The following is a 72089-nucleotide window of genomic DNA, read 5'->3' as shown; positions in this document are numbered from 1 at the left end:
CTATAAAGAACTCATCAAACTCAACCCCCAAAGAACAAAGAATCCAATCAAGAAATGGGCAGAAGACATGAACAGACATTTTTCCAAAGAAGACATCCAAATGGCCAACAGACACATGAAAAAGTGCTCAACATTGCTCGGCATCAGGGAAATCCAAATCAAAACCTCAATGAGATACCACCTCACACCAGTCAGAATGGCTAAAATTAACAAGTCAGGAAACGACAGATGTTGGCGGGGATGCGGAGAAAGGGGAACCCTCCTACCCTGTCGGTGGGAATGCAAGCTGGTGCAACCACTCTGGAAAACAGTATGGAGGTTCCTCAAAACGTCGAAGATAGAGCTACCATATGATCCAGCAATTGCACTATTGGCTATTTACCCCAAAGATACAAATGTAGGGTTTCGAAGGGGTATATGCACCCCGATGTTTATAGCAGCAATGTCCACAATAGCCAAACTGTGGAAAGAGCCAAGATGTCCCTCAACAGATGAATGGATAAAGAAGATGTGGTATATATACACAATGGAATATTATGCAGCCATCAAAAGGAATGAGATCTTGCCATTTGCAACAACATGGATGGAACTGGAGGGTGTTACGCTGAGCGAAATAAGTCAATCAGAGAAAGACATGTATCATATGACCTCACTGATATGAGGAATTCTTAATTGCAGGAAACAAACTGAGGGTTGCTGGAGTGGGGGGTGGGGTGGGAGGGAAGGGGTGACTGGGTGATAGACACTGGGGAGGGTATGTGCTATTGTGAGCACTGTGAATTGTGCAAGACTGTTGAATCACAGATCTGTACCTCTGAAACAAATAATACATTATATGTTAAGAAAAAAAAAGAAGACAGCAGGAGGGGAAGAACGAAGGGGGGGAATCGGAGGGGGAGATGAACATGAGAGACGACGGACTCTGAAAAACAAACTGAGGGTTCTAGAGGGGAGGGGGGTGGGGGATGGGTTAGCCTGGTGATGGGTATTGAGAGCACGTTCTGCATGGAGCACTGGGTGTTATGCACAAACAATGAATCATGGAACACTACATCAAAAACTAATGATGTAATGTATGGTGATTAACATAACAATAAAAAATTTAAAAAAAAAGAGTAGTGAACTCTTTACATGTTTTCAGGAAAACTTGAAGTAGAAATGCAGAAAATTGTGCTTTGTTTGCATGTTTGAAACAGTCATGGTGGGTTCTTACAATCTGTCTGAGGATCTTTCACTCAAGATGCAAACTTACATACAACGATATTTTAAGAATGACCGACCCATTGTGGTCCCTGCTGAAATCCAGGTACAGCAAGCACTTGGTGCTTTGGATGCTTTCCAGCTGTTACATGTTCCAGCAAAATAAGATTTTCTGATGCTATATTCATTAGTGTGGCAAGAATTTCAAAGCCCACGGAACCTGCTTAAATAGAGGACAAACCCATAGTTGGTGTGGTATGTGCAACACAAGTGCTGATGTGTAACCAGCCCGTGGCTGGAGAAGATGAGAGCTTTGAGTTCAGTGAGTTCATCTTCAAATACTCACGAGATGCATAAAGCAGAGACAGAACCTGCCACTCTTGCCCCAGGAGTGCGCGTGTTTTTCAACCACCAGTTGAGCGGTCCTTTATCAAGTAGCCTCTGTGTCCAAGCACCATCCTAGGTGCAGGGGATATGAACACGATGGGGACTTAGATCTGCTCAGTGAGTCAGAGCCAGCGGCGGGCGGCTCACACAAGGACACCTAGCTGCGGCAGGGGCACAGATGACCCAACAGAGGGACGTGCGTGGTGGTGGGCTGCCCAGAGGAAGGTGCCCCAACCCTCCAGTGGGGGAGTCACTTGTAACGCGTTATGGTCATCGATTAACATTTGCAAACCTTCCTTATGTTTGGGGAATTTCCCACCTTGGGAACCATGCCTCTCCAGGGTAGAAGTCTATTTTCCAAGCTTTTCTTGGAGCTTGGGTCCAGAAATGACCCTGCTGCTTCCAATTATGTACTCCTATTTGAGGACTCGATGCTGAGAAGAGTGACATGAAGAAGGCAGGGCTGTGGAACACAGCAGCCAAGAGGTCAGAAGGCCGTGGTTCCTGGGCCCAGGCGGGAAGCGAGTGTATCTTTGCGGATGTGATGTAGACTGTGCTCGCCCCTTAGCACAGTCTAAATCAGGCAGCCACCTTCTAACACTTCAGTAAATTTTTCATAAAATCATGCATAAGAAAATGGCTAATATTAGTTGAGAGCTTGGCATGCTGCTAGGATCTTTCCATGCATTTTCTCATTCCAATATCACAAAACCATATGAGGCATGTTTTTAAGTCCCATCTTATGGCCAAGGAAACAGAGGCTTGGAGGGAGATATTAGATAACTTGACTAGCCCAAGGTCCTGCACCTGTCAAAGCAGGCGGATTCCCTCCAGGTGATTGCTTCTCCAACATGGATAGGAAGAAGAGGCAGGCAGGAAGTATGAGCCTCTGTGAGCACCAAAGGTCAAAGCCAAGTTCGAGGGCCAGAAACCAGAAATAAATTGAGTAGCCCGGTTAAGGTTCAGGAGCCTGGCGTAAACGTGAATGATGCTGAGGCTGTCATCGTGAGTCATTGTCGTGGACAGAACAAGAGTATCCATAGCTTGAGCTCACTGTTCTTTGAACACCTGGTGAGTTGGTTGGTCCAGCTCCATAAAGATCCAGTGTCAGGTGAACAGGTGTGATTCTGTACCCCATTCTAATGGGTGGGGGTTTCCCTCCACACCGCCAAGCAATTTTCAGACACCAACTAGGTGTCCCACAATTCACCTCAATTCTGAGCCAGTCTACCTGAAGATAGCATCAAATCCCACAAGTTAAGGGCTCAGTCCTGCAAGACATCCCCCCAACCCCAAAGGCCAATCAAAAGCTCAGGCTGTCACCTGTGTTTCTGATCAACAGGCTATAAGCTGGAGTTCTCAACAAGCCCCTCATTGAGTTTGATTAATTTGCTAGACTCACTCACAAAACTCAGAGAAACATTTTACTTACTGAGTTTACAAGGATACAGGAAGAGCTAGATGGAAGAGATACATAGGGCAAAGTGTGGGGAGAGGTGCAAGCTTCCAAGCTCTCTGGGTGCACCACTGTCCCAAGGCTGGGCTTTGAGGCTTCATTATTAAATCATTGGCCAGTGGTGATTAATTCACCCTCTGTCCTGTTCCCCACCCCAGAGGGGCTGAAAGTTCTGATTCTCCAAACACGGGGTTGGTTGCCCGGGCAACCAGCCCCATCCTGGGGTGCTTTCAAAACATTGCTTCTTTAACATAACAAAAGATACCTCAGGGCGCTCCTCACTTGGGAAATTCCAGGGTTTTAGGAGCTCCTTGCCAGAAAAAGGAATGTAGACCAAATAGGGATTTCATTTTATAAATCACAGTATCACAACAGGTAACTGCGCTCCTCTCAACTTCTGAAGCCAAAGCTCAGAAGCTTCTGAGAGTAGAAGACTGACGGTCAGATCCTATTCTCTTTGGGCACAAATGAATGATTCCGGTGTTTGCTTTTGCCCGTGCTGCCCTTGCAAACCCTGCAGACTGAATTCCTCCTAGAAGATGTGTGGAGACACCTAACGGAGAGGCAAGCAGCCCGCACGACTCAGAATATTTGTTTTGCCAGTGTCCCTGGCAGGGCTTCGAGAGGCTGCAGACTCTGTTTGAACTTGGTGGTTTTCTCTGGTGCAGTCCTTGGACTTCGGTGCCAGGGAATCCTAATGCTGCAAATATCTCTGATGGAGGAAGGATGGTAGGGTTTGGAGCTGACGGCCAAAAAAGCATTCTTGAGACGTTTTTGGTGCACAAAGGTGGTTTGATTAAAGCATGGGGACAGGACCCATGGGCAGAAGGAGCTGCTGCCCCCCCCCCCCAGGGGTTTGTGAGGAGTGACTGATTCTGTAGTTTTAAGTTGGGAGGGGGTTAGGGAGAGCGTGAGTCTCTCAGGAATTTTGGAAACAAGGTTTCCAGGATCCTGAAGGGCTCGCTATTTTGGGGGAAAGGGCAGTAGAGACAAAGGAAGTTTCCAAAGGAATTTTTATATGTTAAAGGAGACTCACAGGACCCTGGGGTTGGGCTAAGTTCGCCTCTTGCCCTTAGCAAAGTGTCCACATCGAGGCAGCCGAGCTCCCAGAGGAAGGTCACTCTGCCTGTCTTAAGGACTCATCAGTGGGCTGTAGCAGTAAGGAAATTTAATTTTTCTTTTGGCCTTTGTTTCCCACATCATCTCCATTAAATAACAACAACAACGTGCTGAGAGATCATTGTAGTTTTAGTCAGTCCAGCAACATGTTGGGTGTTATATAGAGTTCTATTTAAGACATTTCAGTGATGAACCCTGAGCTTCCCCACAGGCTCATATGTCATGGCTTCTGCAAGTATGTTCAGACTCAGCCATCCCCAGGAATCAGGGATTGAGAACATCTTCATATGTATAGTAACGCGCACCTGCATGTTTGATTTAATACATTAATTTTGTGTGTTGGGAGGCATTCAGTTTTCTGGACTGGATTTTGGAAGTTGAACACTGGAATCCTTGGTTTGAGAAGATTTTATTTTCCCTTTGGATAGTAATGGTTGGTAAATTTTAGCACATGTCTTTATTCTAAAACTGCTGTGTTTGAGTTACCTAAGTGTTCTTTTTATTTTATTATGTTTTGTTAGTCACCATACAATACATCACCAGTTTTTGATGTGGTGATCCACGATTCATTGTTTTCATATAACACCCAGTGCTCCATGCAGAACGTGCCCTCCTTAATACCCACCACCGGGCTAACCAATCCCCCCCTCCCCCTCCCCTCTAGAACCCTCAGTTTGTTTCTCAGAGTCCATCGTCTCTCATGGTTCGTCTCCCCCTCCGATTTCCTCCCCCTTCATTTTTCCCTTCCTTCTCCTGATGTCCTCCATGCTATTCCTTATGTTCCACAAATAAGTGAAACCATATGATGATTGACTTTCTCTGCTTGACTTACTTCACTCAGCATCATCTCCTCCAGTTCCATCCTAAAACTGCTGTCTTTGACTAGTGACTGTGGTTTTGTTACTTGCTCCTATCCTAACCGTTCCTTCTTACCTGAGAGTCTTCCGGGTACAGGTTCACTACAGCATTGCTGTGGTTCCCTCTGCGGTCTGCCCTTCTCCACGGGCCACTCACGGGCTCCCTCCCTCTGCACACCTGCACCGAGCTCTCTAGGGAATGCTTCCGTGGCTCAGAAGGCTCGCATAGCCCCTAAAAGTGCTCAGCTAAACAAGAGCGACCACAAGAATAATTTCAGATGGCGGACGACACAGTGTGGAGAAGGAGCACAGTGAGTGTTGAGGACTGGGCAACAGGACCACAAGAGATCTGAAATCAGTGAGTCTAAGACGTTCCGGTTCCAGCTTCTCCCACCTTGGTGGCAAGGGTCACACTGACGTGGAAGGTCAGCACCTCGGGGCTCCCACCGCGACTCCGTCCCTCACATTCTTCCCACTGAGTGGTAGAGCGCTGGCAGGAGGAGCATTTACAGGGGTGGGGAAGAAACTTGCCAAGTCCTAAAAGAACTGCACCTGGATTCGTTTTCATTCTCAGAGGGATGACGTCTGAGTAAGAAAATGAACAACAAGGAGCCAGTGTTCGCAGCCTACGGTGGCCAAACGGGCCGTGCAGCCACGTGCTTGGAATGCAGAAAAACCGCCTCCCCGAAAGTGAGAGCTGGGTGAGGGCCACCAGCAGCACGCAAGGGGACACGGGGGACGGGGAGAGCCGGAGCACAGCCTCAGCGGACAACGGTGAGTGGTGGCTCAGCCCCGGTCCGGGGAGAAGACAAGCGCCTCAGTGCCTGCGTGCAGAACGGTGCTCAGGAGGGCCCACAGGGGTCAGGTGTCCCCTACAAATCTGGCAAATGGACGCGTCACGGACCACTTAGGTGTGCAGGTCCGCACAAGGGAGCGCGTGTGTGGGATGGAAAGGTGCCATCTGTGCGGGTCTTTAAACCCAGCCTGTGGAAGGTCTTCAAAGGTTGTCCACGGTAAATGGATTTGACTTAATATAAGCAGAATAAAAATCCCAGGATCTCTCAAAATCCTCAGAGCTGCAGGATTCTGACAAGCTCGCAGAGGCAGCATAATTTTTCATCTCTGGATCACTACATAAAAATAGGGCAACTGGAGAGCAAAACCCCAAACGTTTTTCAACTTTATATTTTTAAAAAATTTTTATTGTTATGTTAGTCACCATGCAGTACATCATTAGTTTTTGAAGTGGTGATCCATGATTCATTGTTTGTGCATAACACCCAGTGCTCCATGTAGAACGTGCCCTCCTCAATACCCACCACCAGGCTAACCCATCCCCCCACCCCCCTCCCCCTAGAACCCTCAGTTTGTTTTTCAGAGTCCATCATCTCTCATGAAAACCCCAAACATTTTTATTTATTTTTATTTCTTTAAAGATTTTATTTTATTTATTTGACAGAGAGAGAGAGAGAGAGACAGCTAGAGAGGGAACACAAGCAGGCAGAGTGGGAGAGGGAGAAGCAGGCTCCTGGCCAAGCAGGGAGCCCGATGCGGGGCTCGATCCCAGGACCCTGGGATCATGACCTGAGCCGAAGGCAGACACTTAACGACTGAGCCACCCAGGCGCCCCAACCCCAAACATTTTTAATAAAACTAAGGCATGAAGGTCCTCTGCAAATCCTAAACTATAAGCAGATGAAGACAAATCACCAGCAGCCACGAGACCTCAGGACATCAGTCTGCTGAGGGAGGGTGTGGAAACAGGAAAACCAAATGCCCCCAAATATGCAGCAGACGAGTTGCAGGTAAAAGTGCGTGGGGTTCCTTCACTCGATAGTGAGCAGCCTGAATATTTGTTTTGTACTTGTTTTGGTATCTGTACTTTTAAGATTTTAGTTATTTAATATTTACAGAGAGAGAGAGACAGCGTGCACGCAAGTGGGGCATGGGGAGGGGTGGAGGGAGAGGGAGAGAGAATCTCAAGCAGACTCACTGCTGAGAGCAGAGCCTGATGCGGGGGTCGATCTCACGACCCTGAGATCACGACCTGAGCCGAAACTAAGAATCGGCCGCTTAGCCGACTGAGCCACCCAGGTGCCCCTGGTATCTGTGATTTGTTAAAAATTATTGAATTCCAGAGATGATACATGCTCTAATGGAGTCAGTATGGACAGATGAAAGGTAGGTTTGGAATTAATGTCGGGTCTATAGGGTTGTAGTTGGGTTAATCTGGACCCATTATTCTGTTCCTCCACCTTTCATCTGTTAGGACTTGAAATACGTTATTCTTCAAGTTTTCTTTCACTTGTAAAAGCTACTGTGTCATCCTCGTGAGTCAGAACTTGGTTGAAACATGGATTTGGGTGGGATGCACAGGAGCCGGTGGGAAGTCCTGGGGGCTGGAGGGCCATGGGAGGTGGGGTGTGGGGGCCATCGCGGGGTCGCGTACTGCCGGTCGAAGCCAGGCTGAGGACCTTTACGGGGGCAAGAGGGTGCAGGCAGGAGGCCTTTGACCTTCTACCCAACACTGTGGCCTGGCCGCGTCTCCTGGCGCGTCTGGCATCTTCCAAGCAGACGGAGCCGAGCCCCGCACTGTACTCACTCTCGCAGAGATCCTGAGGCTATGAAGCTCTCAAGAACTGTACTTTCAGTGGCTCGTGCATTATGCTTGTCAAACACACAGTGACTTTGTGTTTGCCCTGGGATCACAACTTTCCAAATATGTTGACGGTCCTGCTACTGCGTGTCCTTGAAGACTTCTCAGTACTCAGCAGGCGGCCGGGCCTGTGCCTTAGGGGAGCTTCCTTGTAGATCTGTGTGTGAGCTCAGGCTGCTCTGAAATGTTCCAGTGCCTTCTACAGCGTCCTTGGAAAGCGAACGCACTTCCTGACAGCTGTTCTTCACGAGGCCCGGGTCACACCCATGACGGCCGAGGGAGGCGCACGTGCGGGGTGTCGCTGCCCCAGCCCTGTCTGCAAACGCACCGAGGGAGCATGCCTGCCCCAACTGTGACCATCCACCTTCACCCCCCGGTGTAGAAACATGAAGTGACTCCCTTGCTTTGGTGTGCTCTCACTGGCTTTTAGCAGACCTGATGTTCTCTGACCTGGGAAGCGCATGGATACGCTAATTCCGATTATGTGATTGGAACGGGGGCCCCACTCCTTCTCCCGGTGTCTGCGCCCCACATGGATCCACGTGGTGACGGAGCCCCAGGGCCCCGACAGCTTGGGGCGTGGAAAGCAGGGCATTACAGGGCACCCGAGAATCCCACAGGTTGGCAAGGACTTTGGCAGCACTTGCGAACAATTTGCAGGTTTCTCCTGACTCTCTTCATTAATTTGCCGACTTTCCTCACCCGATCCGTGACTTGTGTTCCATGTGAATTTCTTCCTGGGACACAGTTATGCGGGTGATGAACTCGCTTTGCTGGAGAGATGGCTGGACTCGAAGGCGGGATTTCTTCTGAAAGCCAACACCTGTTTCACCAGAAGCACAAAAGCTACCGAACCAAAGACACAGGGAACGAGGGTCCGGTGCCCTGTTTCACCGCGGGCAAGGGGCTCAATGGGGAGAGAGAGCGGGACCTTAATGTGTTGAGCAGCGTTCTAAAAAGCGACTGGTGCTTTATTTCCTAGACTGGACATACTTTATCGACAGGTCTGACTGATGTGGTCGATTGCTGGAGAGAAGGCATTTTAAGAAATCACTTTCTAAGCTTTGTAGGAGCACGTAGAAGCCAATGGTGCCATCTTTACTACGTCCCGGTGATACACATTTACTCGATTTTCCATGGAAGACTGAACACATCTTCCCGGCTATTTAAAAACATGATAGGTGTAAGTCCAACCAGATCTACTAAAAAACCACGGCAGTCATGGGGATTTCAGAAAACCAGGCAAATAAGCCATCCCAGAAGGTGACATTCTGACCAAATCTTTCAGAAAAGCAACTGTGAAAATTGCAACTTTGGAAAAAACCAAAGATCCTCTCTGTTGTGGTGTGCACCCCAGAAATGCGCAGGGCACTATTTTCCAAATCTGGCTACACAGCGTAATTACTGAGGAGCAGGTTGGATGGCCGGCGTGTCTCAGCTCCACCAGGACAGCAGAGGCTCAGCCGTGGGTGAGATGCAGATGAAGCCCGTGGCTGTGAGGGCTTGGAGGCAGAATCCCGCCGGGGCACTGTTTAAAGGAGATCCCAGGTTCCATCTGTGCCCCTGTCGCCTCCCAGGGGAAGGCCTGCCCCCGGGAACAGCAGGTGCAGTGTTGACCACTGTGTGGACAGCGTTAGCGGTCTCAGGGTCAGGGACGCGGCTGCTGGGGGTGCGTTAGCAACCCGGAGTCCTGTGCCTTCTTACACCCCAGCCCCACCCTACAGACCCGGTCACTGCCACCCAGAGAGCAGAAATTACCCCACCCGACGTCGAAGCCGGGTCCCAAACACAGTGCATCTGATCGCAGAATCATCCATTCGGTGTGTGTAAAAATAGCTTCAGTTGCATTTTGTGGGCTCCGTTCCTTTAGTTTTCCACAGCATTCAGAGCTCCTTCTGTGCGCGGATTCGAACCCTGTCTGACGCCGGGATGCTTACGTATTGTCCTCCCGGGCTCGCTGGCAAGAGCCTCAAGGACAAGAACTTATCTTATCCATTTTACTTCTTCAGTGCTTGGAACTTAGCACATATGTGAAATATTTCACGAATGAAATTTCATTTTGTATTTCAACAGAGCACAGCACAATGCATACGGTCATCTGTTGTGTCTTTTTTAACCCTATTTCTCTACTGGATCACTATTTACAGGATTTCAGCAGATGCCTACTTCTGACTGCAGAGCATGTGTTATTGAAGGACATTTCATTTTTCAAATTAAAAAAGCATATGAAGCCTTCAAAGATTTCTGTGGTAAAACACACATAAGATTTACCGTCTTAACCATGTCCAAGTGTGCGATCCACTGGTGCTGAGCACATTCACACTGCTGTGCACCATCACCACCATCCACCTCTAGAGCTTTTCACCTCGAAAACCTGCAGCTCTGTGCCCATTAATCCCAACTCCCCATCCCACTCAGTGCCGGCACACACCATTGCCGTGTGGCAATGACTGTGGGAACACACCACGGGCCGCTCCTGAGTATGGGGAGAGTGGCCTCGAACCAGCGGACACCAGGAAGCATTCGCAGAAAGGAGGCTCTGGGGTTACTGCCGAGGCAGCGGAGGAGACGACTCAGAAGTCTCTATCCATGTCTTCATCTCTCACCGTCCACACGTGAGCTTTCAGCCAGGAGAGGACGTTCATAACAAGACAGGAATACAGGCAAATTTATCTGCCACGTGCCCAGTTTAGGAGCCTTTTAAACATTTAAAATTGGAACGTTTCAGTAAAGAACCTCTGCTTACACAGAATGCTCCTCGGTGTCTGAAGTTAGGATGCTGAAGCCGATAGCAGCTTTCCCTCGCAGATCACTTCGTCCTCTACAGAGTACTTTCAGATTCCAGCTCACCAAATGATCCTGCAGCTGCCCCCAGCGTGGACACGACAGCTTCTTATTCCTCCCAGGAAGTGGAGAGAGCAGCAACTCACCCAAGAGTACTGCGTTTGAAAATGAGGGGCGGTGGCCGCGCAGCATCTTCTGACTCCCGGCCTGACGCTCCTTCTAGAAGTGCGTGCTGTGAGGGAGCAGACACATTCCAAAGCAAGAGAGGACGGGGGAGTGTTTTTCCCTTAGCACTGACGATACGACCTTTCCCCAGCAGGTATCGCAACTTTGAGTAACAAGAGTTTCTTAGAACGATGAATATTCTGGAGAAAATATGTTTCCCGCTAGGTAAGGTCACTTTGCATTGGACCAGCATTCTTCTCTGGATGGCAGCTGACCTCTGAGTACTCACGGTCAGAAGGACTGAGCTTCCAGCACGCGACCTTAAAGTACTTCCTGGCTTCGGCTTTGATTTCTCCTCTGCATCATCGGCTGCTAACAGGGCTGCCAGGACCCCGCATGCGGTAAGATGGGCACAATGGGCTGACAGAACCCTTCACGATTCTCATCCCAGCTCTGGACCTGTAACGTGGCGGGACCCAGTTGTGACCTAAGGATCCGTTCCGTTATTCGTCTCCTACGGCACTGTGGACTCTGGATTGTATGGTGTAACTTCAGAGGACTGTTTGTGAATGTCAGGGGTATTTGGACCATTTTTTTCTACTTGCTGCAGCAGAGAGCACACCCGCCAAATACACTCCGTTGAGCAGCATCACCTCCGCGTGATTCACGTCACTGAGCTCAGGCCGCAGCAATGGGGGCTGGGGCGGGACCCTTTCTCCTTGGCTCCTGGTGAGCCGGGCTGGAAAGTGGTTGCCACCATCTCCCGTTCTCAGGGCCGTGCCTCGTGGCCGTGGCTCGTGGCCCGTGGCCATGGCTCGTGTTGTGTCTGCTGCCTGAAGACGCCGGATGGACAGATTGCTGTGGACGTCAGCTCTGCCGTCCTGGGTTTGTGACTTGCTCTCCATCTGGACTCCCTGCTCTGTTCTCTCCGCGGCAGGCTAAGAACAGCCTTTTGGTCGAAGCTTGGAAGCTCTGCTTTCTTCCCGAGAATGCCTCCGCAACAGCCTTTCCAGGGACAGCTCCTTCCACAGCCTCACGTAGGACCATGAGGACATCCTTCTGTGGATCAGGTTGGCAGGTGAATATAGAAAAGTGGCCGGTGTCTCTTCCTGCCAATGCGGAACCGTGTCCCCAAGCGCAGCCCAGATTCATTCACGTCTGGCCGGAGGTGAATTCTTTGCCCACCAGGGCACGCTCCCCACAGGCTGGGCCAGGCTTCCCTTCCCACCACGGCTCAGGATTTGTTAGTAGGGGTCTCGCCTTGACACTCACTGCCCTTCAGCTTCGGACCCCTTGTCATCGCCTGGGGTAGCCAGGGGCACTGACACATTCCTCCGTGGAGCTCTGGTGCTGAGTTACCAACAGCAACCTTCTCAGGGTAAGTCCCCAATGCCATGTGTTGGGTCGGCTCCTTGGCCCGGAGCCTGTTCCTCCACACCCAAGAGTTCAGACCTGAGTGGATGTCATCGTGACTTCTTCCCCAGCGAGCAAGGTCTATGGCTCTTCAGGGTGTGCAGCGCCTCACACACGGACCTCACCGGATGCACATGCATTTTGGTTACAAGCATAAAGGTGACCGCTTCCTGAATTTCCAAGATACGGTTGATTGACTGATTAAAATGAAATGAAGCTTAATCATCCTAACTGAAAGCAGCTGTGTATATCAGAAAATGCTTTTTAAAGGAAACATTTATTGCCTATTTATTGCAACTCACGATTGCTATTTTAATTTGGGATTTTATGTTTTTACCAGGTAGACGGCATTTTAGCAGGGAGAGCCTACACAGTGTCAGGAATCCCCGCGTCTGTAAACCGCCCAGGTGTGTATTCTGCTGGTGGATGTGTGGAGATTTCTTATCTATGAAAGACATTCACGGGGCACCTGGGGGCTCAGTCATTGGGCGTCTGCCTTCGGCTCAGGTCATGGTCCCAGGGTCCTGGGATTGAGCCCCACATCGGGCTCCCTGCTCCGTGGGAAGCCTGCTTCTCCCTCTCTCACTCCCCCTGCTTGTGTTCCCTCTCTCGCTGTGTCTCTCTCTGTCAAATAAATAAATAAAATCTTTAAAAAAAAGACATTCATTTTTATTTAGACTTTGAAATTTGGCTACACGAACAATTTAAAAGAAAACCCTCACCAACAACTATGATGTCTACTGACGGATCGCACCTCTGTGGATGGTGTCTGCTCCAGCACAGCTTATCAACAGTGGATGTCAGGGGCGCCTGAGTGGCTCAGTCGGTGAAGCGCCTGCCTTCGAGGTCCTGGGATCGAGCCCCGCATCGGGCTCCCTGCTCAGCGGGAAGTCTGCTTCTCCCTCTGCCCGCTGCTCCCCCTGCTTGTGCTCATTCTCTCTCTCTCTCCCTCTGACAAATAAATAAATAAAAATGTTTAAAAAAAAAATGGATGCTGTATTTTGCCAAATGCTTTTTCTGTATCTATTGAGAGGATCATATGGTTCTTATCCTTGCTTTTATTAATGTGCTCGATCACATTGATTGATTCATGAATATTGAAAGGGGTTATTTTTCTATGACTTCAGTTGTATGTTTTATTGAAAGTCTAATTTTTTATTTCATTCCATTTTTATTACCATTTAAATTTTATCTTTTCATATGCTCACTGATCATTTAATTTTTTTCAGTGAATTGACCATCTTGATTTGCTTTTCCTTTTCTTTGTTGATTTATAAAAAGCTCTTTGCATATTAATGTAATTGGGCATTTCTCTGCCATATGTCTTGAAAACAGTTTTTGTCAGTTTTGCATTATATTCTAGCTTTGTTTATGGTATTTTAAAAAACAATGCAGAAGTTTAAAATTTTTAAGTGGTCAAATTTGTCATATTATTCTTTATAGTTTTCATCGTTTGGATTGTTTATAAATAATTTGTCTACTCCACAATTACAAAATCAATTCTGTCATGTTTTCTTAATGTACTTTTACTCTTTCATTTGCTTGTTTAAATCATTTATCGGCCTGGAATTATCAATTCTGCTATAAATAGTGAAATGGAATTCAGCTTACTTTGTTTCCAGATGGCTAACCAGAGTCTACAAACTATTGACCAATCCACTTCTTCTCGGTGATCTGAAGTGATGTTTTAGGTATATCAAGTCCCATATGTACTTAGATATCTGTTAATGAAACCCCTCTAGTGGTACGTCATTTCTAAAACAACATGGAAAGGGGCACCTGGGTGGCTCAGTCGTTAGGCGTCTGCCTTCAGCTCAGGTCATGATCCCGGGGTCCTGGGATCGAGCCCCGCATCGGGTTCCCTGCTCAGCGGGAAGCGGGCTTCTCCCTCTCCCACTCCCCCTGCTTGTGTTCCTGCTCTTGTTGTGTCTCTCTCTGTCAAATAAGTAAATAAAATCTTTAAAAAAAATAAAATAAATAAAATAAAATAAAACAACATGGAAAATTTTCCTGAGGGTATTTCCTGGCTCACAGCACTTAGCAGTTCCTCCCACTCTCCCACCAGTGGATGTCAGGGGCGCCTGACATCACCACCATTCCTCTTCTGTTTCCTGTAGATCATAAAACAGCCACTCATGCTAAGCTGACATGGCCCCCTAAAAGACTGCATGCACTTTCCTTTCTCGGTGAAGGGCATGACTTAGCCCAGCTTCCCACATACCCCTCTAGGTTGCAAGGTTTGGGGCAGAAAGGGCAGAGGGCCTCCCAAGTGGGAACAGGTCGGTGGCGATGAGGACCATCTGTGCACCTAGAGCCGGCAGCTGCAAGGGATGCTCCCTAAGCCTCCTCCACCCAGTTACAGCAAGGGGACAGCAAAAGGACACTTCAGGCCCCCAGATGCAGCTACCGTGTCCTTCTTTCCTTCTTTAGCCTCTCGCAATGACATCTATCCCAAGGATGATGTCACACAAGGGGGCCTGTGGTGCAGCAAGCACACCTCCTCCAGGGACATCATCTCTCCATACGCCCGAAGCTGCCAAGGTGGTCTTCTTCAGCTTGGCTCTGTCCTATCCTTAAGGTTGGCATCTTTGGTCCCTTGTATGGTGCTGTCCTACCCTGGGTGAATGGACACCCGAGGCTCACATCCTCCAGGCACCCTGACCACCCAGTTATCCTGTTCTGTGTTGAGATTGAACAGGGAGAAGGCAGGCCCTCTCAATTCCCCTCCCCAAAGATGATTTCATCCCTCCAAGCCTACTGTGGTTCCTTATGCAAAAAGACTTTGGACAAACCCAGAAGCGTCTTAAATTCTCAGAGAGCACACTTCCTGTTCAAGCTGGAATTCCCTCTCTCAGCACTCCCAGCACAAACATATCATGAAATGCACAATTTCACAGACAATATAACATAAAGACATTTGGACGCCGCTGAATCCTTCAAAGCAGTACTGAAAGTTTCATGATAGAAACCTGGCACCACGATTGTTGGAAATGTTCAGAATGAATGCTTCATTTTCATATTGTTCCATACAGATGAGTGAAAGTGTTCCACTCAGTGCAACGGTAGGAACGAGCTAAAACGAGTAATAGTTACCATAGAACATGTACTGAAATTGAAACCATCATACACATCGAATGTGACACGTCCTAGTTCAAGAACCATGGAGATGCTGGGAACACAACACTCACAGCTCTTTTACCAAAATTATATCCAAATTACTACTGAATTTTTAAATTAATAAATTATTAAAACATTGTTTTGATTGTATTAAAATATTTTAAGTTTCTCATGGCCAGAATCTAATGTAGCTGGGGCTGTGATCTATATTTCCCGAATGCTACCCAGTGTTTTTTTCCTGGAACTACCTCTTGACCTTGCCTCCTGTTCCTCTAGTAATAATAATAACTGGAATTATTTCATGAAAGATTAGGGTGTAGGAGTCTATTAAATCAATGAGAACAACTCTAATAAATTTGAAATAATGATTTTGTTCCTAGGAAGCTATACTGAGAAAATGTTTACTGCTATGGCTTTTCTGCAGAACACAGCCCCACGAAACACTTTGTGCGGAAAAGGCCTTCTTGGTCAGGGACACCAGGTGACGCCCACGGTTGTATTGACAGGCGTCACAGTGCGAGCACAGCTGATGTTTCCAGAAATTTAACGCTAGCTTGTCCAAACTCAACAGACTGTACAAGACTTTGCCTTCATACTTATTAAGAGCCCATGAATCAATATTTCACAAAAATCCTTATTTATAAACTCTGAGCTAAATTAACCTGTTTGGCAAGAAAGGACTACATAGCGCTGACTTTATCTTCTAAATCTGCAACAATGAAAGCTATCTACCAGCTCAAAGACATAGAGGAGGAACATTAAGTTGGAATCTTCCATTCTAGGACTGGAAGGAAATGAAGAGCTCACCCAACTGTAGTAGAGATTTTGGGTAGCATCTCCTTTCTATTCCCCTTTTAAGAGCAAGTTCCAAGTGACCTTCAAGTTTATGTGACTAGTCAGTGGTAGTCCTGGGATTGGGCCCTCATTTTAATTCCTCTGAATGTCATTGACAGATACAAAGCTGACTTTTGCAGACAGGATTTTATATGTGGGCATCACCTTAGATGTTCAGTTGGGGTATTAGTTTTCACATTTAAAATTTTGGCATTTCATGAAAAATTGGTGAGTTGCATTGTCATATGCCCAAAAGAACATGCCCAGAAATTTGTTCTGGTGTTCCAGGTTGTTAATCTAGGTTTCTTTCAAAATGCACTGGATTCTCAAACATGATTGATAAATACAGGAGTTAAAAGGAGTTCTTCAGGGCGCCTGGGTGGCTCAGTTGGTTAAGTGACTGCCTTTGGCTCAGGTCATGATCCCGGAGTCCCGGGATCGAGTCCCACATCGGGCTCCCTGATCGGCGGGGAGTCTGCTTCTCCCTCTAACCCTACCCCCTCTTGCGCTCTCTCTCTCACTCTCTAATAAATAAATTTTAAAAAAAATAAAAAAAATAAAAGGAGTTCTTCAACTGTTGGCAAGACGGCGGAGGACTAGGCAACCTAAATTTCGCCTGGTCCCAGGAATCCAGCTAGATAGGTATCAAACCACTCTGAATACCTACAAACTCAACAGGAGATCAAAGAAAAGAGTAGCAACAACTCTCTGAACAGAAAAGCGACCACTTTCTGGAAGGTAGGACGTGCGGAGAAGTGAATCCCAGGCGATATTCGGGAGGATAGATGGCGGGGGAGGGACCGTCTTCTGGCAAGTGATAGAGCAGCGGAGCACAAAATCGGAACTTTTAGAAGTCGGCTCTGCTGAGTGACCTCACTCCGGTGGCTAAGCAGGGGGTGGAACCCTCGCGGGACAGTGTGGTCTCAGGACCCTCGGGGTCACAGAAAGACCGGGGGTGCCTGAGTGTGGCAGAGCTCCCAGGTATCAGAGAGGGGAAGCCAGCTGCAGAGGCGGAGCCCAGGCGCGGGCTCTCAGCTCGGGGTTGCCATAAACCGTGATCCGCGGCACAGTCGGGCCCCTGCTACTCCAGCAGGGACCCAACAAGCGGCAGATCCGGGGAGACTCACCTTCCTCCCCCGGGAGGAGCCACGCGGGAGGGCACCGCAGGGATCTGCTGGGTTTGGAGACTCCACCCGGGGTCGGGTGCCAGAGATAGAAATGTGCGGTCACAGGCCGGGTGAGCACGGAGTGCGGCCGGAGACGGGGGAGACGGGAGTGACTGACGGCTTTTCTCTGGGGGTTCACTGAGGAGCGGGGCCTCGAGTTCTCGGCTCCTCCGGGGCAGAGATTGGGAGGCCGCCATTTTCACTCTCCGCCTCCAAAGCTGTACAGAAAGCTTGCAGGGAACAAAAGCCCCGGAGAGCAAACCCGAGCAGCTGACTTAGCCGGGAGGGGGCAAGGGCAGGGCAATTCGGCCTCCGGCAGAGACATTTGGAAACCACGGCAACAGGCCCCTCCCCAGAAGATCAGCGAGAACAGCCAGCCAAGACCAAGTTTACCGATCAATGAGAACGGAAGAACTCCAGCGCTAGGGGACTACTGCACATAGAATTCATGGCTTTTTTACCATGATTCTTTAGTCTTTCAAAGTTAATTTTTAAAATTTTCTTTATTTTTTTCTTTTTCTATTTCTTTTTTTAAAATTTTTCTTCTTTCCTTTTTCAACCAACATCTTATCAATTCCTTTTTTAAAATTTTTTCAATTTGCATTTTTACAGTCATATTCTGTTCCTTCATTGTATTTAACCTTATTTTTTGTAAATATATATATGCTTTTCTTTCTTTAAAATTTTGGAATACAGTTTCTTCTAACAGACCAAAATATACACTAAATCTAGTGTATGGCTTTGTTCTAGTCTCCTGCCTGATCACATTCTCTCCTTTTTTTTTTTTTAATTTTTTCTTTCTTTCTTCAACTAACTTCTTATCTTATCAATTCTTTTTTTAAAATCTTTTTTAATTTTCATCTTTACAGTCATATCCAATCCCTTCATCATATTTAGCCTTATTTTTGTATATACATAAGTTTTCTTTCATTAAAATTTTGGGAGGCAGTTTCTTCTAACAGACCAAAATACACCCAAAATCTAGTGTGTGGCTCTGTTCTATTCAACACATCTAATCATATTCTTTTTTTTTTCTTTCCCCGCCATGTTTGGGTCTCTTTTGATTTGTTTAGTGTATATTTTTCTGGGGTTGTTCTTACCCTTTTAACATTTTGTTCTCTCATTCATCTATTCTTCTCTGGACAAAATGACAACACGGAAAAACTCACCTCAAAAAAAAAGAACACGAGGCAGTACTGACTGCCAGGGACCTAATCAATACGGACATTAGTAAGATGTTGGAACTAGAGTTCAGGATGACAATTATAAAGGTACTAGCTGGGCTTGAGAAAAGCATAGAAGATACTAGAGAATCCCTTTCTGGAGAAATAAAAGAACTGAAATCTAACCAAGTCAAAATCAAAAAGGCTATTAATGAGGTGCAATCAAAAATGGAGGCTCTAACTGCTAGGATAAATGAGGCAGAGAGAGAATTAGTGATATAGAAGACCAAATGATGGAGAATAAAGAAGCTGAGAAAAAGAGAGATAAACAACTACTGGATCATGGGGGCATAATTCGAGAAATAAGTGTTACCATAAGACAAAACAATATTAGAAAAATTGGGATCCCAGAAGAAGAAGAAAGAGAGACAGGGGCAGAAGATATATTGGAGTAAATTATAGTGGAGAACTTCCCTAATTTGGGGAATGAAACAGACATCAAAATCCAGGAGGCAAAGAGAACCCCCCTCAAAATCAATAAAGATAGGTCAACACCTCGACATCTAATAGTACAACTTACAAGTCTCAGAGACAAAGAGAAAATCCTGAAAGCAGCTCAGAACAAGAGGTGTGTAACCTACTATGGTAGAAACATTTGATTGGCAACAGACCTATCCACACAGACCTGGCAGGCCAGAAAGGACAGGCATGATATATTCAGAGCACTAAACAAGAAAAATATGCAGCCAAGAATACTATAGCCAGCTAGGCTGTCATTGAAAATAGAAGGAGAGATAAAATCTTCCAGGACAAATGAAAACTAAAAGAATTTGCAAACACGAAACCAGCTCTACAAGAAATCTTGAAAGGGGTCCTCTAAGCAAAGAGAGAGCCTAAAAGTAACATAGACCAGAAAGGAACACAGACAATATACAGTAACAGTCACCTGACAGGCAATACAATGGTACTAAATTCATATATTTCAATAGTTACCCTGAATGTAAATGGGCTAAACGCCCCAATCAAAAGACACAGGGTATCAGATTGAATAAAAAAAAAGACCCATCGATATGCTCTCTGCAAGAGACTCATTTTTGACCCAAAGACCCCTCCAGATTTAAATTGAGGGAGGGGGTGGAAAACCATTTACCATGGGTTTTTTTTTGTTTTTGTTTTTGTTTTTTTTTTTATTATTCTTATGTTAATCCCCATACATTACATCATTAGTTTTAGATGTAGTGTTCCATGATTCATTGTTTGTGCATAACACCCAGCGCTCCATGCAGAATGTGCCCTCCTCAATACCCACCACCAGGCTAACCCATTCTCCCACCCCCTCCCCTCTAGAACCCTCAGTTTGTTTTTCAGAGTCCATCGTCTCTCATGGTTCGTCTACCCCTCCGATTTCCCCCGCTTCATTCTTCCCCTCCCGCTACCTTCATCTTCTTCTTTTTTTTTTTCTTAACATATATTGCATTATTTGTTTCAGAGGTACAGATCTGAGATTCAACAGTCTTGCACAATTCACAGCGCTTACCAGAGCACATACCCTCCCCAGTGTCTATCACCCAGTCACCCCATCCCCCACTCCAGCAACCCTCAGTTTGTTTCCTGCGATTAAGAATTCCTCATATCAGTGAGGTCATATGATACATGTCTTTCTCTGATTGACTTATTTCGCTCAACATAATACCCTCCAGTTCCATCCACGTCGTTGCAAATGGCAATATCTCATTCCTTTTGATGGCTGCATAATATTCCATTCTATATATATGCCACTTCTTCTTTATCCATTCATATGTCAATGGACATCTTGGCTCTTTCCACAGTTTGGCTATTGTGGACATTGCTGCTATAAACATCGGGGTGCACGTACCCTTTCGGATCCCTACTTTTGTATCTTTGGGGTAAATACCCAGGAGTGCAATTGCGGGATCATATGGTAGCTCTATTTTCAACTTTTTGAGGAACCTCCATACTGTTTTCCAGAGTGGCTGCACCAGCTTGCATTCCCACCAACAGTGTAGGAGGGTTCCCCTTTCTCCGCATCCCCACCAACATCTGTCATTTCCTGACTTGTTAATTTTAGCCATTCTGACTGGTGTGAGGTGGTATCTCATTGAGGTTTTGATTTGGATTTCCCTGATGCCGAGCGATGAGCACTTTTTCATGTGTCTGTTGGCCATTTGGATGTCTTCTTTGGAAAAATGTCTGTTCATGTCTTCTGCCCATTTCTTGATGGGATTCTTTGTTCTTTGGGGGTTGAGTTTGATGAGTTCTTTATAGATTTTGGATACTAGCCCTTTATCTGATATGTCATTTGCAAATATCTTCTCCCATTCTGTCGATTGTCTTTTGGTTTTGTTGACTGTTTCCTTTGCTTTGCAAAAGCTTTTTATCTTGATGAAGTCCCAATAGTTCATTCTTGCCCTTGCTTCCCTTGCCTTTGGCGATGTTTCTAGGAAGAAGTTGGTGCGGCTGAGGTCGTAGAGGTTGCTGCCTGTGTTCTCCTTTAGGATTTTGATGGACTCCTGTCTCACATTGAGGTCTTTCAACCATTTGGAGTCTATTTTTGTGTGTGGTGTAAGGAAATGGTCCAGTTTCATTCTTCTGCATGTGGCTATCCAATTTTCCCAACACCATTTGTTGAAGAGACTGTCTTTTTCCCATTGGACATTCTTTCCTGCTTTGTCAAAGATGAGTTGACCATAGAGTTGAGGGTCCATTTCTGGGCTCTCTATTCTCTTCCATTGATCTATGTGCCTGTTTTTGTGCCAGCACCATACTGTCTTGATGATGACAGCTTTGTAATAGAGCTGGAAGTCCGGAATTGTGATGCCACCAGCTTTGCTTTTCTTTTTCAACATTCCTCTGGCTATGCAGGGTCTTTTCTGGTTCCATACAAATTTTAGGATTATTTGTTCCATTTCTTTGAAAAAAGTGGATGGTATTTTGATGGGGATTGCATTGAATGTGTAGATTGCTCTAGGTAGCATTGACATCTTCACAATATTTGTTCTTCCAATCCATGAGCATGGAACGTTTTTCCATTTCTTTGTGTCTTCCTCAATTTCTTTCATGAGTATTTTATAGTTTTCTGAGTACAGATCCTTTGCCTCTTTGGTTAGATTGATTCCTAGGTATCTTATGGTTTTGGGTGCAATTGTAAATGGGATCGACTCCTTAATTTCTCTTTCTTCGGTCTTGTTGTTGGTGTATAGGAATGCCACTGACTTCTGTGCATTGATTTTATAACCTGCCACTTGACTGAATTCCTGCATGAGTTCTAGCAGTTTTACGGTGGAGTCTTTGGGGTTTTCCACATAAAGTATCATATCATCTGCAAAGAGTGAGAGTTTGACTTCTTCTTTGCCGATTTGGATGCCTTTGATTTCTTTTTGTTGTCTGATTGCTGTGGCTAGGACTTCCACTACTATGTTGAATAGCAGTGGTGATAGTGGACATCCCTGCCGTGTTCCTGACCTTAGGGGAAAAGGTCTCAGTTTTTCCCCATTGAGAATGATATTCGCCGTAGGTTTTTCATAGATGGCTTTTATGATATTGAGGTATGTACCCTCTATGCCTATACTCTGAAGAGTTTTGATCAAGAAAGGATGCTGTACTTTGTCAAAAGCTTTTTCTGCATCTATTGAGAGGCTCATATGATTCTTGTTCTTTCTTTTGTTAATGTATTGTATCACGTTGATTGATTTGCGGATGTTGAACCAACCTTGCAGCCCAGGGATAAATCCCACTTGGTCGTGGTGAATAATCCTTTTAATGTACTGTTGGATCCTATTGGCTAGTATTTTGGTGAGAATTTTTGCATCCATGTTCATCAGGGATATTGGTCTGTAATTCTCCTTTTTGATGGGGTCTTTGTCTGGTTTTGGGATCAAGGTAATGCTGGCCTCATAAAATGAGTTTGGAAGTTTTCCTTCCATTTCTATTTTTTGGAACAGTTTCAGAAGAATAGGTATTAATCCTTCTTGAAATGTTTGGTAGAATTCCCCTGGGAAGCCATCTGGCCCTGGGCTTTTGTTTTTTGGGAGATTTTTGATGACTGCTTCAATTTCCTTAGTGGTTATAGGTCTGTTCAGGTTTTCTATTTCTTCCTGCTTCAGTTTTGGTAGTTGATACATGCTCATAATATGTTCTTATAATTGTTTGTATTTCTTCGGTGTTGGTTGTGATCTCTCCTCTTTCATTCATGATTTTGTTGATTTGGGTCATTTCTCTTTTCTTTTTGATAAGTCTGGCCAGGGGTTTATCAATCTTATTAATTCTTTCAAAAAACCAGCTCCTAGTTTCATTCATCTGTTCTACTGTTCTTTTAGTTTCTATTTCATTGATTTCTGCTCTGATGTTTATTATTTCTCTTCTCCTGCTGGGTTTAGGCTTTATTTGCTGTTCTTTCTCCAGCTCCTTTAGGTGGAAGGTTAGGTTGTATACTTGAGACCTTTCTTGTTTCTTGAGAAAGGCTATATACTTTCCTCTTAGGACTGCCTTTGCTGCATCCCAAAGGTTTTGAATAGTTGTGTTTTCATTTTCATTGGTTTCCATGTATTTTTTTAATTCTTCTTTAATTTCCTGGTTGACCCATTCATTCTTCAGAAGGATGCTCTTTAGCCTCCATGTATTTGAGTTCTTTCCGACTTTCCTCTTGTGATTGAGTTCTAGTTTCAAAGCACTGTGGTCTGAAAATAGGCAGGGAATGATCCCAATCTTTTGGTACCGGTTGAGACCTGATTTATGACCTAGGATGTGATCTATTCTGGAGAATGTTCCATGGGCACTAGAGAAGAATGTGTATTCCATTGCTTTGGGGTGGAATGTTCTGAATATGTCTGTGAAGTCCATTTGGTCCAGTGTGTCATTTAAAGTCTTTATTTCCTTGTTGATCTTTTGCTTAGACGATCTGTCCATTTCAGTGAGGGGGTTGTTAAAGTCCCCCACTTTTATTATATTGTTGTTGATGTGTTTCTTTGCTTTTGTTATTAATTGCCTTATATAATTGGCTGCTCCCATGTTAGGGGCATAGATATTTACATTTGTTAGATCTTCTTGTTGGATAGACCCTTTAAGTAGGATATAATGTCCTTCCTCATCTCTTATTACAGTCTTTGGTTTAAAATCTAATTTGTGTGACATAAGGATTGCCACCCCAGCTTTCTTTTGGTGTCCATTAGCATGGTAAATGGTTTTCGACCCCCTCACTTTCAATCTAGGGGTGTCTTTGGTTCTAAAATGAGTCTCTTGCAGACAGCATATCGATGGGTCTTATTTTTTTTATCCAATCTGATACCCTGTGTCTTCTGATTGGGGCATTGAGCCCATTTACATTCAGGGTAACTATTGAAAGATAGGAATTTAGTGCCATTGTATTGCCTGTAAGGTGACTGTTACCGTATATTGTCTGTGTTCCTTTCTGGTCTATGTTGCTTTTAGGGTCTCTCTTTGCTTAGAGGACCCCTTTCAATATTTCTTGTAGGGCTGGTTTTGTGTTTGCAAATTCCTTTAGTTTTTGTTTGTCCTGGAAGCTTTTTATCTCTCCTTCAATTTTCAATGACAGCCTAGCTGGATATAGTATTCTTGGCTGCATATTTTTCTCATTTAGTGCTCTGAATATATCCTGCCAGTCCTTTCTGGCCTGCCAGGTCTCTGTGGATCGATCTGTTGCCAATCTAATGTTTCTACCATTGTAGGTTACATATCTCTTCTCCCAAGCTGCTTTCAAGATTTTCTCTTTGTCTATGAGACTCGTAAGTTTTACTATTAGATGTCGGGGTGTTGACCTATTTTTATTGATTTTGAGGGGGGTTCTCTGTGCTTCCTGGATTTTGATGCCTGTTTCCTTCCCCAAATTAGGGAAGTTCTCTGCTATAATTTGCTCCATTATACGTTCTGCCCCTCTCTCTCTTTCTTCTTCTTCTGGGATCCCAATTATTCTAATGTTGTTTCATCTTATGGTATCACTTATCTCTCGAATTCTGCCCTCATGATCCAGTAGTTGTTTATCTCTCTTTTTCTCAGCTTCTTTATTTTCCATCATTTGGTCTTCTATATTACTGATTCTCTCTTCTGCCTCATTTATCCTAGCAGTTAGTGCCCTCATTTTTGATTGCACCTCATTAATAGCCTTTTAGATTTCAACTTGGTTAGATTTTTGTTCTTTTACTTCTCCAGAAAGGGTTTCTCTAATAACTTCCATATTTTTTTCAAGCCCAGCTAGTATCTTTAAAGTGATGATTCTGAACTCTAGATCTGACATCGTACTAATGTCCATACTGAGTAGGTCCCTGGCAGTCGGTACTACCTCTTGTTCTTTTTGTTGAGGTGATTTTTTCTGTCTTGTCATTTTGTCCAGAAGAGAATAGATTAATGAGAGAACAAAATGCTAACAGGGTAACAACATCCCCAGAAAATATACTCTAAACAAATCAGAAAAGACCTGAAGCAGTGGAAAAAGAAACGGAAAGAGAGAAAAAAGAAAAAGAAAAAAAAGAAAAAGAAAAAGATAAAGACAAAAACAAACAAAAACAAACAAAACAAAACAACAACAACAACAAAAAACCAGAATGTGATCAAATATGATCAGGCTGGTATATAGATCAGTGGCACACACTAGATTTGGGGTGTATTTTGGTCTTTTAGAAGAAAGTGCCTCCCAAAATTTTAAAGAAAGAAAAACTTATATATGTACAAAAATAAGGGTTGATATGATGAAGGGATGGAATATGACTGTAAAGATGGAAATTATAAAAAATTTTATAAAAGGAATTGATAAGAAGTTGTTTGAAAAAAGAAAGAAGTGGATTTAAAAAAAGAAAAAAAAGGGAGAGAATGTGATCAGGCAGGGGAATAGAAAAAACCATATACTAGAGACTTAGGGTATATTTTAATCTGTTAGAAGAAACTATCTCAAAATTTTAAAGAGAGAACAACTTATATATATATGCCAAAAATACGGGTAACTACTATGAAGGGATAGAATATGACTCTAAAAATGAAAAATAAAAATGTTTTTTAAAAAAAGGGATTGATAAGATGTTGGTTGAAAAAGGGAAAAAGAAAAATTCAAAAAAAAAAAAAGACAGTTAAAAAAATTAACTTTGAAAGACTAAAGAATCATGGTAAAAAAGCCATGAATTCTATGTGCAGTATTCCCCTAGCGCTGGAGTTCTGCCATTCTTATTGATTGGTAAACTTGGGCTCGGCTGGCTGTTCTCGCTGATCTTCTGGGGAGGGCCCTGTTGCCATGGTTTCCAAATGTCTTTGCTGGAGGTGGAATTGCCCCGCCCTTGCCCCCTCCCGGCTAAGTAATCTGCTCGGGTTTGCTCTCCCGAGCTTTTGTTCCCTGCGAGCTTTCAGTACAGCTTTGGAGATGGAGAGTGAAAATGGCGGCCTCCCAATCTCTGCCCCAGAGGAGTCGAGAACTCGGGGCCCCACTCCTCAGTGAGCCCCCAGAGAAAAGCCATCAGTCACTCCCATCTCCCTGGTCTCCGGCCGCACTCCGTGCTCACCCGGCCTGTGACCAAGCGTTTCTATCTCTGGCACCCGACCCCGGGTGGAGTCTCCAAACCCAGCAGATCCCTGCGGTGCACTCCCGTGCGGCTCCTCCCGGGGGAGGAAGGTGAGTCTCCCCGGATCTGCCGCTTGTTGGGTCCCTGCTGGAGGAGCAGGGGCCCGACTGTGCCGCGGATCACGGTTTATGGCAACCCCGAGCTGAGAGCCCGCGCCTGGGCTCCGCCTCTGCAGCCGGCTTCCCTGCTCCGTTACCTGGGAGCTCTGCCACACTCAGGCACCCCCGGTCCTTCAGTGACCCCGAGGGTCCTGAGACCACACTGTCCCGGAGGGTTCCACCCCCCGCTTAGCCACCAGAGTGATGTTCCTCAGCGGAACAGACTTTTAAAAGTTCCGATTTTGTGCTCCGCGGCTCTATCACTTGCCAGAAGCGGCCGACGGAGGCCCCTCCCCCGCCATCTATCCTCCCGAATATCGCCTCGGATTCACTTCTCCGCACGTCCTACCTTCCAGAAAGTGGTCGCTTTTCTGATGAGAGAGTTGTTGCTCTTCTTTTCTTCGATCTCCTGTTGAGTTTGTAGGTGTTCAGAATGGTTTGATCCCTATCCAGCTGAATTCCTGAGAGGAGACGAAATCCAGGTCTCCTACTCCTCCGCCATCTTGCTCCCCACCATTTACCATGTTAATCGACATGAAAAGAAAGCTGGGGTGGCAATCCTTATAACAGACAAATTAGATTTTAAACCAAAGACTATAATAAGATGACAAAGGACACTATGTCATACTTAAAGGGTTTATCCAACAACAAGATCTAACAATGGTAATATCTATGCCCCTAACATGGAAACAGCCAATTATATAAGCCAATTAATAACAAAAGTAAAGAAACACATTGACAACAATACAATAATAGTGGGGGACTTTAACACCCCCCTCACTGAAATGGACAGATCATCTAAGCAAAAGATCAACAAGGAAATAAAGGCTTTAAATGATACCCTGGACCAAATGGACTTCACAGATATATTCAGAACATTCTATCCCAAAGCAATAGAATACACATTCTTCTCTAGTGTCCACGAAACATTCTCCAGAATAGATCACATCCTGGGTCATAAATCAGGTCTCAACCGGTACCAAAAGATTGGGATCATTCCCTGCATCTTTCTGGACCACAATGCTTTGAAACTAGAACTCATTCATAAGAGGAAAGTTGGAAAGAACTCAAATACATGGAGGCTAAAAACATCCTACTAAAGAATGAATGGCTCAACCAGGAAATTAAAGAATTTTAAAAATTCATGGAAACAAATTAAAATGAAAACACAACTGTTCAAAATGTTTGGGATGCAGCAAAGGTGGTCCTAAGAAGAAAGTATATAACAATACAGGCCTTTCTCAAATACACAACCTAACCCTTCACCTAAAGGAGATGGAGAAAGAACAGCAAGTAAAGCCTAAACCGAGCAGGAGAAGAAAAATAATAAAGATCAGAGCAGAAATCAATGAAATAGAAACTAAAAGAACAGTAGAACAGATCAATGAAACTAGGAGCTGGTTCTTTGAGAGAATTAATAAGATTGACAAAACCCTGGCCAGACTTATCAAAAAGAAAAGAGAAATGACCCAAATAAATAAAATCATGAATGAAAGAGGAGAGATCACAACCAACACCAAAGAAATATAAACAATTATAAGAACATATTATGAGCAACTATATGCCAGAAAATTAGACAATCTGGAAGAAATGGATGCATTCCTAGAGATGTATCAACTACCAAAACCGAACCAGGAAGAAATAGAAAACCAGAACAGACCCATAACTAGCAAGGAAATTGAAGCAGTAATCAAAAATCTCCCAACAAACAAGAGCCCAGGGCCAGATGGCTTCCCAGAGGAATTCTACCAAACATTTAAAGAAGAATTAATACCTATTCTTCTGAAACTGTTCCAAAAAATAGAAATGGAAGGAAAACTTCCAAACTCATTTTATGAGGCCAGCATTACCTTGATCCCAAAACCAGACAAAGACCCCATCAAAAAGGACTAGTATCCCTGATGAACATGGGTGCAAAAATTCTCACCAAAATACTAGCCAGTAGGATCCAACAGTACATTAAAAGGATTATTCACCATGACCAAGTGGGATTTATTCCTGGGCTGCAAGTTTGGTTCAACATCTGCAAATCAAACAATATGATACAGTACATTAATAAAAGAAAGAACAAGAACCATATGATACTCTCAATAGATGCAGAAAAAGCATTTGACAAAGTACAGCATCCTTTCTTGATTAAAACTCCTCACAGTGTAGGGATAGAGGGTACATACCTCAATATCATAAAAGCCATCCTTGAAAAACCCACAGCAAATATCATTCTCAATGGGGAAAAATTGAGATCTTTTCCCCTAAGGTCAGGAACACGGCAGGGATGTCCACTATCACCACTGCTATTCAACATAATACTAGAAGTCTTAGACACAGCAATCAGACAACAAAAAGAAATAAAGGGCATCAGAATCAGCAAAGAAGTCAAACTCTCACTCTTTGCAGATGATATGATACCTTATGTGGAAAACCCAAAAGACTCCACCCCAAAACTGCTAGAACTCATACAGGAATTCAGTAAAGTGGCAGGATATAAAATCAATGCACAGAAATCAGTTGCATTTCTATACACCAACAACAAGGCCGAAGAAAGAGAAATTAAGGAGTCGATCCCATTTATAATTGCACCCCAAATCATAAGATACCTGGGAATAAATCTAACCAAAGAGTCAAAGGATCTGTACTCAGAAAACTCTAGAATACTCATGAAAGAAATTGAGGAAGACACACAGAAATGGAAAAACGTTCCATGCTCATGGATTAGAAAAATAAATATTGTGAAGATGTCTATGCTACCTAGAGCAATCTACACATTTAATGCAATCCCTATCAAAATACCATCGACTTTTTTCAAAGAAATGGAACAAATAACCCTAAAGTTTGTATGGAACCAGAAAAGACCCCAAATAGCCAGAGGAATGTTGAAAAAGTAAAGCAAAGCTGGAGGCATCACAATCCCGGACTTCCAGCTCTATTACAAAGCTATCAACATCAAGACAGTATGGTACTGGCACAAAAACAGGCACATAGATCAATGGAACAGAATAGAGAGCCCAGAAATGGACCCTCAACTCTATGGTAAACTAATCTTTGATAAAGCAGGAAAGAATATCCAATGGAAAAAAGACAGTCTCTTCAACAAATGGTGTTGGGAAAATTGGACAGCCCCATGCAGAAGAATGAAACTGGACCATTTCCTTACACCACACACAAAAATAGACTCCAAATGGATGAAAGACCTCAATGTGAGACAGGAATCCATCAAAATCCTTGAGGCGAACACAGGCAGCAACCTCTTCAACCTCAGCTACAGGAACTTCTTCTTAGACAGATTGCCAAAGGCTATGGAAGCAAGGGCAAAAATGAACTATTGGGACTTCATCAAGATACTTTTGCACAGCAAAGCAAACAGCCAACAAAATCAAAAGACAACCGACAGAATGGGAGAAGATATTTGCAAATGACATATCAGATAAAGGGCTAATATCCGAAATGTATAAAGAACTTATCAAACTCAAATGACATATCAGATAAAGGGCTAATATCCGAAATGTATAAAGAACTTATCAAACTCAACACAAATAATCCAATCAAGAAATGGGCAGAAGACATGAACAGACATTTCTGCAAAGAAGACATCCAAATGGCCAACAGACACAAGAAAAAGTGCTCAACATCGCTCGGCATTAGGGAAATCCAAATCAAAATGTCAATGAGATACCACCTCACACCAGTCAGAATGGCTAAAATTAACAAGTCAGGAAACGACAGATGGAGAGGATGTGGAAAAAGGGGAACCCTCCTACACTGTTGGTGGGAATGCAAGCTGGTGCAACCACTCTGGAAAACAGTATGGAGGTTCTTCAAAAAGTTGAAAATAGAGCTACCCTGTGACCCAGCAATTGCACTCCTGGGTATTTACCCCAAAGATACAAATGTAGTGATCCGAAGGGGCACATGCACCCCAATGTTTATGGCAGCAATGTCCGCAATAGCCAAACTATGGGAAAAGTCCAGATGTCCATCGACAGATGAATGGATAAAGAAGAAGTGGTATATATATACAATGGAATATTATGCAGCCATCAAAAGGAATGAAATCTTGTCATTTGCAATGACGTGGATGGAACTAGAGGGTATTAGGCTGAGCGAAATAAGTCAATCAGAGAAAGACAATTATCGCATGATCTCACTGATATGAGGAATTTGAGAAACAAGACAGAGGATCATAGGGGAAGGTAGGGGAAAATGAAACAAGATGAAACCAGAGAGGGAGACAAACCATAAGAGACTCTTAATCTCAGGAAACAAACTAACAGTTGCTGGAGGGGAGGGGGTTTGGAGGGATTGGGTGGTTGGTGGTGGACATTGGAGAGGGTATGTGCTATGGTGAGTGCTGTGAATTGTGTAAGACTGATGAATCACAGACCTGTACCCCTGAAACAAATAATACATTATACGTTAATAAAAAAAAAAAAAGGAGTTCTCTTCTAGTAGAGAATGATTTTGTTATTATTATTTTTTTACTTTCTGAAGGTGAATCTCAAAAAGATTTTTTAAATTGTAAAAATATTATAATAAAATAATTATTTTAATTTTAAAAGATGTCTGGCTATAAATACAAAGGCAAAGCATGCTTTGGCTACAGAAAGAAATTCTATTTATATTTACAAGTTTGAATTTTGAAACATTTCTTTTGGAGAACTTCTACAAAACAAGGTTGCCTAAGTCAATAGTCCTGGTGGAAAAAGAAGAAACACTTCCAAACTTATTTTAGAACTCCAGCATTACCTTGATGGCAAAGCCAGACAGGCACACCACAAGAAAATTACAGGCCAGTATCCCTGACAAACATAGATGCAAAAATCCTCAACAATATATTAGCAAATTGTATTAAACAATACATTAAAAGGACCATATGCCATGATCAAGTGGGTTTTATCCTAGGGATGGAAAGATGGTTCAACATCCACAAATCCATCAATATGACACACCACATTAACAAAATGAAGTATAAATATCTATAATCATCTCAATAGATGCAGAAAAATCATTTGACAAAATTCCACATCCATTTATGTTAAAAACTTTAAACAAAGTAGGCAGAGAGGGAGCATACCTCAATATAAAAAAGGCCATACAGGGGCGCCTGGGTGGCTTAGCCGGTTAAGCGTCTGCCTTCAGCTCAGGTCATGATCCCAGGGTCCTGGGATCGAGCCCCACATCGGGCTCCCTGCTCAGAGGGCAGCCTGCTTCTCCCTCTCCCTCTGCCTGTCTCTCTGCCTACTTGTTCTCTCTCTCTCTCTGTCAGATAAATAAATAAAATCTTTAAAAAAAAAAAAAAGGCCATATATGACAAGCCCACAGCTAGCATCACATTCAAAAGTGAAAAGCTAAAAGCTTTTCTTTTAAGATTAGGAAGAAGACAAGGATGCCTTTTCTCACCATTTTTATTCAATATAGTATTGGAAGTCCTAGCCAGAGCAATTAGGCAAGAAAAAGAAATCAAAGGAATCTAAATCAGAAAGGAAGAAGCAAAACTGTCAGTATTTTCAGATGACATGATATTATATACAGAAAATCCAAAAACTCCATCAAAAAGCCATCAGCACTAATAAATTCAGCAACGTTGCAGGATATAAAATCAATATACAAAAATCTGTTGTGTTTTGACACACTAAAAATGAACCATCAGAAAGTTGAATAAAGAAACAATCCCATTTTAAATTGCATCAAAAAGAATAAAATACATGGGAATAAAGTGACCAAGTAGGTAAACACTTGTACACTGAAAACTATAAGACATTCATAAAGGAAACCAAAGAAAATGCAAATAAATAGAAAGACATACTGTGCTCAGGGATTGGAAAACTTAATATTGTTAAGATGTCCATTCTACCCCAAAAAATCTATGGGTTCAGAGCAATCCCTATCAGAATTCCATGGCTTTTCTCACAGAAATAGGACAAACAATCCTAACATTTATATGGAACCACAAAAGACCCTGAATACCCAAAGCAATCTTAAAAAGAAGATGGCAGCATCCTGGTCCCTGATTTCAAACTGTATTACAAATCTATAGCTATCAAAACAGTATGATATTGACACACACCAAGGAACAAGGTCGTGAGAAGAGGAGACTTGGTGGTGCTGTCATTTCTATGGTCTCAGGGCTCTGCCCCTTTCGAAGAACTTCCAACGGCGCCATGTTGGGACAGAGCATCTGGAGGCTCACAAGCTCTGTGGTCCGTAGGAGCCACTATGAGGAGGGCCCAGGGAAGAATTTGCCATTTTCAGTGGAAAACAAGTGGCGATTACTACTTATGATGACTTTGTACTTTGGATCTGGATTTGCTGCACCTTTTTTTATAGCAAGACATCAGCTGCTTAAGAAGTAAGGATGTTCTAGGGTGCCTGGGTGGCTCAGTCGTTAAGCATCTGCCTTCGGCTCAGGTCATGATCTCAGGGTCCTGGGATCGAACCCCACATCGGGCTCCCTGCTCCGCGGGAAGCCTGCTTCTCCCTCTCCCCTCCCCCTGCTTGTGTCTCTCTCTGTCAAATAAATAAATAAAATCTTAAAAAAAAAAAAGAAGTAAGGATGTTTTAATTAACCCATCAAACAGATGTGAAAAGAACATTTTAAGAGGTGCAGTCTCTTTGAAAAATGGATCAAACTCTTGATTTCAACATACTCAATATGTTTGTAAATAAACTTATGGCATGAATCCTTAATGCCTCTTCTCTGAAACATGGAATGTAATAATTGTACTTACTTTTTTATTTGGGAAATATTCCAGGATTAGTTTGTTTGGTCAGATTAGTGTGTGATTTAGTCTGTTTCTTGTTTTTAGATTTTGAGGCTTTATTTAATTTTTGATTACTAGGTCAAGACCTTGTTGGTAATTTATGTTATTAAAAATGCAAACTTGAAAAAAAAAGTAGGATATTGGCATAAACACAGAAACGTGGATCAATGGAACAGAGTAGAGAGCTCAGAAATAAACCCACACATATAAGGTCAAGTAATTTATAACAAAGGAGCCTAGAATATGCACTGGGGAAAGGACAGTCTCTTCAATAAAGGGTTCTGGGAGAATTGGATCTTACACCAAATACAAAAATTACCTGAAGACAAATTACCTGAATGTAGGACCTAAAACCGTAAAACTCCTCGAAGACAACATAAGCACCAAACTACTTGACAGAGGTCTTGGTGATGATTTCTAGACTTGACACTAAAAGCTAAGGCAACAAAGGCAAAAATAAAAAAGCTTCAGCACCGCAAAGAAAACCATCACAAAATAAGAAGGAAGCTTACTGAATGGGAGAAGATATTTTTTAAACCATGTATCTGATATGGGGTAATATCCAAAATGTATAAAGAAGTCATGCAACCCATTAGCAAAGAAACCAAACAATCTGATTTAAAAACAGGCAGAGCACAGGACATAGTCAATAAGGTAATAGTGCTGTACGGTGACAGATGGGAACCACGCAATTATGGTGAGCACTGCACAGTGTACAGAATCGTACATCTGAAGCTAATAGAACATTGTATAGCAGTGATACTGTGATAAAATTTGTTAAAAGGGCAGAGGATCTAAATAGACATTTTCCAAAGAAGACATACAGATGGACAACAGGTACATAAAAAAAAAGGTGCTCAACATCACTCATCACCAGAAAAATACAAATCAAAGCCATGACAAGATATCACTTCACACCTGGAGAATGACAAATATCAAAAAGACAAGAACTAAGTGTTGGTGAGGACGTGGAGGAAAGGGAACCTTTGCACACTGCTGGTGGGATTTTAAACTGGTGCAGCCACTGTGGGAAATAGTATGGAGGTTCTTCAAAAAATTAAAATAGGGCTACTATATGACCCAGCAATTTCAACTTATGGGTATTTACCTGAAGAAAATGAAAACACCAACTCAAAAGGAGTCTCACCCCATGTTCCCTGCAGCATGATTAACAACAGCCTTGATAGGAAAACAACCTAAGTGTCCATCAGTGGATGCATGGATAAAGAGAATACTTTACACACACACAGGAATGTTATTTAGCCATAACATGAAGGAAATTTTGCCATTTGCAACAACACTGATGGACCTTGAGAACATTATGCTAAGTGAAATAAGTCAAAGAAAGACAAATACCATATGGCCACATTTATATGTGGAATCTAAAAAAAGAAAAAGAGAAAAAACCCCAAACTCATAGCTACAGAGAACAGATTGGTGGTTGCCAGACGTGGGGGGCTGGTTGTTTGTGGGGGGGGGGGTAATGGTAGGTGAAATGGGTGAAGAGGGTCTACAGGTACAAATTTCCAGGTATAAAATAAAGTCATGGGGATGCAATGTACAGCATTGGTATAATAATACTGTATTGTATGTTTGAAATTTGCTAGGAGCATAGATCTTAAAATTCTCATTATAAGAAAAAGATTATAACTATGTATAGGGACAGATGTCCCTAGACTTAGGGACCAGACTTATTGTGGAAATCACTTTGCAATGTACAAAAATATTAAATCATTACATTATACACCTGAAACTAATATGATGTTACATGTCAATTATACCTCAATAAAAAAGTAGTTTCAAAGTTAATAAATTATAAAAAAAAAAAGATCATCTGCTTACAAGTTTTAAAAAACAGAAGAAACTCCCTTTCTCTCTCAAATAAATAAATAAAATCTTTTTAAAAATCTATCTCTCTCCCTCTCAAATAAATAAAATCTTCCAAAAGGTCGGGGCGGGGGGGGGCGGGTGGCACCTGGGTCACTCGGTCGGTTAAGTGTCTGCCTTCGGCTCAGGTCATGATCCCGGAATTCTGGGATCGAGTCCCAAATCAGGCTCCCTGCTCAGCAGGGAATCTGCTTCTCCCTCTCCCTCTGCTCCTCCACCCTCACCCCGCTTGTGCTCGCTCTCTCTTGCTGTCTCTCTCATTTAAATAAATAAAATCTTAAAAAAAAATTATAGTCTATCATAGTCATTAATTGACACATTTCAACAAGGAAGGACATTGGGTAGTACTCTGAGGGAAGCATGAAATGAGGGCTGTTTTCCAATGATGCATACTTTATATTAGTAAATATTCCTTTTAGAAATATATATCTATTAATAAATATATTAATAAATATTTCCCTTCTGGAAAACTTCAACTTAAGAAAAAGCAAGACAAACAACCAGAATATAAGACTCTGTCTAGGGGCGCCTGGGTGGCTCAGTTGTTAAGCGACTGCCTTCGGCTCAGGCCATGATCCTGGAGTCCTGGGATCGAGCCCCGCATCGGGCTCCCTGCTCGGCGGGAAGCCTGCTTCTCCCTCTCCCACTCCCCCTGCTTGTGTTCCCTCTCTTGCTGTCTCTCTATCTGTCAGATAAATAAATAAAATCTTTAAAAAAAACCCCACAAACTTATAAGACTCTGTCTTTCCACTTTTGAGCAGACAGCTTTTTCAGCTTAACTAGATGATGATTTGATAATACAGGTGTCAAGGCTTTTCCCTTGGACCCACTTTTTAATTGCTAACGAGCTGAGCTTCTAAGCATTTTAAAAACGTATCCTATCTCATAAACAACTATAGTTAGTTAAATAAACTGTCTTGACATTTAAAAATGGCAGTGATAATGAGCCCCCCCCCCCAAAAAAAAATACTACTGGCCGACAGAATTCAACAGCACATTAAAAAGATCATAGACCGGGCGCCTGGGTGGCTCAGTTGGTTAAGCGACTGCCTGCGGCTCAGGTCATGATCCTGGAGTCCCTGGATCGAGTCCCGCATCGGGCTCCCTGCTCAGCAGGGAGTCCGCTTCGTCCTCTGACCCTATCCCTTCTCATGTGTTCTCTCTCTCTCATTCTCTCTCTCTCAAATAAATAAATAAAATCTTAAAAAAAAAAGATCATAGACCATGATCAAGTTGGGTTTATTCCTAGGATGGTTCAACATATGTGAATCAATCGACATGATATACCACATTAGCAGGATGAAGAATAAAAATCAATGATCATAACAATAGAAGCAGAGAAAGCATCTGACAAAATTCAACATCTATTTATGACAAAAACTCTCAACAGGGTGGGTAGAGGTGAATGTACCTCAACATAACAGAGGCCGTATATGACAAGCCCACAGCCACCATCATACTCAATGATGAAGAGCTGAAAGCTTCTCTCCTGAGACCAGGAACAACACAAGGATGCCCACTCTCATCACTTTTATCCCACATTGTACTGGAAGTCCTGGCCAGAGCAATTAGGCAAAAAAGAAATAAAAGCATCCAAATTGGAAAGGAAGAAGTAAAATTACCCCTGTCTGCAGATAACATGACCTTATATGTATAAAATCCTAAAGATGCCACAAAAAAATACTTGAAACTAATAAATTCAGTAAAGTGGCAGGATACAAAGCCAACATTTTAAAAATCATATACACTAGTAACAAACTATCTGCAAAGGAATTTAAGAAAATAATCCCATTTACAAAAGCATCAAAAAGAATGAAATACTTAGGAATAAACTTAACCAAGGAGGGAAAAGACTTGTACACTGACTACTATGAAAATATTGGTAAAAAAAAAAAATTAAAGAAGACAAATAAAAATACATCGTATGTTCATGGCTTGGGAGACTTAATATTGTTAAGAGTCAATGCAATCCCTATCAAAATACCAATGGTATTTTTTATAGAAATGGTAAAAATATCCTTAAAACTCATGTGGAACCAAAGAAGACTCTAAAAAGCCAAAGCAACTTGAGAAAGAACAAAACTGAAGGCATCACAGTTCCTGATTTCAAAATATATTGCAAATCTACAGTCTCCAAAACAGTATGGTTTTGTCATTAAAACAGACATTTGAACCAATGGAATAGAATAGGGAACCCGGAAATAAACCCACGCATATACGGCCAACTGATCCTCAACAAGCATGCCAAAAATATCCAATGGGGAAAGGAGAGTCTCATCAGTAAGTGGTGCTGGGAAAAGTGAATATCCGCATGCAAAAGAATGAAACTTTACCCTTACTTCACACCACACACAAAAGTAAACTTAAAGTGGATTAAAGACTCAAATGTGAGGTCTGAAACTGTAAAACTCCTAGCAGAAAACATAGGGGGAAATCTTCGTGATATTGGTCTGGGCAGTGATTTCTTGGATATAACATCAGAAGCTCGAGCAATAAAACCAAAAATAGACAAATGTCACTACTTCAAGCTAAAGGTTTCTACACAGAAAAGTAAACAATCAACAGAGTGAAAAGGCAGTCTACAGAATAGGAGGAAATGTTTGCCATCTATAAACCTAAGAAGTCAATGTCCAGAATATGAAAGGAACTGCTACAACTCAACAGCAGAAAAGGAAATAACCCAATTTAAAAACAGGCAAAGGTCTTGAATAGACGTTTCTCTATGGAGGACATCCAAATGGCCAACAGACACATGCAAAAATGCTCAACATCACTCATCATCAGGGAAATACAAATCAAAAGCACAATAAGATATGACCTCACACCTGTTTAAAATGGCTGTCATCCAAAAAACAAAAAATAGTAAGTGTTGGCAAGGACGTAGAGAGATCGTAGATGTTGCTTTTACACTGCTGGTGGGGATGCAAAATGATGCGGCCACTGTGAGAACCAGTATGTAGGTTCCTCAAAAAATTAAAAATAGAACAGTCATATATATGATCCAGCAATCCCAGAAAAATTAAAAGAATTAAAATCAGGATCTCAAAGAGAGATTTACACTCCCAAAATCATTGCAGCTTTATTCACAGTAGCCAAAATATGGAAACTAAATGTCCGTCAGCAGATGACTGGATAAGAAAATGTAGCCTCTGGGTACAGTGGAATATTATTCAGCCTTAAGAAGACGAAATCCTCCCACATGTGACAACATGGATGAATCTGGAGGACCTTATGGGAAATGAAATAAGTCAGTCACAGGAGCACAAGTACCGCATGATTCCATCTACAGCAAGTACCGAGATTCGTCCATCTCCTAGAGAAAGAGAGTAGATGGGTGCCCAAGGCTAGGGGAGGGGCAGAGGGATGCCACTGCTCAGAAGCTGAAGAGTTTCGGTTATGGGAGATGCACTAGCTGGAGGGATGGGCAGTGTGGTTCACAATGCTGCGCACTGAAACATTTGTTAAGAAGGTGGATCTTGTGTTCAGTGCTCTTACCATACACACAGATGCACCAGGCCCTCAGGTTTAATTGGGGGAAAATCAATCTCATACCTACCTAACTTGATTGCTTGTGTTCAACGGTCAGAGAAATCTAGTGATTTTAGGCAAAGAGTGCTGAGAACTCATCTTGTACAGTCGTGTAATTTTACACATGAAGGAAACAATGAGGCCCAGAAGACATAAGGACTCTCCAAGGTCATACGACATGTCACAGCAGAACCGACAACACTGACAGATTCTCCTCGATCTCTCTGCAGGGTGGGCAAGGGCTCCTGCCCACGCCTGTCCTCCCTTGGGGTCCACGGGTCCAACTCATCTTACCACTGCTCCTCTGACCTGATGTGGCTGCCACTTCCCTCTCCTGTCACGTACACATCGGTTGTCCCCCAGAATCTGTCACTGGACTTCCTCCTGGGCCCTCATCCTGTCTTCTCTCTTTGGGATGGTGTTCTGTCCCATGACTCTCAGGATCCCATTATTGCTCCTGTGCCTCAGTCATGATGTTGGGACCACTGTTCAGTCTTTAGCAGGCTGCCCAGTGATGGACACATTCAGATGTTCAGTAAATACCTTCTTCACAAGAGTGGCACTCTCCAGATCCTGCACTTGGCTCAGCTCTCTCCTGACCAACTTATCTGGACTACCTAAAACCAAGACCATGATCTTTCTTCCGAATGCACCTCCTCCTTTATTCCCAGTTTCCACTAATCGCCTAGACTCCAACCATCGGAGTTATGTTTCTTCTGTATCACTAGATTACAGAGCTAATCAACTGCCAAGCACCGTGGACCCCCTCCCCACTTCTCCTCCAGACATCTGCTTCCTATTCACATTGCAGATGAACCTATTTCAGTCTAAGCCCAGGCTACTGCAGTAAATTCTGGAATGATTGCTTTCCAGATGCCCATCCTCACTCCAATTCACTGGGTTTTCAGGTTGGTTTCCATAAAACCCAGCTCTGGACTTACAACATCCTTACTAGGAAGGCTTCAGTGCCTCCACTTTGCACAAAATGTGACATCAGACCCTGGTCCCAGCCCCTTCTCAGGAATGTGCCCCCTCCAAACGCCCAGGGCAGTTGAAGAGCAGCCGTCCTTAGACATACCTGCTTCCCCACCTACCCCTCCTTCTGCGTCCCTGCAAATGGGGTGGAATCCATACTGTCTCTGTAGTCTTCTTGTGGACCATGATGCTCAAACACTGGCAATTTTATGAGACTCAACCTGATACCTTCAGAGTCCATTTTAAACACGGTCTCCTCTGTAAAGCTCTGCTCTGTGCTGCCCAGCCCCCAAATTTGGATGGAGGGATCTTTTTGACCATGCACTTTGTTTTTACTGTCCAGCTTGCTTTGACAAGCCTTGCATTACCATAGTGTCTGGGCTGACCTGTAAGGTTCCCTCAGAAGGGACTGGGACTCACTCATCATTAACATTTCACAGAGATTGTGTTTAAAAGTCTGGGGAATTGGATTGCATTTCACTGCGTGGCAGGCTTCCTAACTCAAGCCCAGGGCATTCCCCGCACGAACGCTCCTGAAAATGCTGCAACATGAAACTCATTGTTTTTCATATTCAATGCATCACTTTTTATCACACTGCTCAGATTTCCAATCTGCAACATATAAGGGGAAACAGGATTATTTTCTTACATTCAGAAAGGTAACTAGTTTCTTTTTCAGTTGCTCTAGTTGAAGGTAACACCATGAAAAGCTGACATATTAACGTATAATGAAGCTATTTCCTCGTTATTTGACATGTTCTCCTGAGACAGCTTTAACATAGACAGAGCACATTTTTACATTTGCCTGTGTAAACTATTTCCTGAGTGAGCGAGTGCCCGCATGGGTTTGAGCCTGCTGCGTTACGGTAACCAGGTAACCTGTAGGACCATTTGGTTTGTTTGTTTAATACATGCGGTGGGCGAAAACTTTAAAACTTCAGGCCGTGATCCTTTTACATCTAAAAATAACAGAGATCCCACCTGCTTCACGACTGACTGACCGCTATGAATCTTTCCGGGAAGACCAGCTACGCTGGGGAAGATACCGAGTTAAGAATTTCCTGTCACCATTTTTGGGACTTGGATAGGGAACAATGTCTCCAATTTCAAAAGGTAAAACTACCTTTCAAGTTAGAATTAGCAAAACGTCAAAACAATTTCAAGTAGTCATTTTTTGAAATTGCTGAAAACAAAACCAAAACCATATAGAACTAACAGCAGCTACCTTTCTATTATGACCAATACATTTCTAGAGAGATAAAGAAAAGATATCTAAAACTAATTTGAATATGTCTGAGTGGAAGTATCTGTTTCCAAATACCCAGCACTAGTTCTTACTCAGCATACGCGCACGTCCTAGCGTCTAGGAGGGCTGGAACACTGCATCCTGGAGTCCCAGAAGCCCGTGTGCTCTGAGCATTGGGACAGGACAGCAGAACCTGCCAGGTGTTGCTGGTGTGAGAACAGCTGAGGTTCTGCCTTCTCATCCGCAAAGATAAACCGACGACTCCCCCAGAAATACTGCGGAGGAGAGGGAAGACCCTGCAGACGCCACTGTCCTCACTGCTGTTTCTTACTACATGTGACTTCAGTGATCCAATTGCGTTTTCGTCCCCTCTCGTCCCTCCCCCGTCTGTCGCTCTCGGTACGCCTGACACACAATACACTGAGCATTTGTGTGCACATCAGGGTGATGGGTCCTGACATGCGCGTTCACTTGTGCAATTATTGCCAGGATCACGATAACGAACACGCCTATCGCCCCGCCGTCTCTCCGTGCTCCTTAGCAATCCCTCCCTCCCCGCCTGCTTTGACAAGCCTTGCATTACCATAGTCTCTAGGCTGACCTGTAAGGTTCCCTCAGAAGGGACTGGGACTCACTCATCAGACACACTGATTTGCTTTCTGTCACAACATACTGTGTGGCATTTTCTAGAACTTTTGAGAATCTGAAATCATAAAGCCTTCAGGCTCCTTCATCAGCACAATTCTTTCGAGGCTCGTCCACGTTGTTGAGCGTGGCGATCATTCATTGCAAGTGTCCACCCTGGTCCCAACACGGTGATACGAAACAAAACCTCGTTCACACACTCCTCTGAGTTCCAAAATCCTGATGCCAATGGTAGGATTTGAGTTCCTGGTGTGTTATAACCTGAGGCAGGTTTTACAAGGGGGCTAACATGTTCTAGACTTGCCCATCAAATATCCCGTTAGCACAACTTCCTGGGGTTTGCCACAGCTCTGCTTTGCCAAGTTACTGAATTTGCAGCTTTGAGTTACTCTTGCACAGTATGGGTGGCAAGAACGTATCTTCCCTTCCAGAGTGTGGGTGATACTTTACCGTCTCCTAGCAGGTGTATCCCTCTTCCTAGGGGGACACTAACCGGCCCCAGCTCAGACTTGGTCTCCTGATGTGTTCGTGTTTGTGCAGTTCACAGAACAGCAAGGATTTAGGGAAACATCACATGCAGGCCGTGTGGCTGAGCATTCTGTAAGGAAGTCAGGAGGCGACCGTGTGCTGGGACTGGGTCCTCCAAGTGTATTTGCACTCTGAAGGACGGAGAGATTTGAAACATGAACTGTGCCACAGAGAGCTGCCTGGCTTACTGAGGCATGCCCTGTCCTCATTTATAAATTCTCTTAACCACGTTCTATTTTTAAATGTTTAGGGCGAAAAAGCCCAGACTCCTTTAGGAAACACGAGCCTCTTCTAGTTACTTAGGGAAGGAGCTGCTGGAAGGCCCGTGACCCCGTGGGCCTTGTACAGTTGTGTTGAGATCCATCAGGACACAGCCTGGGGCCAAAGAAGTGCACACAGGGGAAAAAACTCAAAAACTAGGGAACGCCAACAAGGAAGAGGTACAGGAGACCTGCATTATCAGCTCTTACAGACATACTCTGAAACCTCTGTAATGGAAGCAACATGGTTCTGGCCCAGTTGACATGCACACAAATGGACTGAAACAGAAAGTCACGAAAACGACCCACGCACGCATGGGAATTTAGTCTGTAGAGAAGGTGGCATCTCACCAACCAAGGCAAACGGGAAGATCTGTGAACGGTAACAGGCAGTGGGGCAACCACTTAGAAAAAGATAAACGAAGGGGTAGACGAACCATGAGAGACGATGGCCTCTGAGAAACAAACAGGGTTCTAGAGGGGAGGGGGTGGCAGGATGGGTTAGCCTGGTGGTGGGTATTGAGGAAGGCACATTCTGCATGGAGCACTGGGTGTTATGCACAAACAACGAATCATGGAACACTTCATCTAAAACTAATGATGTAATGTATGGGGATAATATAAGAATTAAAAAAATTAAAAAAAAAAAAGATAAACGAGAAAATAAGGAAAAGTGGTTCACCCCTCACACCATATGCAGAAATGAACTCTAAATGGACAGAAATCTAGAAGTAAAATAATATCAAAGTCATAGCCTCACAAGCTGGTAGGACTAACCTTCCTGCAGGTCTCGATGATAAAATCTGCGCAGAATATTAACAAAATCAAAGGCACCAGCAACAACCAAGGCTGAGCAGAGAGCAAGGTTTCTTCCCTCCTCTTCCCTCCTTCTGGACCCGGGGGAACAGCCCGAAATAGTTAACGTCAGAACACACATTGGCCGTGCAGATGGCCCTCGGCTTGCTGGGCCAGTGGGCGCCATCTGGACCCAGCCCTGCTCACGCGGTGCCTCGGGCGGGGTGGGCAGGGCCATGCGGACGCCTGCGTTCGGGAGTTAGCTGTGGTCTTGGTCAAACTGTAGGATGGTTCTAGCCGGCTGCTCACAGCAGCACGCGCTTCGTGAGGGTTGAAGATCTGAGCTAACCCTGCACGCAGCACCTGCCACATCAGGGAAGCTGTCCTTCCTCAACCCCTGAAACTCTCAGCTCGTACCTCAGTTTCCCTCGTTCCCGAGAACGAGTTTTGCACATAACTGGCTCCATCGTGCTTTAAGCATTTGTATTAACTTTTAGTTACATCCTGTGTAGTTTAGTAAGTCAAATCAGTCTGTAAGGTTTTTGTAACAACTAGCCCACCAGTCCACACAGTGGTTCACTGCCTTTGCCCCAGACACCACCGCTTTCAACTTCGAGCTGCGTTTGAGGTTTGCCCGCAAATTCACCAACATGGCTCCGATACTGATTTTTTTCTTGTTAGCTATTATCAGTGGCTTTCCACGCTGTACGGATTTTTCTTATTCTTTCCCCCTTCTTCTGACCACACACACACCTCCCCATCCTCCCATTGTAAATGTAGCATAATTTTTAGATCAATACTGATTGTACGATTTTATCCCTGAGTCACAAATTCCTTTCCTGGAGGACACCTTGCGTTACTGGAGTCAACGGTGCCTTCTTCACAGCTGCGGTCACCCTGTGGTCCGAGTCCCTCACCCGCTGCCCCCTCCCAAACCCCAGGCCTTCAGTCCAGGCCTGTGAGGCAGCTCTGTATTCACTTCTGGGCTAGCGCTTCCAATTTGGAAACCGGTTCCGTTTGGGGAAATTTTCTTGAATTATTTGAAAGCTTCGTCCCCCCCATTTTCTTCCTTGAAGTCACTGATGTTGAAGATCCTAAACAGATCCTCCAATGGTCTCATATTTTTTTCCATGTTTAGAGTCTCTTTCTTGTGGCTTTACCTTCTACAAGGTGTGTCGACTTAAGTACAACTTCTATGGAATTCAAGGATTTGTATCAGATTTTAAGTTCCTGGCTCTTTTTGTTAACTGCACGTTCACTTTCTATAACCTCCTGTTCTCTTGAAGTTTCTGTCCCTCTCCATCTGTCCGTCCTGTGTCTGTCTGTCTCTCTTCCCTGGGGTGGGAGGGTGGGGTCACACACACTCTCCACACGTGAATGACCAGAGTTATGGAGCTGGTTTTGGGCAGTTTTTGTGCAAGCTGAATTTGTGGGATGTCATTAGAAATAAACTAAGTTTATTTGCTGTGGGAAGAGCTTCTCTTTCTTGGATAAAAAACACAGGCCTAGGACTTTTCTGCTCCCTTTTAAGTTAAACAAGTTCTTCTGTCACTTTAGGTCACATGCATGGTATCAGTTCAGTGATGGAAATTATCCACTTCTTTATAAAAATACAATTCTGATTTTGACTTAAATTGAGGATTTATCACTGTCTCTGCCAAGGCCCACGGCGGGGCAGGTGCACGGCGGCGTCTCCTTTCCTGTGCTCACTTTCCCAGCAACTGTAGCTACGCTGACCACCCAGGCTGGGAGAGATGAGAGGGAGGGAGGGAGAAGGCAAATGTCCCTTACTGGGTGGGTGCCCCAGACTCTGGGTGCTCTGGGCAGGCAGGCCTTAGAGCGGACCGTCACGAAGGGCTGAGTCCTGGCCGCTGGGATAGTCCTGGCGGCTGGGACAGCAGCTGCACCTTTGGGGCCAGCATTCCTGCGGGAGCCCCTCCCCACTTCAGGAGGCCAGTCCTCGGCTCCGCTACTGGTGGAAAGACAACTCTTTCCTAATTTTGATTTTTACATATTTTCTCCTGCTCTGCTCCACTCTCTGCATTACCCATAGCTTTAGATGCTGCAGGCATGTTTCACTCATCAGTCTCCGGACCCCAACTCCCAGGGACTCTTGAGCTGCTGAGTCATTTCCTTAAAATTGCCCTCAGTAGGTATGATGTACTTATAAGGTGTAACACCGTTTATGTCTCCCCAAAGAGGCCTTGAGAAAGGTCCCACTGCTGATGATTTAATCCTCCCTACGGGTACGTGGCTACAAGTCCTATTACTCGTTCTGGACGTCTGGTTTGCAAAGAAGGCTTGCAGCAAGGTCATGGCCGCGGCTCTGTTTTAACATCCTGCTAAACAGACGCCCTGCCATTCATCCCGCTGGGACCCCTGATTCGGAGAGAGCCTGGGTCTGCCGCTGCCCTGGATGGGACAGCCTTCTGCACGTTGCCTGTGTGCTGGACCCCCACTTGCTCCTATGGGACCTGGCCCCGTCTGTCCTGCGTCCATCCTCAGGGTGTCCTGCCCGTGTCTCCGCTGCACTGGGCTCCTGATGCTTATGCACCAGCTCTGTCCGGTCCGCTAATAATTCCATTACCATTCTCCCATCTACTTGCCAGCTTCCAAAATTCTGCTGCTGGTGCTGAGTCACTTTTATTTTTATAGGCTATATTTTTCGGAAATCGTGCTTTAATTTTAGAGAGGTTTTGAAGGATACATACGTAACTGCTTCTGTTCAATCTACCGTGTTTAACAGGAAATCTGATCATTCTTCCTCACTGTCTCAACATCTAGCAGTATTAGATATATATTAGATGTTCAAAATAGGGTTTTTTTTAAATAGTGAAAATACATGCTCTAGTGTTTCCATGTAGTTGTCTATCTCTTATTTAGTGGTGCCAACTTCTATCTTTACTAACTTTATTTTTCAGTGTAAAATGTTCAGCCTTGAAATTTCATTACTTTGTTTTTTGCTTTAGAAAAATGCCTACTCCTATGACTTCAGCTAAAAATCTTTGTGACTAGAACTTTTCTCCTGTCTCTCTGGTCAACACTTCTTTTTCGACTTTTATTTACCTCTCAACTGTGTATCTCCACTTAGATATTATTTAAAAATCCACTTATGGACATTCCCCTGAAAACCCCTTGCTCAGACCTGCCAGCACGGTGCGAACCCTCACCCACACCGTGGGCTCCCGAGGCTCTGAGCCTTCGGGCATTTGGAAGGCTAACTCTTACCTACAGGTCGAGGTCTCCAAGTGTGTAAGCTGTTGGCCCATGACAGGTCAGAGGGGTCGCCCCAGTCGCTGTCTGAGTCCAGAACCTCGGCTTGTGTAGATGCTCATTTCCAGCAGGTTCTCAGGCCACCAGTTTAGGAATATATTCTTGCTCCCTGCTTTATCCCTCAGCCCCCAACTCCCACTGACCCGAACACCCCCCTGTGTGCACAGTGCAGAGGGCATGCGTCGGGGAACAAACTCTCTGCTAGCACACCCACGACAAGATTGACAATAACTTAATTGGCAAAAAACATACATATTATAGAAATGTGAGTCGGAAGGTTACACATCAATGAAAGGTACTTTTGTCTACATAACACACAACAGAGAGGAGCCCCGTCGGGTCGCGGGGTGCTCCACGTGACACGCAGCGGACAGGAGCCCGGGCGGGGTTGCGGGGTGCTCCACATGGCACACAGGGGAGAGGAGCCCCGGCCAGTCGCGGGGTGCTTCTGAAAGCCAGGGTCTGTCTGCTGCAGGGGCTGTGGAGGCGGGTCTGTGTCTGGAGGCAACTGTGTTCCGAGCTCGTAGATGGGGGTGTTGTGTGGCCCTCCGTGTGCGGTCCGCGGCCGCAGCCCCGACAGCGCTCAGAATGTGGCTGGCCGGACGCGGAAATGCAATCCTAGTCTGTTCACTCTAAGGTGGCTTCTAAGTAGCCCACTGGTGACTTGCTCTGCTAACCAGAGATACTAGAGGAGAAAAGCTGTTCTTTGTGCATTCTAGAGGTTTCCATCTGCCTCCTTGGATCGCAGTAACACAACTAGAGCTGATTTTGATGGAAAGAGTTCTGGGTTTCTTTAATGGCCTTGACATTAGGAAATCCTGCTCTTTAGATGGTAGCCTGTTGGTTAGAGCTGCGGCATCGTCCGGCTGTAACCGAGGTCACGGGCATGCAAAGTGCCATCTGGCCTAACTGCTCCCTAGCACTGAGCCCAGACCCTGCGCTCAGCTCTGGTCCCGCTGCCCTCCCCCCTCCTCCCTCCCCACACCTGACCGCGCGCTGAACCACCTCTGCCTGCTGCTCACCCAATCCCACAGATTCCGTTCTCCCCAAACCTCTTCCCTGGCATTCAGGGTGGTACAAAATCCAGCTCTAGTTTATCTATCCCATCCTGGGTCCCCCAGCTGCACTCCAAGAAAATGCCATTTTGGTCTGAATTACAGTATTTTGAGAGTCTAGTTGTAGAGAATGGAATCGAACTTCATTTATTTAGGTGGAAAGGCCGCCTAAAAGATTATTAATACGCTAATAGAACTGTGGAAAGGATGAATATTCAGACTCTAGTGAGCCTCCAGGGGTAATTCCCAAAGCCACAGCACAGGACTGGGGGCGGCTAACAGAGGTGTTGTTCCCAATGCAATGAAGAACCAGCTGCTAGGACTGGAAAGAGACCTCTTCCTCCATCTCCAGAACCACACCGTGGCTTACAAGGTCCACTCCAGCAGTCAGTGCCTCCTTCCCTAGCACTCCACACCTCACTTGGTTCCCAGTGAAGACTCCCGTGAGCCCATCTACTTGGTTGACCCTAAGTCGGCTCAGGGGCCGTGGGAAGGGAGTCCAGGAAATGCAGCATGAAGCCTGGACTGGCATGCATTCAGGTATTTGTCAGAGAGAAAGCACAAGCAGGGGGAGCGGGAGAGGGAGAGGGAGAAGCAGACTTCCCGAGGAGCAGGGAGCCCGATGCGGGGCTCAAGCTCAGGACCCTGGGATCACGGCCTGAGCCGAAGGCAGATGCCTAACTGACACCCCATTTTTCTTTCTTTTGATGAATAAGATTGTTTTTGAAGTACTTATTTTCAAATTCTATACTGGTATAGACTAGCACTTTTACTTAAAATGACTAAGTCACAAACTAAAGACCATTAGCTCTTGTGGTGAATGACCCAGGATGCACCTACGATGGATTGCTACATAATCATACATCGGATGTGGCGCCTGAGCATGAGAAGTGCTAAAGGGCAGTTGTGGGGAGGTAGCCCCCACTCCTGTCCGGCCTCCCAGGGGCTGAACGCCTTCCTCCAGATACTAACCTCTATTCTGTTTTTCTCATCTGTAACATGCAGGAGGTTGGGATTCAACGCAGATGACCTTTAGGTCCCTCAAATTCTAAAATTAGCAGAATTTTAATTTATGGGGAGGCAATGTGCCGGGATCATGTTTTCCTGGAGACATGCTGTCACAGGCTGGCCACCTTGCCTTCAGCATCAACACTGCCCCCCCTCCCCTTCCCCTCTCCTGACCTGTTCCTAACCCTTCAAGCAAGGGAAGTCAAGAGAATTTAGTGGTAAGTGATTAAAAAAAACAATGTAAGACTAAATGAAGTGTGATTTCTTTCCAGCTTGATAAATCCAAGATTAAAGTGACAATAACATATACAATTGTACTTAGAAAGTGGATTCCCAGAAGCAGACATTTGCAATTTAAACTATTATGTGTGTTTAAGAAATAGGTAATTGCAAATAATTATCACCAATTCTGCATTAGAGGTCAAACAGCAAAGAGAAGGCAGGAAGTCAGCAAGATGTAAGCAACGTCGAACGATCCTCCTCAGACTGGAGCAGGTCAAGATGTGGTCTGCTTTTCCCTGAGCACTAAGCACTCAGCACACATGTGCTCATGGGGGGTCGCTTGGACCAGCAAGCCCAGACACACTCCCACCTGCCCCTAAACCAGAAGACAGCCATTTCCACGACAGCAGCAAACTTCTGCCAGATCAGGAACCCCACATGGACTCTTATTTCGCTTCGTTTAGAAAATACAGCTTTTTAGAATGAGACTGAGAGATTATAAGTGCTCTGGGGCCAAAACCGGGTCTCGCTGGTATGTCTGATAAACACACAGACTTTATTCAAACTTCAAATATGCAGCCATAATTATACAAAAACATGCTGTGATGATTTTAACTGTGGTCATCATAAATGCAGGCTGGGATAAAACCACCAGCACACAAAGAACACTCAGCATGAATGCCTAGAATTATGCTGCATGAATAGGCACCAAATCGCCCTTTGTAAGTAGAAAGAAGCTAAACATTTGCATGCATTATCTGATTATGATTACAGAACTGTATTTCCTGCCGGCTCCATAAAGAACAAACTTAGGTTTGACACCAAAAGCAAAGGAAACAAAAGCAAAAATAAACTACTGGGACTACACCAAAATAAAAAGCTTTTGCCCAACAAAGGAAACCATCAACAAAATGAAAAGCCAACCTACCCAATGGAAGAAAATATTTGCAAATGATCTATCCAGTGAGGGGCTAATATGCAAAGTACAAACAACTCCTACAACTCAAGAGCAAAAAACAATCTGATTTAAACACAGGCAGAGGATCTGAACAGACATTTCTCCAAAGAACACATGGTCAATAGATATGAAAAGATGCTCAACACCCCTTATCATCAGGAAAATACAAATCAAAACCCACGAGATACCACCACACACCTGTCAGACTGGCTAAAATGAACCATTCAGGAAACAAAAGATGTTGGCGGGGATGCGGAGAAAGGGAAACCCTCCTACACTGTTGGTGGGAATGCAGGCTGGTGCAGCCACTCTGGAAAACAGTATGGAGGTTCCTCAAGACCTTAAAAATAGAGCTACCGTCCGACCCAGCAATTCCACCAGTGGGCATTCACCCAAAGAAAACAAAGACATGAATTTGAGGGCGCCTGGATGGCTCAGTTGTTTGAGCCACTGCCTTTGACTCAGGTCATGCTCCCAAGGTCCTGGGATCCAGGCCACATCAGGCTCCCCCTGCGCTGCAGGGAGCCTGCTTCTCCCTCTCCCTCTGCCTCTCCCCCTGCTTGTGCTCTCCCTCTCTCTGTCAAATAAAAAAGTAAAATGTTTTAAAAAACCAAAACACGAGTTTGAGAAGATATGGGCCCCCCTACGTTTATAGCAGCATTCTCTGCAATGCCAAGGTTTGGAAGCAACCCCTTCTGTGGACAGCCAAAGGGATCGAGGTGTGGTGTACATACAGAAGGGAATAGCACTCAGCCATAGGAGAGGATGAAATCATGCGAAGCGGAGTCAGTCAGAGAAAGACAAATACCCTATGATCTCACTTACCTGCCGAATCTACACATAAACCCCAGCTGGTGGGTGGAGAACAGACTGGCGGCTGCCAGAGGCAATGGTAGGGGGTGGCGGTGGGGCTCAGTGACGCGGAGAGGTTCCCCTAGTCCCGCGGACGCAATGGTGCTGCGCTCCGCACTCCTGTGCCGCGCGTTGAAAGCTTCTAAGAAAGGTCTTTTCCGTTCCCGTCGCTGGAAAAATGCCTGCCGTGCGGTACCGGAGCGGCGGTATACGCGTCTCTCGGCCGGTGGTGTACCCGGGGAGGGTCTCCGTGGTCAGTAAAAACTGCCGTAGGACGGAAGACGCGGCACATCCTCACCGCAAGCAGCTTGAAAAGTCTGCCTGGTTTCAAGCTGCGGTGTGCGCAGACCCGGGTCCTGAAGACCTGCGGTCTTCCCTCCGGTCCGTCCCCGAGCGGCTCTGGACGCCGCCAGGGAGGATGCTGCACTCGCGCACCGGAGGCCCGAGGCCGTGGGAGGCTGTGGCCCGCACCTGCTGGGGCCGGGCAGCGGCCGGGGGCGCCCACGGTCACAGCCTGGCCTGGCGGCTGCTCAGCGCGGCCCGGGCGCCTCGGTGCCCTAGAACACACTCGTGTTCCGCAGGGAGGCATGGCTCACCGAGGCCTGCCCCACGAGTGGGCGGGGTTGCACCCTGGTGGTCTCCGTATGCTGCGTCCAGACGCGTTCTCTCTGATGACAATCCCTCGTGCAGACAAATCATTTGCCGTGGGAGCCGGAAGCCCGGGAACTAGACCCGCGATCCGCCGCGACGCGGCGCGCAGGGGATGGACGGACGACCCACCGCCACGCGGCGCGCGGACGTGGACGGAGGTGGGCGCCCGGCCTCCCGGGCCTGTGCTTCCCCGGCTGCAAGCGCTGAGCGTTGGACGGGAAGCTCCCAGCTGACACTTGCTGTCACTGCAGGACCTTCCCGCTCTACGTGCCGGGGAGGCCCCGGGATGAGTGGCTATGGAGCTGCGTGCATAAGCAGCCGAGTGTGCAAAGTCCCTGGAACTCTCCCTGCAAGGCAGCGTGGATGTCCCGCGCTGGAATCTAGTTGGCTGACCGCATGCCGGCGAATCTGTTCAGACGGCTCAGTAGATGGACTGGCCACAGGAATGGCGGGAACTGCGAGGGGCCCCCGGGGCTCGACGGGGTCAGGGAGAGGACAGGGACAGTCCTTTCTCTTTCCGGGGAAGGCTGGCTGGCCTTGGTTATGCACGTGCGTCTGTGTGCATGTGGCCCGTCTCCAGCTGTGTGCAAGGAGGGGCAGAGGGAGCCTCCGTCCTCACTGTGGGGTGCGGGGGAGGCCGAACCCCGCGTGGGTGGCAGCCCCGGAGGTTCAGGTGAGAGCTGGCCTCCACTGCAGACGGCCGTCCTGAGGGCTCTCCTTCCAGGCGCAGCTCTTTGATGGCGAAAGGAGAATGGATGCGGCAGGCGGCTGGTGACCTAACCCGAGGGGTCACTAAAGCCCTAGGGAGAGGTTCAAACCAAGTGCGGTGTGAAGGTGTTTGTTAGGGGTTTTTCCTGCACGGTCGCTGTGATAGGTCACTTGATCAGTGGCGCCCCAGGGGACTGGAGTGTGTGGAAGCTCGACCCACAGACCCCCGGGATCAGTAACTGTCAGTCGGGAGGCTGAGTGCCCCGGAGGAGGGGGCGGCTATCTGGGGTCCCAGAGCCATGGGGCTGTGCGGGGTCCTGCGACCTCTGTCCATGTTTTCAGAGGGTTTCACCTTGAACAATATTCTCGAGGATGTGCTCCTCCTAAATAAGAAGAGATCTCCCCGGTGGATTTCAGGAGTGAAATGTAACACAAAACTGACGCCTCAGTTATGGAGAAAACCACTTGGGGACTGATTTTGCTGTGTTAACAACAGTACCTGTGGAGAGAGGTGAACGGGCAGGGCAGGGAGCCCAGTGCTTCTCCTTCCCCTGCTGACACCTGGGGCCTCCCCCTGCAGCCTCCTCACCCTCCTCCCCGCCGGAGCCCTTAGTCAGTCCCCCTCCCCGAGCGGAGTAAGCTAATGATGACAAAACTCACTCTTTTGTAAGGTTTTCCCCCAGCTTCCTTGAGGTATGATTTTTTAAAAAAGGATTTATATGACAGAGAGAGAGCGAGCGAGCACAAGCAGGGGGAGCAGCGGAGGGAGAGGGAGAAGCAGACTCCCCACCTAGCAGGGAGCTGGACACGGGGCTCGATCCCAGGACCCTGGGATCATGACCTGAGCCGAAGGCAGACGATCAACGACTGAGCCACCCAGGTGCCCCGAAGTATGATCAACGGGCATGGAGTATATTCTGGGCGTGTGGTGTGAGGTTTGAGTACGTGCATGCTGCACGCTGAAGTGACCACCTGGCAAGCTCAGGGACACACCGTTACCTTGGTTATGGTTCGGTGGTGAGAACACTGCGGACCCACGCTCAGAGCAAATGCATGAGCAGCCCGGGACTGTTCACTACACCGCCTGCGCGTTGCATCCCAGAGCTGGAAGTGGGGCCAACACAGCCCGTCCCACCCCAGGGCCCCCGCCGTCTACTCTCTGCTCCCAGGAGCTCGTCCATTCTCACCCACATCCGTGAGCCCGCGCACTCCTATCCACACAAGTGTGTGCCCACCACACACCTGGGACGGGGTATGGAGAGGAAGCACTCCTCACGCAACCGTGTGCGCAGCTCCCGGAAGCCTGCCTGGAGGGGGCATCCACATGGACGCGGGCCCAGCTGAGTGCTTACCGCTCATGGCAAATTTTAAAGCTGGGTATTACATATGACTTGTAGGCAATGTATCTGATTCTACTATTCTGATTTATTTAGGGAGATATTATGGGTCAAAATCCAAACAAAGTGAAGCCCTCTCAATACGATTGCTTCATTAAGGGAAAAAGTCAAACGTTTTTGGAAACCATCCCAGGAAGCAGCTTGGTAAAGAGCTCTGCATGTCCTGACGGTTCCCTGTTTTTCCCAACTCGAGTCAGCTTTTCTGTTTATGCGACCGGTTCTCTGGGCTTTTCGCTTCACCTGTTGCTGCTTCCGCTGAACGCCTTTGTGTCTGAGAACTCACTGTCCTCCACGCGGGGTGCTGGGAAGGCTGGGTGGGAGGCGACCACCCCCTGCTCTGCTGTTTCCTTCCCCTCCCAGAACAGGCACCTCCATCGATGTTTTAGGTGACATTCGTGCATCAGAAGGAAGCTCAGCGGGCAAATCGGCGAGGCTCCTTTCCCAAACTCTCATTTTATGGCTGAGGAAGAGAGGCCCAGAAAAGCTAGCCAACCATCCCCGGTCACACAGCTCAGTGGAGATGCCTCCAGACAATGGCAAAGACGGAAAACCCTTCAGCCTCATGGCCACAGGCTGAGAAACATCCAGGGATGCCGTGCAGACCACACGACAGAGTCTGGATGCTACTGAGAAAGAAATGGAGGCTCTCCAACACATTGCCATGAGCTGATGATCTGTCCCCCCAAAGTCCCATGCTGCGGTGATGGAGTGGAGCAGGCCTTGGGGAGGAGGTGAGGTCATGAGGCTGGAGCCCAGTGGTCAGATCAGAGCCCTTGTAAAGGGACCCCAGGGAGCCCCCAGCCCCTTCTCCATGTGAAGGTCCAGGGAAGGTGCCCCCTGGGCACCAGGCCCTCACTGACCCCAGCCCCTTCCGCTCTGCTATGTACAAGCCGCCCAGTCTTGGTTTTCTGCTGCACCGCCCGACTGGACAGACAGATGCTGGGGATGTGGGTGAACAGTGTGGAGATTAAGCCACGCCACAGACAAGAGACATCGCAGCAGTGGGAGAACCTGTGAGGGACGGGTGAGGCCTGGGGTGGGGCCGGCCGAGCAGGAGAAAGGATGCGGGAAAGTCAGAGACCGTGGGTGACGGAACCAGTAGGGTTTGGGAATTCATGAACAGAGTGAAGGACGGGGCGTTGGGGCTGATGGGAGGGCGGAGGCTCTCCTCGCGGAACACACAGGGAGACAGGTGTGCAGAGAAGGCCTGTGTGAAAGCCCTGAGAGATGGAGACATGTCAGCACCATCTCCGGAGGCACACGCAGGGCAGAGGGTGTCACACGGCGCCCTGCGGGTCACTGGTGAGCTCGTTCTGCGGGAGCCGGGGAGCAGCCCCCGGGGTCCACCAAGGAGAGCGCCGGCTTCTAAGGGGCAGTTAGCACGGAGGTCAGGTCAGGGAAAAGATGGGCTCAAGGCAAGGGCAGGAAGAATGGAGTGCAGGTGACAAGCAAGGCACCTGTCATTGCAGAAAGCCCCTGCCCCTGCGTGGGTCCTACAAGAAGACAACTTTTATAGGTGGCTGGGATGCCCTGAGAAGGCGGTGTTGGTGGGGCGCTTGGATGGCTCAGTTGGTTAAGCGACTGCCTTCGGCTCAGGTCATGATCCTGGAGTCCCGCGATCGAGTCCCGCGTCGGGCTTCCTGCTCGGCGGGGAGTCTGCTTCTCCCTCTGACCCTCCTCCCTCTCATGCTCTCTGTCTCTCATTCTCTCTGTCTCAAATAAATAAATAAAATCTTTAAAAAAAAAAAAAAGGCGGTGTTGGCATCGGGGAGGGTGGCTGCCTGCCCCAGAAGCTGGTCTGAACCCACAGCCCGAGCCTGCTTCTGGCCAGAGGCGTTCGGAGCTCTCCTGGAAGACAGCATGTGCGATCTGGGCAGCAGCTTCTCCTGGAACAGCCGCTGCGGCCCCTCGAGGACCGTCTCTCTGCCTGGGTGAAAAAGCAGGGCCGTCCTCAGGCCCATCAGCGTGAAACATCCGAGGAGACCACACGGGGGCACTTACAGGAAAAGGGTGTCATTCTGCCTGGGAACGCGGAGGCAGTAAGAGCCTTGAACACCCCCTGCGCCCTCTTGCCGCAGCTCGGAGCCCGCCCGCCCCCTCCTCTGCGTAGAGGTGCTCGTTCCTCCAACACACCGTGTGACTCTGAGAGCTGACGAGGACCCTCTGGACGCCCCTGCTGCTCACAGCACAACGCGCGTGGAGACAGTTCTGCCACGGCGGCCGTCACATGCGGATTCCTGCACTTACACGACCTAGAGCCCCTGTGTGCCTGCCACGTCCTTCCGGGAGCTTCCACCGCCCATTGGCTTCCGGCCTGGAGCAGCGTGCCAAAGGCCAGGGATGTGTATTCATTTCTCTCCCATTGCCTGGAACGTAGTGGGTGCTCAGTGAATGTTCCTGCGCTGAGAATACAGGCCTCCGGGGGTTCAGAACGAGACCTGACCTCATCCTCGCTGCCAGGCCTCCTGAGGGGACCACCTCCGGCTTGAGTATGCGCTCCCTGAGACGGGACCGGGATGTCCCGACATCACTGCATCCGCATGGCCCAGACTGGCGCAGTCCAAAGCGGGAGCCATCAGCCACAAGCCGCCACTGAAAGTGGAATTCAAGAGAGTGAAAAGGGACCAAGTCAGAAATTCAGTTCCTTGGCCATCTGGGCTGCATTTAGGTGCTCAGGAGCCAGGTGGCGGGCACCCTGCGTGGACACAGCACATGCCCGCCCCCGGGAGAGTTCCCACGGACATCCCTGGTCCACAGCAGAGCCGGACACCCAGCAGACACAGAGAACCAGGGGCATGGATGACTACCTGGCCCACGCCTCTCTCGAAACTGGCGCTGGGGCCCTTTCCAGGTTTCTTTACAGTAGGATGGAGGAGGATCCAGCTACGGTGAAAGCCGCCGAAGCTAATGCACGTGTGTGGCATGGCCCCCAGGGGGGGCCGCGGGCTGTGCCGCAGAGGAGGAAACGGACATCCACCCCACCCCAGGCCCAAACTGCCAGCTCGTCAGATCTAGTCTCCACCTCTCTTTAAAATATGTACATTATACCACGGCCCCTTGAAAAACACTCTGGCTCCTTCATCACGAGCCATCTTCATCCAGCCGTCTACTGTGCCCTTCTGTGCCCATGTACATGATGTCAGTCCCTTTGCGCCCTGACTGCATCATCTTTTGGTGGCGAATAGTGTCAGACGAGTAGGAAGTCAACCCGGCAACCACTGTGACGGATTGTGCGATCATCCAGCTGATGAAGATGTGAGTATTCTTGGGATCTGGAAGCATCCCCTTTGCGGTGTCATAGATACCGAAGCAGGCAGCTCGGTAGATGATAATGCCCTGCACAGACACATTAAAGCCTTGGTAGAGGCCCTTAATCCCATCAGATTTGTAGACCTTAACCAAGCAGTCACTGAGGCCTCCGAATTCCCTTTCAGCTCCAGCTTTGCCCACATCGGCTGCTAGCCGGGTATGGGCAAAATCAAGAGGATACACAAAACACCAGGACGTGGCCCCAGCGGCATCACCCGACGCCAGATTCCCGGCAAAGTAGCGCCCAAACTGGATTCTCTTGTCCACGCCACCCAGGGAGATCTGCTTGTCTTTATCTTTGAAGGCAAAGTTGAGAGCCTGGGTGGGGAAGTGTCTGATGACATTGGCCAGGTTACCGCGCCAGAAGGACGGGACTCCCTGCTCCTTGGGGATGCGAACCACACAGTCTATAATGCCCTTGTATTGCTCATCTGCAGTGATTTGCTTGCTGGCATGCTGCACCTGCAGCAGCAGCTTGACCCGCTCGATGGGCGCTACCGCCATCTTGGAGGTGGCCGTGGTCCAAGGTTCTCAGAGGCGTGGGTGCTGCTTTTGTGCTGGTCTTGTATGATGAAATCAAGTTCACGTAAGTTATTTCCTAGTCTTCCCCCACCGTGAACAGGCATGTTGTATTACATAATGTATCTTGAGCATTCTTGACAGACTATTGGCTGTCTATTCAACAATGGCAACTATTCCACTGGTTGAAAACGGGAAGCAATGATATTCATCTGATCAGTTTTCTCTTAAAGTTATTTCCATGATGACGGGACTCAATTATATTTTTTACTTCAGTCACTCCTGATAAATTTGAAGAAATAAAAAATATCTGAAATATAAAAAAAAGTACATTATAAATTAATTCTATTTAGATTTCATTTAAAAATTCTAAACTTACAGGATTTCCCATTTGCTTAAAAATCAGTTTCATACCTTGGTGCAGACCCGTTTTTCCTGGCGTCCACTCAGTGAGGAGCCCCCACCTCGCTCACCTGGACCGATGGGGCAGGTGAGCCCAAAGTCTGCATCTATACCGAGCAAACAGCTGGAAACCTGCCTTTCAGGAGCCTTACATACGGCCAGGTGGGCAGAAACAGGAGACGGGGGTGAAGCATACCCACGGGTATTTAATTCATACCTTAACCATGGATTAGACAGAAGCAATGGGCTTCAAATGTGTAATATATTGATGTATTTTCCCTCGAAGAAAGATGAAGTATCTCAGCGTGGTCATTTCAGCAGCCAGATGTCCAAGGATGGTGGAGGGGGCTCTCATCCTACCCTCAGAGCAAACGGAGCAGGTAACATCACTCCTGCACATTCAGACTTGGGTTGAGGAAGACAACCTCAAGTCCATCCCAGGTATTCTTAGGAGCTCCTCAAGAGCAGCGCAGATGCCACCTCCCTTGTGGGGCCCCGATGCTCTCAGGCTGGACTGGGAGTCCTTGTCCTTTCTCTGTGTCAACACAACACTTTGATTTACCTCCATGTTGCCCCCATCGAGCTGCATGGGGCACAAGCTGATGCCGGGTCCTGGCTGTGAAGTGTGCAGTCTGGCTTCAGCAACACACCCAGGCAGCCACCGCTCTCTGCTGCTCGGCATCTCTTCCTCGGGGAGGCATGCTCTACCCGGCCAGGTGAGCGCAGGTGGCTCAGAGTCATGGGAGAATTCCTGCACTCGGGCATGTGACTGTTCGGACACTGGCGGGTGACCTAGCCAAGTCAAGTAACATTCTCCCTGCAAACGTATGAACACGAGGTCGATGGTGCTTCTTCCTCAGGGGATCCTGCTCTAAGGGATGAGCAGACGCTGTTTGCAGGAAGCTGTGTGCAGCGGAGAACAGCAGGGTGACATCCACAGAGAGGCAGAGACAAGAAGAGGGAGGAGAGGGTAGATGGAAGGTCAGGGAACAGGGGACAGAGGGTGGAGGGAGGGAGGACAGGTGGGGGACAGAAAACAAACCATTTTTGACAAAATTGTTTAAACGCCTATATCCAGCCATGACTGCAGCTGGCCTCTCCCCCAGATCTTTGTGATGTGAGCCAACAAATTCCCTTTGGATTAAGCTAGTTTTTATTGCTACCAAAAGGTAACTGTTTAAAGTTGTCTGATGCAGAAAAAGCATTCGACAAAATACAGCATCCTTTCCTGATTAAAACTCTTCAGAGTGTAGGGATAGAGGGAACATACCTCAATATCATAAAAGCCATCTATGAAAAACCCACAGCGAATATCATTCTCAATGGGGAAAAACTGAGAGCTTTTCCCCTAAGGTCAGGAAGAGGACAGGGATGCCCACTCTCACCACTATTGTTCAACAAAGTACTAGAAGTCCTGGCCTTAGCAATCAGACAACAAAAAGAAATAAAAGGCACTCAAATTGGCAAAGAAGAAGTCAAACTCTCCCTCTTTGCAGATGACATGATACTTTATGTGGAGAACCCAAAAGACTCCACCCCCAAATTAGTAGAACTCATCCAGCAATTCAGTAATGTGGCAGGATACAAAATCAATGCACAGAAATCAGTTGCTTTCTTATACACTAACAACGTAACTGTAGAAACAGAAATTAGAGAATCAATTCCATTTACAATTGCACCAAAAACCATAAGATACCTTGGAATTAACCTAACCAAAGAGGTAAAGGATCCATACTCTAGAAACTACAGAACACTCATGAGAGAAATTGAAGAAGACACAAAGAGATGGAAAAATATTCCATGCTCATGGATCAGAAGAATAAATATTGTTAAAATGTCTATGCTACCCAGAGCAATCTATACCTTCAATGCCATCCCGATCAAAATTCCAATGACATTTTTCAAAGTGCTGGAACAAACAATCCTAAAATTTGTATGGAATCAGAAAAGACCCTGAATCGCCAAGGAGATGTTGAAAAAGAAAAACAAAGCTGGGGGCATCACGTTGCCCGATTTCAAGCTATATTACAAAGCCGTGATCACCAAGACAGCATGGTACTGGCACAAAAACAGACATATAGACCAAAGGAACAGAATAGAGAACCCAGATATGGACCCTCAACTCTACGGTCAAATAATCTTTGACAAAGCAGGAAAAAACATGCAATGGAAAAAGGACAGTCTCTTCAATAAATGGTGCTGGGAAAATTGGACAGCCACATGCAGAAGAATGAAACTCGACCATTCTCTTAACATCAGACACAAAGATAAACTCAAAATGGATGAAAGACCTCAATGTGAGACAGGAATCCATCCAAATCCTAGAGGAGAACATAGGCAGTAACCTCTTTGACATCGGCCTCAGCAACTTCTTTCAAGACACATCTCCAAAAGCTAGTGAAACAAAAGCAAAAATGAACTTTTGGGACTTCATCAAGATCAAAAGCTTCTGCACAGCAAAGGAAACAGTCAACAAAACAAAGAGGCAACCCACAGAATGGGAGAAGATATTTGCAAATGACACTACAGATAAAGGGCTTGTATCCAAAATCTATAAAGAACTTCTCAAACTCAACACCCAAAAAACAAATAATCCAATCAAGAAATGGGCAGAAGATATGAGTAGACACTTCTCCAAAGAAGACATACAAATGGCCAACAGACACATAAGGAACTGCTCCATCTCACTTGGCATCAGGGAAATACAAATCAAAACCACAAATGAGATACCAACTCACACCGGTCAGAACGGCTAAAATCAAGAAGACAGGGAACAACAAATGTTGGGGAGGATGCAGAGAAAGGGGAGCCCTCTCACACTGTTGGTGGGAATGCAAGCTGGTGCAGCCACTTTGGAAAACAGTATGGAGGTGCCTCAAGATGTTAAAAATAGAACTACCCTACCACCCAACAATTGCACTACTGGGTATTTACCCCAAAGACACAGATGTAGTGAAAAGAAGGGCCATATGAACCCCAATATTCATAGCAGCAATGTCCGTAATAGCCAAACTGTGGAAAGAGCTGAGATGCCCTTCAACAGATGAATGGATAAAGAAGATGTGGTCCATATATACAATGGAATATTACTCAGCCATCAGAAAAGATGAGTACCCAACTTTTACATCAACATGGATGAGACTGGAGGAGATTATGCTAAGTGAAATAAGTCAAGCAGAGAAAGTCAATTATCATATGGTTTCACTTATTTGTGGAACATAAGAAACAGCACAGAGGACCACAGGGGAAAGGAGGGAAATCTGAATGGGAGGAAATCAGAGAGGGAGATGTACCATGAGAGACTCTGGACTCCGGGAAACAAACTGAGGGTTTCAGAAGGGAGGGGGGTGGAGGATGGGGTCACCGGGTGATGGGTAGTAAGAGGGCACATGATGTGATGAGCACTGGGTGTTATAGGCAAATGATGAATTGTTGAACACTACATCAAAAACTAATGAGGTACTATATGCTAGCTAACTGAACATAATAATAATAGATAAATTTTAAAAAGAATAAAAATAAAGCCACAGGGGAAAAAAAGAATAAAAAACTATATAAAGTTGTCTGATACACACTCCTCCTATTAAGCTCCCTCTGGACCTACTCACCACGTGTCTAGAGCCTTCCCCTGCCTCCAGGCACCTCAAACCCATGTCCTTCCTAGGGTCTGTGCTCCAGACTGCCCCCTTCCCTATAAAAGTTGTCTTCAACTAACTGTGTAAGATGATCATGGATATTGATAGAAGGGAAATGTTAGGGAGTCCACCTGAAGATTCTCTCCCTCTGCCCCTCCCCCACCCCGTGGGCACTCTCTCAAATAAATGGAGAAATCTTAAAAAAAAAAAAAAAAAGATGTGGTGAGATCCTGCTGTAAAGTGAATGTAGTCTCCTTCAAAAGCAAATGTACATGGTGATTTGGGTGGGTTTCACCCAGCATTGCAATTCAGTGGTTGCTCAGCACAAGAGGGATGCAAGGAGGGAAATTACACCTGTAACTCCAGCATTGGGAAGGAAACTTCTGAATAGAACACAGCTTTACGGATGTTGACTATATATTTTTTTCTTTTTATAAGCAGGCTTTTTAGGGCTGTTTTAGAGAGAGAGCATGCACACACACACAAGGTGGGGGCTGAGAGGGGCAGAGGGAGAGAGAATCCCAAGCAGGATGCACACCCATTATGGAGCCGTCCTGGGGCTCGAAGTCACAACCCTGAGATCATGACCTGAGCTGAGACCAAGAGTCGGACGCTTAGCCAACTGCACCACCCAGGAGCCCCTTTTTATAGACAGTTTTAAGAAGAATGCATTGGGGGCACCTGGGTGGCTCAGTCGTTAAGCGTCTGCCTTCGGCTCAGGTCATGGTCCCAGGGTCCTGGGATCGAGCCCCGCATCGGGCTCCCTGCTCAGTGGGGGGCCTGCTTCTCCCTCTCCCACTCCCCCTGCTTGTGTTCCCTCTCTCGCTATATCTCTCTCTGTCAAATAAATAAATAAAATCTTAAAAAAAAAAAAAGAAGAAGAAGAATGCATTGATTCTGGGACGTGCTACTGTAAAGTCATCCAGGACTATGTATTCCTTCATTTAGGACGGGTATTTTCCCATTTGTGGTGTGACAAAGTGCGGGGCTCACTCACTGCACTTTCCCTCTGGTCCCTATTTCCCTTGTTTTTAAAGACTCTCAAGGGGCGCCCAGGTGGCTCAGTCGTTAAGTGTCTGCCTTCGGCTCAGGTCATGATCTCAGGGTCCTGGGATCGAGTCCCACATCGGGCTCCGGGTTCAGTGGGAAGTTTGCTTCTCCCTCTCCATCTACCTCTCCCCCAGCTTGTGCTCTCTCACTCACTCTCTCTCTCTCAAATAAATAAATAAAATTAAACAACAACAACAACAACAACCTCTCTAAAAGATGACACATCCTGATATGGAAAAGGTCTCTCTCCCTGAAAAGACTAGCCCTGAGAAACACATGTGTGTTTCCACCTACTTCATGGCTCATGAAGATGGCACGATGCGTGAGAACAGCATGGAAAAGGGCTGATATAAAGAAGTTTCAGTGTGTCCACTCGGGGTACACATACAGGTTTACTTGGAAATGCCAGGGGCATGCAGGTGTAGGTGGGCTGGTCATTTTGGGGCAACCCCCTCTGTGGTGGCAGTTTATCACGTACACCCAAACCCACCTATCCAGAATCACTGCATCATTGGCCATCCTCCCTGGAAATCGATTATCTGGAGATTTAAAACCCAATTTTATGTGCCAACCAGGCTGAAAAACCTCCAGATTGGGATCCATCCTGACTTGGAGGCTCCTCAGGGACAGCAGTCCTTGCAGTGCTGCCCTCTCCCTGGGGCCAGTGGGCGCTCCTGATCACGAGAGAGCTGGTGGGCAGACCCATTCGTGTGTGGCGTCTTGAACCCAAGCAACCCCCCTCCCCGTTCCCTAATAGTCTTTCCAAGTATCAGTCAGCAGGTGCCTCTCCTGCGAATAATAAACAGCACGGGTCTAAACATAGAAGGAGTGGGGTTTCTTCTCCATGGAGATTCGGATCTACGCGAGGAGTCCGTGGGGTTTGGTGCCGTTTCTGTCGTCTGCTCTGCTGGCTCCTCGCGCTCTCCCCACACCAGGGCCAGTGGCATCCCTCTGGCTGCCGACCTCCTCCCGCTGCACCGCTAAGATCTTTTACTTAAGTTTTTAAAAAGAAGAAGTTAGGGAGTTCTGGATATAAATGACCATCTGAGAAATTGTGTTTTCTCTCATGTGTGTCCTTCTGCTTTTCCTTTTGGTTCTAGGACATTCAGGCATTCTGGAGGATACAGGAAGGCTCAGAGTCGCAGGCAACAGGGATGCCCTGCTGCTCTCCGTCACCTTGTGAACAACAAATGAGTCAGACCAGGAGCTATTCTGGGTCTGCACATCTTGGATTGTAGGTGGTTCTAAATCTGTCCCAGGTTCTCATCCCAGCCTTCAAAATCCACCCTTCAGGAGGCGAGAGAGGCGGCCGCACCTCTGTGCAAGGAGGCGGTCCCATCCTGGACTCCTAGAGACTGAAATTTTATGAGAGCTGGTGTCTACTATTTTCATTTTACCATTGAAGCTGCTGAGAAGTGCTTTGCTCAGGGACTACACATATGGAAATGAGAAATTACATCCTTTAGCAGGACAAGATTCCTCCAAATCAAACGCCACACCTTCAATGGAGTAAAGACACAGAAATAATATTAGAATAAATAGTTTATCCATTGAGAAATTCCTTGAATGAAACAAAGTAAAGTATCCAACAAGATTATCTACCAAGAGATTTCTTAGAGGGGCTCCTGGGGGCTCAGTGGGTTAAGCGTTTGCCTTCAGCTCAGGTCATGATCTCGGGGTCCTGGGATCGAGTCCCGCATGGGGCTCTCACTCAGCAGGGAGTCTGCTTCTCCCTCTGCCCCTCTCCCCACTCGTGCTCACTCTCTCGCTCTCTCTCAAATAAATAATTTTTTTAAAAAGAGATTTCTTAGAAGCAGTATCATAAAAAACGGGATAACCAAAGATAGTTAGTTGGAGGAGTTTTTAACCAGGTAGTCATAGCAATTAGGTCATCTCATTTCTGTTGTCAAGCAGTGGAATATCTTGTCTAATATAATTTTTTCAGTGACAACCGATTTAAAATATTAGTTTTTGTCTTTATTGATCAATCATATATTATCCAATCAATAAATATTTGAACACTATTAAAAGAGACAGAGGCCCCTGTCTGTGCCCTAATGGGGATTTTCACCTAGTTTGGAAATCAAGATGTGCGTACAAGATAGTATATATTAAGAATTAATAACATAACAAAGAACCACAGGAACTGTAAAATGAGGTGGCCAAAAAAATGGGCATGTAATCTGAAAAATAAATTGTGGGTATGTGATAAATGTTTCCATTCATTCACTCATAGCACCTCAGCCTTTGAAATCTCTTACTGTCTTTCATGTTATTCATTGGTTTGGTCCATGTTCCTTTCCTAGCATTCCTGAAAATATTTAATGTGAGGGAGAAGCCATCTTAATCAGAATTACGTTAATTAATGTCAGGAACCGAAGTTTTGTGTAATGCCTACCTGCAACGGTAAGTGGGCAGATGGCATAGAACTACTGAGGATTTCTGGGTCACCTCTATCTGCAGAACCCAGGGGTGGATGACTTGGTCCCCCGGCTCCATGATTCAGACCCTGCAGGCGCCACGTGGTCCTGAAGCTTCCGGCAAAGTGCAGGCTCCCAGCCCACGTGCAGCTGGCAGCCTGGGCCAAAGCCCCTCGACGCTGGGGTCTCGTGGGCATCGCCTCGGTGCTGTGCTGTCAGGCCCAGAGTGGACCGGGCGGTGGCAGCAGGCCAGCAGTGTGGCCGTGGGCGTGGTCACTGAGGCGGAGCCCGGCGAGGGCAGAAACAAGTGCGCGATGGTCTTGGGTGTGCAGGGCGGAGCACACCATCCTGTTAGCTGTGTGAATCCCTCAGAATAACGGAGGATTTGACGGGCAAGAACGTACCGGGCCCGAGGCCAACTCTGACGCCTGTGTGTGCATGTGTGTGTATGTGTTAATGTGCATGTAGTTTAGTGTATGCATGTGTGTGTGCATGTGCATGTGTCTAAGCACGTGTGGGTGTCTGTGTACGCACATGTGCACGTGGGGGCTTGTATCCATGGGTGTTGTTTGTGGGGGGGTGTGCATGTGCTATGTGTGCATGCATGTGTGCGCATGTTATACATGTGTGTGTGCGTGTGTGCATGTGTGTGCATGTTGTTATACTTTCTCCCTGCGACCAGGGCTCTGTCCCCACACGCAGCAGAGCAGGTCCTGCCCCGTCTGCTCCACGCACCCCACTGTGAGTCTGCAAGGCTTCCGCGTAGAGGACGTGAAGCCGAGGGCATACCCCAATCCATCTGGGGGGACTGAGCTTCTCTGCCAGGGGTGAGAGAGCAGGGCCGGTGGAGGAAGGAGCCCGGGAGAGTCCTGGCACCTCAGCCCCGCTCCACGGTCCCCGACTCCCTCCCTGCAGTGAGGCGATAGGGCGGGCATCTGGGCAGGTCACCCCCACAGTGCCGGGAGAATGAGAGGGGCACACGCTTCTCCAGCTCACCGAACCTGCTCTAATTCACACCTCAAACCTTCTATGCGATGCTGTCCCCCCTCCAAACCCACCTCTCTCTGGTGCTCACAAAAACGTTACAGCCTAAGGATGTTTTCCTTCCTCGGGCCCGATTCTGGCTGAACAAGAGCAATTTTTTTTTAACTCACCAAGTCATATTTGCTTGATTCAGGCTCACATATTTCATTTCTACCAATAACACTGAAAATAAAAATATCCCCACCCGTGCATTTCCCACACAGAGTGTCTCCAGTATCCACAGTAACATATCTCACAGGAGATCTACCCAACCCTGAGAGCACCCCAGGCGGACATGGGCCACCGCCGGAGGGGCAGGGGCACCAGGCTCAGAAGGGTGACCCAGACGCCGGGGGTGGGACATCGCACACGGCAGGGGCAACGTGAGCACCCGGGAGACCAGAGATCTGCTCATGGCTTCCCATCATAAAGGAGATGGGGCAAAAGCAGACAAACTGTGGGGAATAGGGAGATAATAAATGGAAAACTCTTGGTGGGCTGATGAGAATAATCACTAGGGAAAAATCCACGGTGCAAAGATGAATACAGAGCCCACTGACGGTTGGCACGTTTGGGCTCCGAAGGGCGGGCCAGAGAACCTCGGGAATGGAGTCAGGGGTGCAGCCGGGAGCAGACGCTGCCCTCGGGCACCATCCCCTTCCTCCTCCCCCTCAGCAGCACCAACGGCAGCTGCGAGTATCTCTGCCTGCGTGGCTTGTGCCAAACAGCGGATGAAGACGAGCGTTCGTTCTATTTTGAAGCCGTGTCTTCTGAAACGCGATTATCAAGGGGAGGGTCCTCACCTGTGGCCGTGTGGAGCGAGGAGAGCGCCCCCAGCAGCGAGGGCCCTGGTGGACCCCACCTGCGGGGGGGTGCTTTGTGTCATCCGTAACCCCGCCAACTAGACTTCTTCTCAGATTTTCTCTTACGAGGCTGTTTTCAGAATTGGGGAATAAGTGGGTAAGATGGGACTTTACAGTAAAGGCTGATTTTCTTAAAAAAATATAGAAATATCTACATCCAAGTGATAACTTTGAAAACAGACCCAGGTACCAGTTCCAGTGAGCACACTACTGTTCTCGAATTTGTAAGGGCCTCTCCAGCTCGCTGCTGCATTCGTTAAGATCTACTTTCTGGGGGGCCTGGGGTCGTTAAGCGTCTGCCTTCAGCTCAGGTCATGATCCCAGGGTCCTGGGATCGAGCCCCGCATCGGGCTCCCTGCTCCACGGGAAGCCTGCTTCTCCCTCTCCCACTCCCCCTGTGTTCCCTCTCTCGTTGTCTCTCTCTGTCAAATAAATGGATAAAATATTTTTTTAAAATGGTCAGTGGATCTAAACAGACATTCTTCTAAAGAAAACACACAGATGATGAGCAGGTACATGAAGAGGTATGTGAAAAAATGCTCCACATCAAAATCATCAGGGAAATGCAAATCAAAACCCCCAACCACCTCACACCTATCAGAATGGCTAGTTTCAAAAATACAAGAAACAACAGATGTTGGCGGGGATGCGGAGAAAGGGGAACCCTCCTCTTGCACTGTTGGTGGGAATGCAGGCTGGTACAGCCACTCTGGAGAACAGTGTGGGGGTTCCTCAAACAGCCAAATACAGAACTTCTGTGTGGTCTACCCGTCCGTCTTCTGGCTATTTATCCAGAGGAAATGAGACCCCTACCTGGAGGGATACCTGTATGCCCACGTTCATTGCTGCATTATTCACAATAGCCCTTCCACTTAACATTCCTCCAGGAGACACGACTTTCTTGAAACAATTTTAATGACTACGTAACATTTCATTGCATTTATATACATTTAACTAATTCATCCTTTTGAACTCAGATGTATTCAATAATTTTCCCATTATAGATAACACTGTTACAAATATCTTCGGATGTGAATATTTGTGCTTCTAATTATTCCCTTAGTCTACTTTCCTAAAAACTAAAATTCCTAGGTCACAAGGTCAACGGTCCACATCTGTCTTGATTGACAAGTTTATTCGAATAAAGCCTGTCACTTAACTCGCTGGGACTCGTATCCGTGGTTCCTCCACCCCGCTGCCGCCAAGGCCTCGGCAGCGCGAATCTTCCAGGACGCAGGCAGGCTTTTCCTTGGGGCCTGGGAGAGCTACCGGACATGTGGGGAAGTTGCCTCAGTCCCTCAGGACTGTTGATTTCTAGGATTACGTGGCTTCAGGGAGAAAGGACTTACTGCCCGTGAAGAAGGCTTCGTGGCCCCTTGCCTCTGGGAATCAGAAAGGCAAATGCCATCGACCCTGAGCCCTGTCACCGGAGCTGTCCAGAACGCACTGTTTTCATCATTACAGCGATGGACTCCGCTTCATTTCAGGTGCAGGGTGATGTCCTGTGTGCTGTTTGCTGCAAAGGATTTATCAGGAAAAAACATCCCTGCCAGGTAAAATAGCCCATGCGGCTAGAACCAGAAATCAGAAGGAAACTGGGAAAGATACTGGAAACTTCTCCACTCCTCTTTGCCGGATGCTGAGTATGGGTCCTACTTGTCAGATGACCCTAAGGTACGAATTCCATGCCCACCCCAGCCCGCTCCCCTTCCCTAGTGCAGGTGCACACAAGGCCTGCCCCGGCACAGCTGCTGAGGGGCCTGTCGCCCCCAGCTCTCTCCCCCTGCCCCTCGCTCGGCTCTGCCCACCGGAGGCCCTTCTCCGCTGGACTTCCCACTCTGCGCCCGTCCACGCGACCCCACTGTGCTCAGTCCGTGGTATCATCACATGGTACCCTTCCTGGGAGGCACCCAGAGAGCACGTCCTATGCACGGGAGCCCCGTCACGCCTGTATGCTCTAGAACATTCTCAAACGTGGATATGGGAAGGGGGCCCCTTTTTCACCCATCCCTCTGTAAGAGTTCCTAATCTCTCCACAGCATGCAATGCAAGTTTTTCCACTCAGCCCTGGCAGCTTCAATTTTTAAGAAGTCTCTCATTTTGCCAAAGAGAATTCATCAGAGCAAACAGCTGTCTCCTGTCTGTCGTGTTACATGGAAGTGTGGGCAGAACAGGGCAGAGGGAGCCGTCCGACCCGTATGAGGCCCATCAGGTAGCCGCAGGCCTTGGGAGGCTCAAACCACCGGCCCGAAGGGGACCTGGGGACAAGAAACTGTCTTTCGGGGGCGCCTGGCCTGCTCAGTGGGTGGATCCTGTACACTCGATGTCAGGGTTGTGAGTTCAAGGCCCACACTGGGTGTAGAGATGACTTAAAAAAAGAAATTGCCTTTCATAGAGACGGAGACAGGGGTAGAGAGATAAAGACAGGGAGAGACAGAGAGAGACATGGAGACAGAGATAGAGACAGAAACAGAGACACAGAGAGATTTAGAACAGACATGATTACACACACATACGCGTACACACACATATGCACACGTAGGCTGTGCGTGTGAGGTCTGGGTGGCGTCCCAGCGTCGCAGAACGGTACCAGCTGGGGCCGAGGTTTAGCAGTGCACTGAATTTCAGCCAGTCACGGGCAACAGGAGACAAACCAGCTGCTCTTCTGGAAACTGCGCCTTCTGCATGCTCACAGCTGAAACAGGGTCAGTCCGTGGGGTGAAACCAGAAGGGGAACGGAAGCCTCAGGCCCGGAGGTCCCCGAGCCCAGGGGGCCACGCCCACGGCCGGTCCTCTGTCACTCCCCCACCTGGTTCAGGGACTCCACTCTCTCCTCCCTGCGTATCATCTGCCATCAGCACACTCCTGCTGAAGCGATTCTATTCTATCAGGGAATGGTCAGGACACCTTATCTTGCAAGGGGCTGAAACCCAAAAGTCCAGATGTGAACATCAGGCATTGCTGGATCCAGGTGCTCAGTATCATCTAGAAATTTGTCCCTGTCTTTGACTGTTGTCTCTGTGTAGGCCTCATTTCTAAGCTGCTTTTCTTCACTTGGCAGCAACAACAACCCCCCGCAGCTTGGGGCTCTCATGATGCTTTGCATGTAGGACCTCAGAAAAAGAGGGGATTCCCCTCAATAATTTTAGCAAATTTGGATATAACACATACTGGTCTCGCTAGGTTCAGCTGCCCATCTTGAACCACTCTCAGTGGTCAGGAAACGGAGAACCCTCGTAGGGTAGACCTAGTTTCTATGCCTCGCTTAGACACACAGGGTAGGGGAAGCCCCATCCCAATCACAAGCTCAGATGTCCCCCAGGTGCATGCTTTGGAGAAGAGCAAGCCTGCTGGACAGGCAGAGGAAGCAGGTGTCCCTACGGTTGTCAAGTCTGATTAGGAAGCGGCGGGGGCGGGGATCCACCTGCTACTTCAGCAGGACAGTTGTACTTAGCTTTTCCTGACCCACGTCACCCATTAGCACCGTGCGTCCCGAACCCTGTCTTCTTGGAAAAAGAACGAGCAAATTTAGCAACCCCACTCTGAGCCAGCGCCGGGGTATGCAACACCCAGACACACAAGGCTCTCCTACTGCCCTGCTCCCTGCAGAAAGGGGAAGGCAAAGGTTTAATCAGACCTCCGAGGAAGTACCCAGGTGGGACCAGTCCTGGAGCAAGAGGCCCCGTTAGCCGCAGCTCTGACTCCGGTCGGGGGTGGGGCTGCTGAGGACATTCGAATTGGCCTGACGTAGGAAAAGCAGCTCAGGGACAGCGAGCAGGTGCTCAGCCTGTAAGCAGGGGGACGTGAACTCTGAGCCCTCCAGGAATCCGTCACAAAAACGCGACATTCCGTACAGCACTGTAAGCAGAGACCTTGACCACTGGGGGCAATAATCTTTGTGACCGAGTCTGCAACACTCACCTGTTACACAGGACGTGTGTGGTGGGGGAGGGGGTGGAGGAGGGACGCTGGTGTCGAGGGGTCTCTGTGTCCCCCACAGGAGGTGGGGAGCTGTGCCCCGACTCATCCTACACACACGGGGGCCCCTGAAAGCACCCAGATGGCAGCAGGTGCCCCACTTCCAGCAGGTGTGCTGCCAGGTTGGCGGGGAAAGTCTTCAGGAGAAGTGGACGCAGATTCTCCCCAAGGTGAGGGCGGCCATCACAGCTCATGTACACGGGCCTCAGTGTCCTGGCCTGTACGATGGGCTGCTGGGCTGGCCCGGGTGCCACATGGAGGGAGAGCGGCCCTCCTTCAGTGCATGCCCGGGGCACATGAGGCTCCCCAGCGACCAGACCCAAGGACGGGCCTCCCTCAGCGCACAAGCACATTGGACCAAAGAGAAAGGTTTGGGGCTGTGCATGCCTATTTCTTTTAGCTTTCTTTTTTTTTTTTAAGGTTTAATTTATTTTATTTATTTTTATTTATTTGACAGAGAGAGACACAACAAGAGCAGGAACACAAGCAGGGGGAGTGGGAGAGGGAGAAGCAGGCTCCCCGCGGAGCAGGGAGCCCGATGCGGGGCTTGATCCCAGAACCCTGGGATCATGACCTGAGCTAAAGGCAGACACTTAATCACTGAGCCACCCAGGTGCCCCTATTTCTTTAAGCTTTTAACAAAAGGGGTACGTCGTGGCTGATCGCACTAAAAACAGGCTATTTCTGGCATTCACTCTGAAGACCACCTGACATGACCAATTTTTGGATTGTACACAAGCTTCTTCCTGCAGAATGTCATCTCAGTGCCTTCTGCACTCAGTCAGCCCTAAAATTACTGTCCCTATTCATGCAGTGTGTTCTCCCTGCACAAAGCATCCATAACTCCCATCAGCACAGATGGGGTTTGGAGTCAGAAGCAGGGGCGAGGTGAAGAAAGCTTCTAACTGCAGGATAAAGAGCTTCCTTAAAAAAATCCACAGTGGTAATGAAGGCCTGAAGCTATTCTGTGCCTTTTCACCTAAGATCCCTTCAAGTAACTGATTCGTTCTGTGATGGTGATGGACACCTGCATAATTGCTAAGAAACCTGCTAAAAATGAACGTGATTCAACTTCGTGTTTCCTGTGGCTCGGAGCATGGATCCTTCTAGTACTTCTTCCTCCAGCTCTGCTCCCACCACACCCTTGGTCTCCCGTTGGGACTTCCTGGCTGACAGCACCGCCATCCTGCCCACCCACCGGCCCTGGGTTCCTCTTACTGTGCACGTCGACCACTCAGGGCCTCCTCCCTCTCCCTGTTGTTTCTACAGAACATGTTCCAACGCCCCAGCACACTCCTGGCCTCTTCCACACAGGCGTCTGATGGAGCCGCTCGCCAGTACCTGGTGACAGCATGCATCTCTCTGAGGAAAGAGTAAACACGCGGCCCGTCCACCTTTCACAAGAGGACTCGGCACTGCCTTGCCTGCATGCCTTCTCTGCATGGGCGATGGAGGAAGCATCTGAAAGATAAGGCAGGAAAAGTGAGGACAGAAGGTAAACTAAGGACATTATTACTTTACAGTCTGTATGAGTCAGCTTGGCCGCCGCGACAACGAAGCACAGACAGTGGCCTAAACCACAGACCTGCCCCTCTGACACCCCGGAGGTGGGAAGCCTGAGCTCGGGGCCTGGGCCGGGTCCTCCTGAGGACTCTCCCTGCCCTGCAGACACGGCTCTCCCGGGTCCTCCCCTCCTCTTGTTACAAGGACACGGGCCCTGGGGCATTACCGCCCCGCTGGCGGCCTTCATTTACCCTAACCACCCCTTTAAAGGCCCTCTTTCCGTGGGGCGCCTGGGTGGCTCAGTCGTTAAGCGTCTGCCTTCGGCTCAGGTCATGATCCCGGGGTCCTGGGATTGAGCCCCACATCGGGCTCCCTGCTCAGTGGGAAGCCTGCTTCTCCCTCTCCCTCTGCTGCGTGCTCTCTCTCTCTGACAAATAAATAAGTCAAATACTTTAAAAAATATAAAAATCAAGGCCCTCCTTCCAAACACAGTCACCTTCTGAGGTTTTGAGGGTTAGGGTCTCAGCATATGAATTCAGTCCATAATACTATCCAAATATCTCAGCCTTTTAGGAACAAGTGTGGCTGTGCGGACCTCTAGCAGCAGACACGCCGAGATAAAAAGGCTGAACTTTGGTGCCCA

The 72089-nt window shown here is 46.9% G+C and overlaps 2 protein-coding genes across 2 annotated transcripts; one reads left to right on the top strand and one right to left on the bottom strand.

Annotated features, from left to right (window-relative positions):
* Positions 1 to 32156: 32156 nt before the first annotated feature.
* LOC110584241 (cytochrome c oxidase subunit 7C, mitochondrial-like) lies at positions 32157 to 32680 on the top strand. The gene is made up of 2 exons (XM_044911498.1): positions 32157 to 32352; positions 32551 to 32680. Exon 1 carries the CDS (start codon positions 32157 to 32159, stop codon positions 32346 to 32348), a length of 192 nt encoding a protein of 63 aa, XP_044767433.1. The 3' UTR covers positions 32349 to 32352; positions 32551 to 32680.
* Positions 32681 to 54021: 21341 nt separating this feature from the next.
* Positions 54022 to 57542, bottom strand: LOC110584101 (ADP/ATP translocase 2-like). Its single transcript, XM_044912795.1, is given in 5 exon segments — positions 54022 to 54109; positions 55188 to 55336; positions 55786 to 55872; positions 55874 to 56557; positions 57537 to 57542. Coding segments are annotated over 5 exon segments (1014 nt in total).
* Positions 57543 to 72089: the final 14547 nt, after the last annotated feature.

Source organism: Neomonachus schauinslandi, chromosome 2, assembly GCF_002201575.2.
Source record: "Neomonachus schauinslandi chromosome 2, ASM220157v2, whole genome shotgun sequence".
NCBI classification, from domain to species: domain Eukaryota; kingdom Metazoa; phylum Chordata; class Mammalia; order Carnivora; family Phocidae; genus Neomonachus; species Neomonachus schauinslandi.
The sequence above is the reverse complement of the archived record's forward strand: the minus strand, read 5'-3'. Positions and strand labels throughout refer to the sequence as shown.

Excerpts from the sequence above, each read along its gene's own strand:
- LOC110584241 (XM_044911498.1), top strand. The coding sequence starts at position 32,157 with ATGTTGGGACAGAGCATCTGGAGGCTCACAAGCTCTGTGGTCCGTAGG.